Here is a 72,089-nt window from a genome sequence, read left to right on the forward strand (position 1 = left end):
GTGTAATGTAGCCTATTTAGAGGGGGGAATTAAACTAGCACAGATCCATCTTACTCTAGATATACTAAGCTCCGAGAGGGATCAAATATTGTGATATGCAAACTAGCATAGAGTGAAAAGATATTTGATCCCTCTGGGGGCTTGGTAGATCAAGAGTAAAAATGGATCTTGTAATTTAATGTCACTTAAACATTTTAACTTGGTTAAAATAAAAACATAAAATAAAAATCAATTATTCATTTTATTAATTTTTATAAATTACTAATAGTAGTTTTTAAGCTCCTCGTTTATGATAACCTATGGTATTGACCCATGGTAATACCATGGTATTCATGTGAGCATAGACTACTTAGAGGGGAAGTTCTATCAACTTAGATCCATCTTAATTCCAGGTCTACCAAGTGATGATAGAAATAAATAGATTTCATCCCTCTAAGAGTGGTAGATGTGGAGTTAAGATGGATATAGGTTGGTTTCTATGACAATGAAGATATTAAATAGACTTAGGAAATTATATTGTAAAAAGAATCTTAAGGTGAATGGTTAAAGCTACATTTAGTCACTTCACAAAATTTAGTAAAAAATACCAATATCTAAATTAATATTGGTTTTTCTGATTTAACCAAAAAAAACTCAAAACAGTGAAATCTTACCACTCTTTCCACATCACCCTCACAGAAGAGAGATAATCGCTCGCTAGATTTCTCACCATTTTTTAAATGTTCTAAATATGATATCTTCGTGAAAAATTTAAGGTACTGATATTGGATTAGTATTTTGAAAAATATGATGCTTTGTACAACCTTTCATTCTATCTATTATTCTTAGTTTGTCATAATGATCTATAGGGGTTGGGCCACTGCATCATATTTTCCTAAAAGGTGGAGATTGTCCACCAGAAAGGAAATTATCCACATGTTACAACGCTGTTAAAAAATGAAATACATATGAAGGTAGTGAATTATGCTAATAAGAAATTTATATTGGGAGAGACGTAATTAAATTTTATTATTTAAATGAAAATTTCCAATTAAAATAACAACAAATCTACATTTATATATTTATATATTGATTGGAAGGCTTCTGAAAATGGTCACTTCTTTCCATTAGATCCCTTTCAGGCCTTTGGGATACATACTACATTTTTATATTATATAGTTGGGGCTTGCTACTTTTTGGTTTGTTGGGGTAAACAAACTTGATGTGTTTTTTTCTATCTCATAGTTGGAGTCTATGGAATAAGAAAGAAATTTGATAACTTGACAAAAGCGGTAGCTTGACAAAAGTGGTAGAGAAAATATTAATCTCTCCTACCTTGATAGAAAACTGGCGATCAAGATCGACACCTACAATAAGTTTGTTGTGGAATATTATCAAAACTAATAGAAGGATATGAAAGAGTTTATAGTAAGAACCTTGACAAACACGACCATTGAAACTTTCAACATTGTTTGTAGGAAGAGAAAATTATGTTTCTTATTTCCAAACATGTATGTTAGTATATTACAGTTTAATGAATATGTTTTCCTATTATTATATATGGTTTCATACTTTAACAAAAAATTCACCAAGACCTCACAATGTTTTATTATTCAGTGAAAGATTTGCCAAGATCTTACCAGATTTTATAATTCAGTGAAAGACTCGCCATGACTTTACAAGATAATATAATCTATTGAGAGATTCGCCAAAAAAATTATATATACCTATTATATTATTGATAAAATCACCTCCCATTTTTCATATGTGTCATGGGGATTCACCCATTTATTATACATATAAATTTAGTGTGGTTCTTAAAATTTTCCCTGAAGTGAACTTGTTGGCATACTTTCCAACCTTGTTTGTTGGCCCTTCTAGGTCAACTTGGTAGTGACACTTGGGAGGCTTGTTTGATCCATTTGTAGAGGTGTCAAAGGCCATTTCAAAGTTTTGGAGGCATGTACAGATGTTGGAGAAGAGGATGGGACAAATGGCGTAGGTCCTTCATTGAAGGAATGATCATTTTCATTACTTTTAGCCATACTCACATGCACATAAGCCTATGGGAGCGATGGGAAACCTATAATCGCATGGAGGTAGGATCAAGGGAGTGGTTATAGCTCCAATCATGTTCATATAGTTTCAAGGGAGAAACTAAGGGTTTTCATGATATTTTCTCTGCATTCAGAAGGAAATTAACAAGGAAATCCCCAGAGGCTTATAGAATTAGTGAAAATGGTCACAAATGGTCTAAAAATGTCCTATCATGATTTGAATGAATTTAGTGCACTAGTAGTGACCTTAGTGGATTGATTTGGTCCAATTTGTGCATCTTTTATCCTATCCCCAGCTAAGTTTCTACCTACATGTTTTTATATACTTGATCTTGGAGCTATGTTATGGTTGATTGACTTAAGATGTATGTATGAGAGTGAGAAGGTATCAGAGAACGAGTTTATGCTTCAAATCCTAAATAGAGCCTCGATACTTTAGTTCATGAGTTCTAATCACTGAATAATGTGCAGATCTTAAGTATGTTTTAGTATAGATCAAAATTGGAGTTGTTGGTGTAGTGATTGATTGGAAAGTTTATGTATGTTTTTAGATAGAGCTTTTGTGGAGACTCTCACACTTGTTTTTGTAGGAGCTTATATTACTTTTGGTGCATAGCGTTAGTGTCGTATGTTGCTAATTGTAGCATGCGGTAGTTTGTTAGGTCCCTACAATAGTAGTGATTCCCCAATTACTATTGTTGTTGTATCCCTTATTAATATTGTTGTGCTCCTATTTTCCCCATATTGTTATTATTGGGCCCCATAGAATCCCTCTATTTTTATTTTTATGCCTTTATATTATTATTGTTAGGTCAGCTTGGTTATATTGTGACCCCTTAGACTCCTACATATAGAAAGGAGGTTTTGTCATTTGAATCATCCAAGAATTTTTAATTTGTGTAATGTAAATAAGGTTTCCCCCTCGAAGAGGCTGGATTATAAGGAATTGATCTATCTTTTCTATCTTTTAGTGAGCTAGTTTCATAACATTTGGTATCAGAGCTTTGGATTCTATGGTTTCACTGCTCCAAACGGGTCATCATGGAATTTTAGCTATAACTTGTTTTATGCGACGTTTGAGATGCTAAAAAAAACACATTTGGGTTGAAATCGTTCTGAACCTTAGGACCAAATTATAGAGCTTTTCGCACTGTACTTGCAGAGATACGATCTGAGGAAGTTTCCCTTTGGGCAGACTCCTGAATTACATTCCAAATAGGTGACCTGGGGAAAATAGTCATAACTTTTGTTTTGAGCATTAGATTGACATTTCGTAAGAAGTTACAGAAGGAGGATGGACTATAGTTTCCTATGAATATTTTTCAGATCCTAAGGTCAAAATAATGACATGTGGCACTTCATACAAGTTCGCTCTTCTGAAAAGGTATATAATTAGGTCATCTTGGGAGATTGTGCATAACTCTTTCTTGGAGAATCTAAATTTGATCAGACTGGTGGCATGGAAAAGAGGACACAGAGGGCTACTGCATGTCTCAATCTCAAAACTAGAAGATCTGAAGTTACAGAGATACATCAGATGCAATATCGAGCTCCTACAAAGTGAAAAAAGATGTGTAGATTTTTTTTAAAATTTTCGCATAAGCTTGGTTTGAAAAATTAGTTTGAAGGAATTCAAAGGGCATAGTGAATAATTACTATCGGTATGCCCCAAAGAAAGAAGATGGAAACACCTAGTAAGCAACCTGAAATCTCTAGCATGACTCGTGAAGAATAGGAAGAAATGCAACATGATATATCAAAATTACGAGACCAAGTGCAACAAATGTCACTTACACAAAAAGTAACATAATCTAAGATGGATGGTTTAAAGAAAGATGTAGAAGATAAGATATATGGCGTGGAAGCTAAGATGAATGGTTTACAGAAAGGCATGGAAGCTAATATGAATGGTTTAAAGAAAGATGTAGAAACTGAGATGAATGACGTGGAATCTAAGATGGACGATTTGAAGATAGATTTGAAGACATTTGAAGACAGGCATGGAAGACTTGAAGATAGATTTGAACATATATTTGACAATGTTTCTACAAGAAATGCTTACTAATGACGAAAGGGTAGTAAAGGAAACTCACGATGAAAACAAAATAAATGTTAATCATGATTTCATAGACTCTAATTTTGGATCAAAAAACCCCCATGTTCCAAAGATCGATATGAGAAAGTTTGATGGCAAGGATCCCGGAACATGGATGCTATAGATGGAGCAATTTTTCGATCTCCATAATGTGAAAAACATACAAAAGGTACGTATTGCAACTTTATATTTGGAACCAAATCAGTTTATATGCTATCGATGACTTTTCTCTCGTAAATAAATTGTCAATTGGACAATTTTTATGGAAGAAATGATAGCACATTATGAGGATATAGAAAGAATTTTTTTTTTTAGACAATTGATAAATCTCAAACAAAAGGGTTTGATGATGGAGCACATTGAGGACTTCCAAAAATTGAACATAAGGGTAAAAGATATTTGAGAGGAGCATAGGATTGATGTGCTCATAGGGACTTTAAAGGATAATATCCAACATGAGGTTCACCTTCGGGAACTTGATTCATTGGAGAAGGAATTCAGGTTAGTAAGAAAAATGGAAATCAAAATTATGGCAACCAAGAAGCCTACCCCTCACAACTATAAAGATGGAAGTGTTGTTACCCCTAGCTTTCCACAACCTACAAGGTTGACACCACAACAATTGGAAGAAAAAAAAGAAAAAGGGCTTTGGTACAGTTGTGATAGCAAATACACTAAAGGTCATAAGTGTGCTGAGAAGAAATTATTCTACATAGATTGTGAAGAGGAGGAAGAAAATGAACAAGAAATTTCAAAAGAAGAGGATATACTCCAGGAACAAACCCTAGATAAAGAATAAATGAATCCGACCATATCTTGTAATGCATTGGCTAGAATTACCACTCCTCAAACTATCAAGATAGAAGGAAGTATCAAGAAGAAAAAGGTAATAGTGTTGATTGATTTAGGAAGTACCCACAATTTTATTCATTATAAGATAGCCAAAGAATTGAATTGCTTCTTATATCCAGCACCAGAGTGTCAAGTGATGGTTGCAAGTGGAGGAACCATAAATTTCTCTGGAAAGTGCCATAATATCAAGCTATCCATTGGAGAATATGTATTGAATAGCCAATTCTTTCCATTCCAATGGGTGGTGCTGATGTTGTACTAGGAGTCCAATGGCTACAATCCTTGGGTACAATAGCTTTTAATTTTCAAGAACTTTTCATGAAATTTTCTGTGGAAGGAAAGGAAGTTGAATTAATGGGTATTGCAGGGAAACTGAGAAAGATAATCAACTCTAACAGTATGAAAAAGCTTCTAAAGAAGGAACAACAATGTGTAATTTCACAATTATGTTCACTAGATGTTTCCACATCGAAATCATCTATTTCTATAGATCCCCAAAAGGTATTGGACAACCATTCCAAGGTATTTGAGACTCCCAAATGTCTCCCACCTATTCGTGATCATGATCACTCTATTCATCTGATTCCAGGAAGTGTTCCTGCAAACATCAGGCCATACAGATATCCCTATGCCCAAAAGAGTGAAATTGAATGTATGGTTGTAGAAATGATAGAGGCTGGTATAATTCAACCTAGTCAATGTTCTTTCTCTGCTCCAGTAGTATTGCTGCATAAGAAGGATGGATCTTGGCGCATGTGTCCATATTATAGGGAGCTCAACAAGCTCACTATTAAAGATAAATTTCCCATTCCTGTCATTGATGAATTATTAGATGAATTGCATGGATCAATTTACTTCACCAAGCTGGATCTTCATTTAGGATATCATCAAATTAGAATGAGGACTGAGGACATTCTGAAAACAACATTTAGAACTCATGAGGGTCATTATGAATTTTTGTTCATGCCTTTTGGCCTTACCGATGCACCTTCTACATTTCAAGGTTTGATGAATTCCATTTTCAAACCCTTCCTTAGAAAATTTGTGTTAATATTATTTGATGGTATACTAATATACAACAAGTCTTGGAAGGATCATGCTGAACATGTTGACACGGTGCTCAAACTATTGAAGGAGAAACAATTATATGCAAAAGATCCAAATGTTTCTTTAGAGTACAAGAGGTGGAATATCTAGGTCATATTGTATCTCATGAAGGTGTTAAGGTAGACCCTAGCAAAATTAAAGCCATTAAGGAATGTAAAATCCCCACATCCATAAAGCATCTGCGAGGATTTCTAGGGTTGACAGGGTATTATCAAAAGTTTTTTAAGAATTGTGGGAGAATAGAAACACCTCTAAGACATTATTGAAGAAAGATGCATGTTCATGGACTTCAGAAGCAACAAAGACCTTCAAACATCTTGAAGAGGCAATGTGCCAAGCACCAGTCTTAGCTACACCAGACTTCACAAAAACCTTTATTGTGGAATGTGATGCTTTAGGAAATGCAATTGGTGCTATTTTAATACAAGATGAAAGACCCATTGCTTTCAAAAGTCATCCAATCAAGGGAAAGTATTTACACAAAGCTATTTATGAGAAGGAAATGTTGGCAATACTACATGCACTTAAGGAATTGTGACCCTACCTAATGGGAAGACACTTCAAGGTAAAAATGGATCATGATAGTCTTAAGCACTTTTTAGAGCAAAGATTATCCTCTAAAGAGAAACAAAAATGGGTCACAAAGATGTTGGGTTATGACTTTGAAATCATCTACAAAAAAGGGAAGAAAAATGTTGTGGCAGATGCACTCTCAAGAAAGGACGAGGATGTGGAAGCATTATTTTGCACCATTTCTAATGTCCATCTAGATTGGATAAACGAAGCAAGGGAGGAATGGTAGAATGACAAAGAAATGTGGGCACTTATTTGAAAGTTACAACAAGATTCTAGTACATATAATACATTTAACTGGAAAAATGATTTGTTATGGTACAAAGATTGCTTATACCTCTATAAGAATTCCCAACTCAAACAAAAGATTCTTATGGAATTGCACACTTCTCCCTTAGGAGGGCACTCAGGATTTTTAAAAACTTACTAGAGGGTTAAGAAGGAATGTTTTTGGGATAGCATTAGATCAGATATTTAAAAGTTTGTGGTAGAATGTCTGGTTTCCCAACAAAATAAAGTTGAAACAATTAAGACCGCAGGTCTATTACAACCTTTATTCATTCCAACAAAGTTGGGAGGAGGTTTCAATGGATTTTATCACACGTTTACCCAAGTATGAAGAAAAGAGTGTCATCATGGTGGTAGTTAACAGACTTACCAAATATGCACAATTTTGTGCATTATCACATACATTTAAAGCCAATACAGTTTCTACTGCATTTATGGAAACAATTCAAAAGCTACATGGAAACCCAAAGATTATTGTAAGTGACAGAGATCCCATTTTCACTGGAAATTTTTGGACAGAATTATTTTCTTGTCTTCATACTCAGTTAGCCCATAGCTCATCTTATCATCCTCAATCTGATGGGCAAACTGAGATAGTAAACAAATGTTTGGAAGAATATCTTCATTGCTTTGTATCTGATAAACAAACAAAATGGGTCAAATGGTTGCCTCTGGCTCAATGGTGGTATAACACTTCCTTCCATACTGCAGCAAAAATGACCCCATTTATGGCACTTTATGGATATGTGCCACAATCCATCACATCATATTTAAGAGAAAATTCTAAGGTTCAAACAGTGGAACATCACATCGAGCATCAACAACAAGTTCTCCAACTCTTAAAGGATAACCTCACGTTGGCGCATAATAGAATGAACCAACAGGCAGATCAACATCATAGCAAAAAAAAGTTTTGATGTAGGCAACTGGGTATTCCTATGGTTACAACCATATAAACAAATGTCCCTCAAGCAAGCTAAGAAGGATAATAAATTATCACCAAACTATTATGGTTTGTACAAGGTGTTGCAAAAGATTAGTACTATGGCATCCAAATTGAAGCTTCCTACAGCTTCTCAAGTGCACCCAGTTTTCCATGTTTCATGTTTAAAGAAGGTTATAGGGGACAAGCTCCCAGTTCAAACCATATTGCCAGAACTTGACAAGGAAGGAAAATTTTTATTCGAACCGGAAGCAGTCACAGAAACAAGAACTCGATAGCTACGAAATCGATCAATTTCGGAGTATCCCATTAAGTGGAAGAACTTATTTGCTGAAGATTCTGCATGGGAGGATGAGAATTTTATACAAAAGCATCTAGAACTACTCGATCGTTGAGTAAAACACTTTCTTGAAGGAGAGGGGCATGTTAGGTCCCTATGATACTAGTGATTCCCCCATTATTATTGTCATTGTACCCCTTATTAATATTTTTGTGCCCCTATTTTCCACATATTGTTATTATTGTGCCCAATAGAATCCCACTATTGTTATTTTTGTGCCTTTATATTATTATTGTTGAAAAACAGAGTATCGGCAGTTTAAAGCAACTTTGAATCAGAGTCGTCAAATCTGGCTAATCAACGGTCCATATCTGATCAGTGAATCACAATCGGTGGTGCCAAAGGGAGGCTATCGACGGAGACCATGAGGAATACTAACAACGATCAGTAGGGTCAATGAGGACTGTCGATCAAGCGTTCTTATCAATGGCCCCAATTTCATCGCAGTATTGCTATCAGAAAATGCAAAGGAGCGCTTACAATGGCCTAGGGTATGTGCGATGTGCAATTGTGATCAATCGCATCACAACATTGCATTAGAACATTTCAATGGAGCGGGGCCGATAATAACCATGACTGCAATAGCTGGACCCTATAAAACTATGGATGATATTTGATAATATTTCAAGCTCGAAAACAATGCCTTTTCAGTGTAAATTGCATTTTCGTTAAAAAAATGAAATACAAGGGATAAAGAACCGATGCGATATTACGGACCCAAAAGGGTTTATTAATGTCGTTGAATACTATTGCAAGTCCAATATGAGCAGGATTTCACTATTTAATGTATTTTTTAATAGAAAGGAAAGAAGCAATATTTCAGGTAGGTCATGGATGGTAAGTGGTTTTGGGCCAAGCTCCGCCCGATCCCATACAATGGCTACCACACATCCAGGCTAAGGGGAGAGAAAACCACCCTCATCGGCTGGTTAACCCCCGTACGAAAGGGCCACCCGAAATGAACCACAGTTGTTGGATCTGGATCTTCCAGATCAACAGTGAGGATACAACAAGTGGTATACAGGTGGACTCGATAGGAGTTATAAGGCAGATTCATATTATTTGAAGTCTGATGAATAGTGTTTGGTAGGCTTTTCTTGTGTTTGAATGCATTTCTTTGTGTAAATATAGAACGATGATTTCAAAGGATTTCAAAGGCCTGATGACCATTTCGTTACAAAACAGGTGGTCACCATCCTTGTAAGCATTCAACAATGATTGCTAATGCTCAGAAAGGGATCTGAGCAGACAGAGGTTGAGAATCCAGAGAGACCGAGAAGGTGAAATGAACAGACAGTGCTGATCTACTTTAAAGCCACAAACAGAGAAAACAGAGACATGCAGTGCTGAGATAGAGCAAAGGCAGAGATAGGGAGTGATAGAAAGAGTCTGTGTACTCAGAGAGGCTTGAGGGGTTCAAGCAAAACTCTTGTTGTTGTATATGTTATGTGAGACTCAGTTTGAGCTCATACTTTTGTAAAACTCTATTTTGAAGACATAATAGAGAGGTCATCACTGAAGGCTAGACAAGGAGACATAGCCAAAGAGTGTTGGGTGAACTCCTTATTAAACTTGTTGTGTTTATGTGTGTTGTATATTATGTTCTTTAACTGCTTCATTGTCTATGTATTTCGCAATCTTATCAATCCATTGCAAAATGTACATAGGAATATCCAAGCACATGAGTCTCTAATACCTTAATAATTGTCTAAGATCATATATCATATCAAGTGGTGTCAAAGCTTTAGGTTTGCTAAGGTTAGACAAGCTTGTGCTGGATTGTTGAATGCTAACTAGGTCAAAGCTTAAAATAGGAGAAGGATAACTTGTTGAGACTAATCTAGAAATTAGAAGAGTCTATCCTAGGAGGAGGATGGCAGAACAAACCTCATCAGAATCAGACTCTTAGTTCATGGACAGTTTCATGACCATTAGAACCATGGTGGAAGAGATGTGTAGAGAGTTTAAGAAAGGCAGAGGTGAAAGAACTTCAGCATCTCAAACAGAAAAAGGAGCAGAGGAACCTCTTATAGATGGCCATCAAGAAGGAAAAAATAAAGAAGAGAAGCCCTCTCCACCATCTACTCCATCATAACCATCCTCATAATCTTCTTCACATAAAACTAGCCTTGAAAAGAAAAAGAAGAAAGCTATTGTGATTAAATTAGATGTTATGATGGTGAATTAAATGTAGAAAAGCTAGATAACTGGATTAGATAGATTGTTGTATATTGCAGGGTGTAGAACATCAATTCAGAAAGGAGAAAGATTCAGCTGGCTAGCCTTCGTCTTCGATGAACTGCCCTAGTGTGGTGGGAAGGCAAGACACAAGCTGATTTGAAGAAGCATGGTAAAATTCTTTCTACCTGGAATGATTTTGTTTCTGCCATTAAAAAACAATTCTATCCACTAGCTTATATGTAGCAAGTAATGATGAGTTCGCAAACTTATCACTAGCTAAAGGGCCAAAGTGTACAAAGCTATACCCAAGAAATTTAGAAAAAGAGCTTTAATTCTAGGTATTTCTCTAGACTCACTTGAAAATTTCTTGAAGCATATAGGTGGTCTACACAGATATTTGAGGCACACCATTCTCATGTTTAACCCTACTAGCATAGATGAGGTATCTGTTCAAGCTACACATCTAGAGGCTAGAGGCAAGAATGTGAACCTAGAGATTGGGGGATCATCAAAACCCACTGCAAACAAGAACAAGGAAAAGAAGAAGCAAAAATGGAAGGAGAGGAAGATAAACACTGTACAGAAAGAAAAACCCTTCATGCACTCACTGCAAGAAGGATGGGTATGATGATGGACACTGCTGGTCTTTGCATCCGATGCTGAAACCCAATAAGTTTGGTGGTAAGAGGAAGAAGATTTTTGCTACTATTCAGAAATATTTGGGGTCAGACTCAGGTGATGAAACAACAGTCACAACCACAGGTATAAAAGGTAAAAATTTTGAAGCATCTACTAATAATTTTGCTCAATCTATTGATAATGAAGATAGTGAGAGGAAAGGACATGAGCTTTTTCATATTAGAGTTATTTCCAAGAATCAAAATATTGATACTTTATTTGATAGTGGTTCACAAGTAAACTTGATTTCTAAAACAACTGTAAATAAGTTGGGCTTACTAACAACACCTCACAAGAAGCCATATCCATTAGGTTGGGTATGTGATAAAGCAAAGCTACAAGTGACTAGACAATGTAAACTTAGGTTTGCTATTGGGTCAACTTTTGTAGATGAGGTTGAGTTAGATATAGTTCCCTTGGATATATGTGGTATTGATTTAGGAAGTCCTTACTTGTATGATAGAAAGGTTATTTTCTATAGAACTTAAAATAAGTATCAACTCACAAAAGATGGAATAGAATATATTGTAAGAGCTCATCAGCTCAAAAATAACTACACTCTCATAAACTAAAGGCAGATGAAAAGAATTGTAAACTCATGCAAGCAATTTTTACTAATGGTTGTAAAGGGAAAGACCCCTAATAAAACCAATGCATTTGAGGGCTGTGATGCTAAACAGAAAGCTGATTTCGGAAAAGTTATTTCAGAATATGATATCCTATTTCAAGAACCTAAAGGTTTGCCACCCAAAAGGGAAATAGTACATGATATTCATTTGTAGCAAGATGCGCCATTTCCTAACATCGGAATGTACATGTTATCCTCCTTAGGGAATGCAGAGATCAAGAAGCATGTACAGGAGATGCTCGATAAAGGGTTCATAAGGCCAAGCACATCACCATGTGGATCTCTAATTGTCCTGGTGAGAAAGAAAGATGGATCATGGAGGATGTGCATTGATTACAGAGCACTAAATAAAATAATGATCAAGAATCATTACCCTCTTCCTTGCATAGATGATCTATTGGATCAGTTGAAAGAAGTTGTTTACTTTTCCAAGTTGGACTTTCGTAGTGGCTACCATGGAGTTAGAGTAGTAGAACAAGATGTATGGAAGACTACTTTCAAAAGAAAGCAAGGGCTGTATGAATGGCTAGTTATGTCTTTTGGCTTAACTAATGCTCCTACCACTTTCATGAGAGTTATGAATGATGTACTCAAGCCTTTTATTGATCACTTTGTAATTGTATATTTAGATGACATTCTTGTTTTCAGTCAAACATGGGAAGAACATTTAAAGCATGTAAAGTAGACTCTAGATGTTTTTGAAAAGAGAAAATCTCTATGTTAAGTTATCAAAATGTGAATTTGGTAAACCATATTTGAATTAATTGGGTCATGTTGTAGGGGGTGGTGAATTCAAGATAGATCCCTCTAAGGTTGAAGTCATTCTGAACTTGCCTAAACCCAAATTTTCTACAGAATTTAGGAGCTTCCTAAGAGCAGCACAATATTGGAGAAAGTTCATTGCTAACTTTTCCTTGATTGTAGCTCCCTTACATGCTTTAACAAGATTGAACAAAGTGTTTCAGTGGGGTGGCAAAAAGCAAAAAGCCTTCGACACCTTAAAAGAAAATATTTGTACAACACCAATACTAGCATTTCCAGATTTTCAAAGACCATTTGAGATTGAAAGAAATGCCAATGACTATGCCATGGGAGTAGTGTTGATGCAACATGGTAAATCCATATGTTATCATTCTAAGACATTTAATTCTGCGGTATTTAATTATCACACATATGATAAAGAATTCTATGCATTAGTACAGAGTGTGAAAAAGTGGAAACATTACCTAATGGGAAAAGAAACATTTATACATATTGATCAACAAGCACTTCAATATTTGCACTCACAAACTAAATTGAAGCAATCAAGGCACTATAGGTGGATGGGCTTTCTACAAAAGTCTTATCTTGTCATCAGATATAAGAAAGGAATACACAATAAGGTTGCATATATGTTATCCAAACCAATCATAAATGCATCTACTATACTTAAGCATAACTTAGTATTGCATGAAAGCTACATTGAACAATATGCTCAAGATGTAGATTTTAAAGATGTATATGCAACTTTAAGTCATGGCAAAAAATTAGAAGAATTGGATTATCATGTTAAAGACCAACTCTTATATCATTTGGAAAAGTTATGCATTCCTCAAATTGAAAGAGTTAACATAATCCGAGAAGCACACACTTCTCTAATATCATGTCATTTTGGTGTAAGTAAGACAATTGCACAACTGCAAAGATTCTGCTATTGGCCAAGAATGCATGAAATAGCTTCCAGATATATTAAAGGGTGTACCATGTGTGCTAAAAGCAAGCCCAACAATAGAAAACTAGACTTGTACACTCCACTTCCAGTTCCTTCTCATCCTCGGGAAAGTGTTTCCATGGACTTTGTTGGGGGATTGCCAAAGTCTAGAAAAGATCATGACTATTTATATGTTATTGTGGATATGTTTAGCAAAATGTGTATTTTAATACCTTGTAACAAGCAGATTACAGTTGAACAAACAACAGAGTTGTTCTTTCAACATGCATGGGTTCATTTTGGGTTACCCACTTCTATTGTCTCTGATCGAGATTCCCAATTTGTTGGGAAGTTTTGGTCAAGTCTTTGGGAATTAATGAATACCAGACTAAACAAGAGCATAGCCTTTCATCCACAAATAGATGGCCAAATAGAGGTGGTCAATAGGGTAGTGATCCAGTTGCTCAGGGGCTATTGAAGTAAGCATCCCAAGTTTTGAGGAGAACATTTGTGTTATGTGCAACATGATTACAACAATGCTAAAAAAAATTCTACACAAAGATCTCCTTTTGAGACTTGTTTCGGTTTTACACCTAGGTATCCCTTGGATTTTGTCTTTAGTAAAGACACAGTAGTTTATGAACACAGTGATGTGGACAATGCAACCAAGTTCATTGAACAGATTCAAGAAATTCACCAGGAAGTGTACGAACAGTTGGAAAAGAGCCAAGCCAAGTACAAGGCAAGGCATGATAAGCATCAAATTGAGCATAGCTTCCAAGTTGGTGATCAAGTCTGGTTGTACATCAACAAAGACAGAATGCAAGTTGAAGGTAAGAAGCCGAAGCCAATAAGGTATGGGCCTTTCAAGATACTTGAAAAAATTGTGAGAATGTTTTTCGCCTTTATTTTCTAGCTTACGTGCACATCTATTCAGTAGTTAATGTAGAGAACTTGAGACTATTTGAACCTTCATTGATTGAAGATCCCGAAGAGCAAAGTCAGTTTCCTTCTATTGATGGTCTATTGCCTGAATATCTCAATGAGTTGCAGGAAGATACAGTTCTAGACAGGAAGGTGAGAACTACGCGTAGAGGGGATGTTTAGTACCTCAGAATCAGACTCAAAGGTTTAAAACCAAGTAGTGCAAGATGGATAGAGATTGTACAAGTGAGGAAGATGTATCCTCACTTGATTGATGCTTAAAAACCAACTTTTGGTGGTCCAAAAGCCTTTTTCAGTGGGAAGGCATGATCCAAATGGATCCTAGAAAACCCTCTAAGTCTTCAAACATTCAAACCTATCACGAAAGAAGAACTTGTTAAACAGTTGGATAACACTATCGGGAGGAAAAAACATAGAGAAATCCTTGAAAACAAAGTATCGACAATTTAAAGCAACTTTGAATCGGAGTCGTTGGATTTGGCCAATCAATGGTCCAGATCCGATCGGCGAATAACAATCAGCTGTGGCAAAGGGAGGCTATCAATAGATACCACAAGGAATACATGACAGCGATCAGCGTGGTCAATGAGGACTGTCAATCAAGCGTGCAGATTGACGACCCCAGTTGCATCGTAGTATCGCTATTGGCAAATGTAAAGGAGCGCTTACAATTTCCTGGGATATGTGCGATGTGCGATTGCGATCGATTGCATCGCAACTTCGCATTGGAACATTTTAATGGAGTGGGACCGATAATAACCATGACTGCGATAGCCGAACCCGATAAAACTACCAATGATATTTGATAATATTTCAAGTCCAGAAACAACGCCTTTTCAGTGGAAATCGCATTTTTGTTAAACAAACGAAATACAAGGAATAAAGCGTCGATGCGATATTATGTACCCGAAAGGGTTTATTAATGTTATTGAATACTATTTCAATCTCGATATGAGCAGGATTTTAGTGTTTAATGTATTCTTTAATACAAAGTAAACAGGTAGGATTTTGGGTAGGTCGTGGACGATAAGTGTTTTGGGGCAGGCTCCGCCTAATCCCATACAATGGCTGCCATGCGTCCAGGATAAGGAGAGAGAAAACCACCCTCATCGAGTGGTTAAACCCTGTACGAAAGGGCCGCCCGAAATGAACCATAGTCGTTGGATCTAGACCTCCCAGATCAACGATGGGGATGCAACAAGTAGTATACAGGCAGACCCGATAGGAGTTATAAGGCAAATTCATAATATTTGAAGTCCAATGAATAGTGCTTGGCAGAATTTTCCTGTTTTTGAACATATTTCTCTATGTAAACAGAGAACGGTGATTTCGAAGGATTTCGAAGGCCCGATGACCATTTTGTTACAAAACAGGTGGCCACCATCCCTGTAATCAATCAACAATGATTGCTAATGCTTAGAAAGGGATCTAAGAGGACAGAGGTCGAGAAGCCAGAGAGCCCAAGAAGGTGAAATTAATAGACAGCCCTGATTGGCTTTAAAGCCACAGACAGATAGCAAACAGAGACAGGAAGTGCTGAGACAGAGAAAAGATAGAGACAGTGAGTGATAGAAAGAGTTTTTGTACTTAGAGAGGCTTGAGGGATTCAATCAAAACTCTTGCTATTGTATCTGTTATGTGAGACTCAATTTGAGCTCATACTTTTGTAAAACTCTGTTTTGAAGACATAATAGAGAGGTCACCACTAAAGGTTGGACCAGGAGACCTAGCCCAAGAGTGTTGGGTGAACTCCTTATTAAACTTGTTGTGTTTATGTGTGTTGTCTATTATGTTCTTTAACTGCTTCATTGTCTATGTATTTCGCAATCTTCTCAATCCATTGCACAAAGTAACATAGGCATATCCAAGCACATGGGTCTGTAATACCTTAATAATTGTCTAAGATCATATATTAGATCACTTAGACTCCTACATATAGAAAGGAGGTTTTGTTATTTGAATCATCCAAGAATTGTTCATTTGTGTAATGTAAAGGAGGTTTCCCCCTCGAAGAGGCTAAATTATAAGGCATTGATATATCTTTTCTATCTTTTGTGAGCTGGTTTCATAACATAGTTACATTTTGATGTGAGGGTTTGATATCATAGATGTGTTCCCACAATCTTTCTATTGGAAAGCACATGTTTTGTGCACTTTTTTTATTTTTATTTGACGATGAGATCTTGCTGCAGAGAGCATGTATGCATAACTGATTTCTAGTTGAGCATAGTGTCTTGGAATCCAGTTTGAAAATATATGAAAGGAGTTCTACATAATTGTGAAGGAGGAGTGACTTCATGGGAGTGGAGCAGTGTTAGCAAAGCTTTAGCAAATGAACTAGTTTCTCATCCAATGGTGGTTGGATAATTCAGCATAAACTAGGCGAGGATCATTGGTCATGGTGGTGACCAGAAAATTGGAGCCTGTAGATTATATTGTTAGTTCAGGAGTAATGAGGTGAGGAATTTTTATTATGGTGGCCTTAAACGAATGTTAGTGTATAGATCAGTAGAGAAAATAATCTTCCACTTGATCAGTAGCATCGAGTCTCCTAGCAAACCGAATTTGACATCTTGTATATGAGGTCAAGTATCCGTGTTCATGGTAGTCAACCAACTATGTAAAAGATCAATTGCTTGACATAATATAAATTCAAATCAGAGAAGCAGTAGCAAGGGTGGTGTTTCTCCCGGAAGGGTTTCCACTAGAAATCTTGTGTCTCTTGTGTAGATGTGCTTTTGATGTGTTGATTATTGTTTATGTTGCTCACATGGTTGACAATTTAGCTACTTATATGTTATATGCATGGATAATATAATGAGTTTTTGGTGTATGTATGTGTGATTTAGTAAGTGAAGTTATAAAATTAAAAAATTGCAAGGAAGACCACACTACTCATTCACCCCCCCTCTCAGTAGTGGTCAAAGGTTTCCAACATAGTGTTTTGCAGAATGTAGAAGCAATGACTCTTCTCAGCCATTCTACAGGTAGAAGGAGTTAGGGTTTTTTAAGGAAAAAGGAAAAATCAAAAATCACGATGACAGAAAAACCATAGACTCCCAATTGTTTGATCACATACATGAAGGCAAAAATGGTTGACTAGGTTAGAAACATTTAGAGCAAAGTCCCAAGATTATGTTGTACACACAAGAAGAAGAAAGAAACACCTACGACATAATCCAGATGTTAGTTGCAATAAATGTCAAAATTTAAGTAGAGGCACACATAAAACTGAACTATGGAATCTCATTGTAAGTAAATGCAAACCAAGAAGTTTCCTGGGTAATGGGAGTGCAGATCTTCATCTCCAAATCCATTCTTTTGGAAAAAAAAATATGAGTTGCAGGTTAGAACCCCCAAAATAAACACCAGAAATCCGAAAGTGTTGACATATTTTCCTAGAAAATAAACTAACATCCTTTCAACAACCACAAAAAATGTTATGTGGATGGTTAGGGAAGAAAAGGTTTTGGGGAAATCCATAATTAACAATCTACTATTGAATCTAAACTCTTCCATCATAACCGTTCAAAAAAATTCACATTGTCATATGCCATGTGAGGCTCATGTTAATAGCGTGATGTGGTTTGTAAATAGTGGGCCAATGTACATTCAGGTTGGGAGAAGATAACACATATCCTACATCTAATGGCAAACCAAGAATTGTAAGGTATATACACATTTACCTTTGGTCCATTTAAATCAATATATGAATCATATATGTGAAAGAAATTTATCTTGGGGACTATCTGTATTATAAAATAATGCATTCATAGTTGAATTAAAGGATTGAATTAAAGTAGGAATGAGAAGGGTTCAACTATGTCAGGAGTAGTTGGGAAAATTTAAGTATACTTATTTCAAGGTAATATTTGAATGAAGAATTTAGGCATATTGGATTTCTTAATCAATAATTTGTTGTTCATTACATGAAGTTTTTCTAAATGGATTATTGGGAAATTTTCTTCTTTCCATATAACTAAGAGTAGACCTTTATCTAGGAAGTATCATGGATTTGTGATGTAGGTAGGGATCTAATATTCCTTGCTAGATTTTATTCTTTTTTCTAAAGTCATCATAATATTTACATTGAACATGGTTTATAGAGTGACATTGAGCTCTATTTGTATGTGACTAATTAGATGAAAACTTATGTCCAAAACAAGCCTCAATTAAAAAAAGTATTTACAAGATTACATATTGATGGTTAGCTATACTAAAATGCTATGTTGATTTCGAATAATTGATTTCTAGAGAAATATGAATTTACACATAGATGTGTATGATTTATTAATGGAGAAATTGAATACAAATTCTTTGATATTGTTGTTTTCATTCTTATGGGTATGTTATCTCTATGAATTCTATTACAATAGTATGTTTAAAATGGATTTAAAAAGTTTTTTTTTTCAAATATTGTTACTGAATTAATAATTATTTATCATTTCTTCAAATATTCTCACATACATATGTGCAACATCTATGCCAGTTTTATTTCTTTTCATAGTCCTTGGGGGTTATGGAAATTTTTTTTTTATCATCTCTATAGTGTAAGATGTAAATTACCTCAAAATTTTCAATGTAATTTCTTCTAAATATGTGTATGACATAATAGCTCTCCATCTTAAAATGTAAAGCAATTAACTAATTTAATCAAGTATTGTTTTTCTCTCCTATAACAACTCCATCATGTTGATGTGTAAACCATACTCTACATGTAAATGATATTTAAATATAATGAATATTCATGAAAAGAAAACATAATATCCTTAAAAGTTGATTTGGTGAGGTAAACATAATTAATGTATAAATTCAATTTTAGAAATGGTTTCTAATCTAATAATCTTAACAAACTTTAGGTACTAGATGAAGTGGAATTTTGGGAGATGAAATGACTTTTGGGAAGTATCCAACAATATAATTTTCAGCAAGATCCTAGTTTATTATTATTTTAAAATGTATTTTTCAATGGATAAATGGATTCAACACCCTAACAACACTAAGGAACTCGATATTTTTGAGGGGAGAGGCTCATTCTACATCTCAGTATGAGGAAGGAAATGTGTAATTTTATTCATATTCAAAGTGGAGTTGTCCTTTAAAAGTAAAAATAAAATATTCTTAAAGAGGGATATAATCAAGATAAAAAAACAAATAGACATATTTCGTTAGTTTTACTTAAAAGTATTATAAAACTAGCCCCACTCTAACTATGTTTGCCTTTTTGGTTGTTAATATGACAACCCAATACAAAGGAGAAATGGTAAACACATTTCACTCTCACTCTCTTTTATAAATAAAATATTTCCATATCCATGTGGAATAAGATATTTTAAAATTCTTTTCAAGTAATTAAAACAAAAGATAAATAAATAATTGATATTATTTATATTTTTATATGTGAGTTGGATACATAAATAAATCATTTTAATAAACATATAACTAATTTAACTTAATAGGAACCTTTGAAAAAACATAAAAGTATATCTATATATATGAACCACAATAAAAATGATCAAACATGCAAAGAGAAATAGTAATTGAAAGTAATATTGTAATATATTTAAAAACATATTAATGGTGAGAACCCTTTAAGATGACATTGTAATCCATAAATAAAATATCATAATGCTCATGTTAACTAAAATTATTTCAATGTCAACAATTGACATGGTTTAACATAATAATAAGAATAATAATAATAGTAATAATAATAATAACCATCCTAGATCTGTCTTGAGAGGTATCAAATCTCATGTGACTCTAAAAGAGGTTTCAACATTAGATATGAAGCTAATATGGATCTAGGGCCATTTAATATATATATATATATATATATATATATATATATATATATATATATATATATATATATATATATATATATATATATATATATATATATATATATATATATATATATATATATATATATAAACCATAGGTAAATTAAACCACCACAAAACGCTACAATTGATTATTTTACCTTAATTTTATTTTAATTATTATTTTTTTATTTTGTTTATTTTGTTTTATTTTTAATTATAATTTTATTCCTCATCGGGGTGTGTTATAGAATATGGATCTCATTGGGATCTGGGCTACGTCTAAGCTGGAAGATGTAAGGGTTAGAGGGAGGCTTACCCACAACCCTCACATGCTTCGTAAGTAAAGCATGGTGGAAACACACATGCAAGAAATTAATGTCAATGACACTGGTTAGAGTGACACCTTCTTACATGAGTTAGGGGATTTTCTCTCCTCATTATCAGGCATTTTTTTTCCTAGTTTCAGCCATATTAGGAATTTGTTTCCTGGATTTAGCCTTGGATATTGGTATAGTGCTTCTGGGTCATTTGATGTTGTTTGAGAGGACGGCTACATACGTTGGTTACCCTCCTGTTGCAAGGTCTCTTAGTCTCATGAACAAAACCACAAGGTATGTTATTTATCTCTTCCCTCTACACCTCCCTCTCTCTGAAAACTATTATCTTATATCAATTCAATAAGGACATCTTTATAAAATGGACTCTGCAAGAAATTAGAATATATGTCATGAATTATGGAAGGATCTTGACGAGTTTTATTCTATGTTGTCTACTTTCTATACAACTGTGTTTGTTCTCTTTCGAATTTTATTATCTCACATGGGTATGTACTACATATGTATAACATGGAGCTTTGTATATGTAGCATGTATGTTTTTCTACGCTAGTGGTTTATGCCATTCGATGCCTCTGACAAAGAGGAGGATTTAGGATTTCATGTGTCTAGCTCCTCTTGTTTTACCTTTGTGTTTGGTGATTATTGCACTCAGGAATCCAGAGCATGTTCTTCCTTTCCTTTGGTGGAAGGCTCATCCTATTTTACCTATGTCTTTTGTATTTAGTGTGCTCAGGGAGCCTCGATATGTTGCACCCTGTCATGGGTCGCAGACCCATCTCATTTCCATGTTAATTGTGAGGCTTCAGCCTAATGTTTGGTGTTCAATGCCTCTATGTTGTGATAATTTATGAGGTATCTATTTTCAATGTAATTATCAGGACCTCAAACTCTCTAGAGGCTTCAAGTTCAAGGTTTAGGTTTCTTGTTTAATAGTTTTCCTCTCATTCATTGTTCTATTTAGAGCCATCATGGTTCATCACTCCATCAGTTCTTTATCTTCGAGAAGAGGTGGTCAAGGTCAGGGAAGGCACACTGGGAAGTGTGGCAAAAATAGCCATGTCTGGATCTGCCAGATGAGGGGTAGAGGATGCAAACCAAACTCACAACTAATCCACGTTGCAGCCCAATCCTACCAGACAAGTACCCCATCTTAGGTTCGGCAGTTAGTTTCGAATTCAGATACATAACTTATTCAACAGAAAAAAGAATAGTTTCAATTGGAAGATTGGTGAGACCTAGTTCCCGACCCTAGCCATTCTGTATGTCGTACTTCTCATTACAGGCATTGTTCACCTATTTCTACGGATGAATAACATTGTGGCCAAGGCCATAACAAACCCCCTAGCTTGCTCCATTAGGTCTGATCTTGGTCTTCAGAAAATCTAGAAGTAATTTCAACTTATTCAGTTCCAAATTTAGGAGCAGAATGTTCATCTTAGCCACATTGAGAAACACATTCCGTGTCTTCCCCAATTTGAATTACCGAGTTCAAGTGTGAAGGATACGGCTCTAAAGGATTCCTCCTATGAATAGAAGTATGATCACTTTGTTTGGTTTAAAATTTTGTTTAGTTCTACATGGTAAATGAGTTGGTTACATTATTACGTTTAAGTTATTTAGCTTTTAGAGGGTTTCAAGACATTCAGCCTTATCCATAATTGTTAGAAAGACTCAAAATTTAATGTTTCTTGATGACTTATAATGTTGTTTGGTGGCCAATAGACCTAGTATCCCAATGGGCAGGTTGAGGACATTGAATCCTTGAATTATGGTTGTAACATTCTTTTGAAGAATATGAATGAAAAGGTCCCACCTAGGTTAAGAAAAATAAAAATTATATGTAATATTAAGGAATGGTAAATTATATGAATAAATATTAAGTGAGATATAACAAATATTAATATAATATAATAGTATTATATATTATCAATTGCACGAGGTGTTGCAAAGGAAATGATGTAAGATGGTAGCATAGGAAAAAATATCATAGAAGAAAGAGGATGTGACTAGAGTACTCTATAGGGATATGGGAGATGAGGCACCCTACCTACCTAAGTAAATGTCTAAACCAAATATGGTGTCATCATATGCAATGGTGGTTGATTATGTCAGGTAGGGATTTTACGAGGAGGCACTGGATATTTACTGTGATATGAAAAAATCAATTGCCGAACCTAACCATTTCATATTCACCACTATTCTCTCCACATGTACTAATTTGGTAGATCTCTAACATGGCAAAGGAGTCCACCATGACATAATTTCTAGGAGACTGCAATGTAATTCCATTATGGGTAGTGACATTGTAAATATATATGCTAAATATGGTTGCATAGAGAATGCACATCAATTGTTTGATAATATTCTCAATGAAATGTAGTATCTTGGAATGTTACGATATTAGGGTATGTCGAAGTTGGGAACATAGAGGAGGCCATGAAACTTTTTCTTCAAATTCTCAAACAAGACGTGGTTTGATCGACTCCTATACTGGTTGGATATGCACATAAGGGGTATCTTGATAAGGTTATGGAGCTCTTTCTACAAATGCCTGAAAAAGCACAATTTCATGGAATTCATTAATTGTTGGGTATGCTCAACATGGAAATTTTAGAGAAGCCCAAAAGCTATTTGATGAAATGTTTGGAAGAAAGGTGATATCATGGAATTGAATGATTGCAATATATACACAAAGGGGACATTTTGATGAAGCTTTGAGGCTCTTATCATGCCTGAAATTATCACGAGTGAAGACAAACTCCATCAGCTTCATGAGTATTTAATGTAACCATAAAGTTTAATGTAACCAGGAGATAGGACAAGGCCCCTACATTCAGAGAGTCTTCTATAGAGTTCTATAATAATCTGCATCTAGTTAACTACATTCTGAATTTAAATTGTTTTGTGATCACCTCCCACGAGGATTCACCAATTTTGAGAACACAACACTTGTGGTTGTATCTTCTAAATCATGATCACTTCCCCCAACACCTCTACCAAAAGCACTAGTATCAAAAGTATGAGGCTCTGGTAAATGCATAGGAACATAATTCATGTGCCCTCAATGTCTTATACATAATGATAGCTCTACTCCCAAACTAAAGCAACTAGTAGTGCATGTTCACTTTGCAATGAATCATGTACAAACATCCTGAGGTAAGGAACTGTTATGCCAAGGTATGGATCCACTATGTGTCATATCCACTTAAGGAGAACACATTCCAAACAATAGGTAAATTCTCACAACTATCCCTCCATGGGATGTTGAGAACTCCAAAATTCCACACGCTCATTAATGAAACCTATAAATTGAGAACATTTGTACAAGACTTGAAGTCACACTAAATTTGGACCAAAAGGCTTAGGCTTTGGGTAGTGCAAAGGAACATTTGTGATATGATTTGTACTCTTCTCATCTATATTATTTTGCACGGATGTCTCATAGAGTTTAAATGCATATTCCAAGTTCCATAGAAAATCTCCAATGGTAGGGCTATCAATGCCCTATTTTTCCAAGCACTTTTCGGTAGTCTCCCCAAGCTTTTTTAGAGAACCAGGGTTGATGGTCCCAACAAGGTGAGGGTCAATGACTTTTTCAAGCTTGCCCTTTTTCTGCCAGTGCATTGCCCACTCTGCTATATTGACTTGTTCTCTCAAATGAACAAGATTAAGAGTTGGCCTTGCACACAAGACCTCCAGTAACACTACTCCAAAAGAATACACATCAAGTTTCTCTATTAGTTGCTACCTTCTGAAGTATTCAAGATCAAGGTACCCAAAACTACCTTTCATTGTAGTACTTACATGAGTCTGATCTAGAGTGGGTCTAGTCTTTGAATGTCCAAAGTATGACCCCTTCTCCTGTCATCCTGTTATCATGGAGAACTCTAACATTTAGATAAGTAAAGAGGATTAACGATGGGGGAATTAGATTGTAATATTAACCAGATACTAGAGCTTCATCGATATCTAGTTTTTTAAACATCTCGCTCACAAGTCAAGGGAGTGTAAACTGGTGCAGTTGTAAATGAAAAGCAAGATTCTTCGACCAAGGCCAAATCCGATGACATTGAGCTTAAAAACCCTGTCATTATTGCAAGTCTCACCTTCGAGCTCTGACATGGAAATGTTGCAAGGGTTTTGATCTTGTCTTTGGTCCATGGTCATGCCTTCGAGCTCTGAGATGGTTATGTTGCAAGGGTTTTGGTCTTGTCTCTTGTCAATTGCGTGATCATGGGTCCATAAACTTGCCACCCTATTGGGTTAAGAGGCATATTCAATATTTGGCAGATAAATCTCGATAGAGAAATGGAAGTCTAGAGACATTGGCTATCATACATATTTCTAAGCTTGGTTTCCTCCATCAATGTATCAAAGTCATTGGTCCTCCAAAGGAGCCTTCTTCCCATTCTCTCGTCCAAAACCAATGTTCAATTTTGTTGCTATCTCTGTTAATAAACCCCCTTCATTGTCTCATGCATCTCGGAATCCGATTTGTCTCACCATCATTGAGGGTTATATGGCATGTCTTGTAACTGTATCAATTTGAAATGGTTGAAAGTGCATCAATCCAATGACACAATATTCTTGATCGTCTAACATTAAATCCTATGGTGCAGAGCGATGTACAGTGATAACTGAGTGATTTCTGAAAGAGAAATGCCTTACGAGAAATTAACAAATTCAATCAAAAATATATATAAAAATATATATATATTAAAATCTAATTCAAAAAAGGTTATAACTAACACTTAATCAAGAAGAGAGTTAATGAATTGAAAAAATAAAAAAAATATTAAAATGTAATTCAAAAAAGGTTATAACTAACACTTAATCAAGAAAAGAGTTAATGAATTGATAAAGTAAATGTAAATGGATTATATGATTGAGAGATAAAAAATCAGTACAATTAATGAGGTGATAAGTCTTGAAAGGATTATTTTTACTTTAATAATAAATCCTTACGAATTTATATAATTAAGATAATACAATAAGTTAGTCATTATAAAAATTATCATTACTCGTAAGAATAATCAATTAAAATTATTTATTTAATTTAATAAACCTAGAATTTAGAAGATAAACTAAGTGTCTAAACTAAGTGTCTAGAATAAAATATAAAGGAATTTTTTTATTTTACATTTATTTTAGAGTTCTTAAAAACAACAATATATGGGGTGGATTCACATAAAAGTCTTAACTTGTTATTTATATATATATATATATATAATTTTGTTGTGTTTGTTTCGTTGTAACATAAATTACATATTTAATAAGTATTTTTTAGATTTAATACTATTTTATAATTATTTTTAATATTTTTAATTATTAATATATTTTTAACTAAAATTTAATTTTAACAAATATATTTTTTAATTTGTCAAGTTGTCTATGATTTTTTAGGCTTGATCTGTGCATTGAAGAGTAGCGGGGCATCTAATGAGTCAAAGTCACAGGCATGTAATGTGTCAAAGTCACATGAGGATCACACCTAGCTTGGGACACACAACCCTAAGGTGACTTGTCACATACCCCGGTAACCTCGCATGTAAAAGTAGGGAGTTAGAATTTTTTAATACAAATTACCATAAGTAATTAACCAATTCACAACTCCACAATTCATCATTAACCATTAGATATAATATTCATTAGTACATCAAGTAAATTGCCATCAAAGAAAGTAAGTTGCATAACCATTGCATAACCTTTAACCACCACTGTGGTAGTGTTTTAACATAAACTGTCTCATAAATCGTTGCATCCATTTCTTGATATACTTCACCATATTAAATAATCATGTACTAGGACATTATGGTTGTCACATCAAATAAAGAACCATCAACATCAAGGACTCATCATTATCAAACTGACACAAAAGGCAATCACACCATAGAACACCGATGTACCCTGGAAACCCCGTAGGGTGAAAACCAGCAAACGTTTAATCTTATTATTAAATGCTCGTGAGGGTTTTCACCCCTCACTCAATGGCTTATAAGGGATTCCATCCCTTAACCATTGTTATTAAAATCATTACAATGAATTATCATTAAGCTGTCACATAACTAGCTAAAAGCTAATACAATTTTCATGTAATATTTTATTTACATACCGCCACATACAACATCCCTTGTGTCATGATTGTTCTAGCAATGTATGATCCTACAACTTGAGCTCATCTACATGGACCAATAATCCTTTTCCTGCCATAATGTTAGACATCACTTTCCTTAGGCACCAACCGTCATCATTTCCTGTCAATGTAGTTGTCAACAAGCTTGGCAACATGATTAGATATCATATTAATCAATCAATAAGCAACTCAATAAGAAACCTCTAAAAGAGATCTTTTAAACTCTACTCATTTGCATGAGCAAGCATGACATACTATATAGCTAGTACATATACTCAAGTAAATATTGTTTGACCTCCACAATGTTTATTTGCTTTAATGCATAATTCTCTTAAAGAGATATAACTCTTTAGCTCTACTAACTTGTATAACATAATTGTTACAACTTCATACATGTAATAAACTATTATTTCTATGCTTAAGCACATATGTTCTTTTCACATAGTTATTTTTCGAGAAGTCAACATAGTCTCTCTAACATACAAAGAACATAACTCCATATCACAATGACTATTCTTTGTGCATACCATAGCTTATCATATTAGCCATTCTTTAATGTATGCAACACATATCCCTTTCACTAGAATACTACCATCATTTCTTGCAACAAACCACATACTTCTTTCCTAAAGAAAGTCATTATAATCCTCATTTCTCTATCTTCCTATATGAGGGTTTCTCAAGAACTTCGAAAACAACTAACAACGCAAGGCATTTAAGCTTATTAGCAATTTTCTATCATTCATGCATGCATATCTATTTCTCAAGAATTTCGAAATCAGCGAACAACACAGAGCATTTAAGCTTATTAGCAATTTTCTATCATTCATGCATGCATATCTATTTCTCAAGAATTTCGAAATCAGCTAACAACACAAATCATTTAAGCTTATTAGCAATTTTCTATCATTCATGCGTGCATATCTATTTCTCAAGAACTTCGAAATCAACTAACAACACAAAGAATTTAAGCTTATTAGTAATTTTCTATCATTCATGCATGCATATCTATTTCTCAAGAACTTCGAAATCAGCTAACAACACAAGCATTTAAGCTTAAATCCGTTTTCAAGGAAACAACAAATGACTCGGCATTTAACATAGGGAAATCTTTCAACAATACCCAAATAAAACATACTTATATTTTCCTTTCAAGGAAGTGAGCAAGATACTTATCTTATTCATGGCAGGTTCATCCAGTCTTGACGTTGAAGGTTCCAGAAACCGCATAACACCATTCAGTTTTGTCGCATAGGCTTCTGAAGATCATTCCGCTTAATGCGTAGTCCAGACCTTTGTTTTCCAGGCGACGCAGCGATGTACAACCGTGGTCCGCCCACGGCTTTAATCTCTTTCTAGACTAGTCTTCGCCACCACCACAGCTAGGCAAGATGAGAATTCACGCTCCCGGAGCTCGAACCCCGGACCTGCCGGACAAGCAGCTTCAACTGCACTTGGTCAGAATAAGAAATATAGCTAAGAGATTATCGATCGATTCTTCAGCCATAGAATGAGAAAAGAGAGATCATCGAAACGGCTAATGATCTGCTACTTCGAATCCTCACTTCTGGCCGTTTAAATAAAAAGATGCAATCATATTCCGACTTTCTCCGTATCTGCACGCTCCTTTACCGTACCAAATAGAATCCCCAGAATGTCTGTCAGGCCAGCGGGACGAAGGACAAACGACGGTATATTCCGGTAGTTTTCAAGAGGAAGCCAGGAACTACTCATTGTGTCCCCACAACACTCAAAGGCAACTCCCCTCCTCCCTGGCCAACCGCTGCCTCCTCCACTTTCTTTCCTCCATCTTTGATCCGTTTCACAACTACCAAGAATCAGTTAATAATTGATTCATAAATTGAAATTACTTTTACGTGGGATTAATCACGATAGGGATATTACATACTCCCCCCCTTAACAAGAACACCGTCCTCGGTGTTCATATTTCATCGGAACTTGATATTTTACTCATGATATACCATCTAAACCACACAAAATGTGATCCTTCCTCTTTAAAATCAAAGTTTTCATTCTAAGAAATGACAAAAAACAAAATAGTAATGATATAGTCATAAGAAATATCATTAGTTATAAGCATCAATAGTCATAAGCATTCGTAATTGCAAAAATATGCAACTTTTAATTGCCACCACTTGGCCCTTATTGAAATTTTAAAAACCAAACTCTATATGAACTTACCATTACTTACCGTCTACTCTTGAAAATCTCGAGCACTTCCACGTAAGCATTTTAATAGTGGTTGGACAACCCATCAACCCTCCATGGTAAGCAATCTTGTAATGTATGACTAACAAATTCAATCACATTAGTCACTATATTTTGAGTCAAATGAAATACGTTTGACTATCAATCAATTGTGCAATGCTAGATGATTTATAAATCACAGTGCTTTTACAAGTACTTAAAGAGCACTAACACTAATCATCAAATGATGAATCACTGCTCACGTGCACACTGAACGAATTCTCACTAAAGACATCCGCAAGGTGTTTCTAGATGTACCAAAAGAGCACCTAGCTCTCTAATCATCAAAACTGTCAATCACTGCATCATTTGGAAATGGTCTTAGCCCCTACTAAGACTTTCACAAGATTAATAAAATGATACAGGAATTAAAATTTCCAATAACTCCTTATTGAACATTAAACTCATTTCCTGTTAAATGTGCATAACACATTTCACACAACTATATATAGAATTTATTTTTAACATCACATACAACTGATTAGTTAATTTCTTTAGCCATGAAAATCACAATAGACTAAAGAATTCCCAACCCATGGGAACTAGTTTCCACAACCAAACCGAGTCATTTTCACATCCAGACAATTTCTTTAATAGAGACCTTACCAGGTCTAACATGGGATTCCACTGGCCAACCAGCTCAAGAATTCCAATGTCCACATAAAATCTTTTCCCTAATTGAGATAATTTATCTTTAGGGAGAGGAAATCCGGGCAGACAAGTACCATCAACCCCTCCGAGTAGTTAACTGCCATCAACCCAAGGCATTCCAACCTTTCACAATCCGGGCAGACAAGTACCATCAACCCCTCCGGGCAGGTAACCGACATCAACCCAAGGCATATTCGGGCAGACAAATACCATCAACCCCTCCGGGCAGGTAACTGCCATCAACCCAAGGCATATCCAGGCAGACAAGTACCATCAACCCCTCCGGGCAGGTAATTGCCATCAACCCAACTATCTGCAACTGTCTGGCATGTTAAATTCCTCTTTTATTACTCTTTCTCAAAGTAATTTACGTAATGAACCATTTGAACATTATCATTAACAAGGTAAACATGCATGTACACCATGCATTTACACTTATCCCTCATCATGGGTCCACAACATCTAGATTGATGGGAAACATATCTATCATACATGTTTTATGCATGCAAATTTCCCAAATAACATAATTCATGCATATCATATAACATCATTCTTTCTCATTTATGATTGCAATTCACATTGCAGCAATTTACGTTATGAGTTTTCTTGTTGCCATTAAACTACCACTACTTAATCCCATCAGCAATGTTAGTTATAAATATGCATCAGTTAACACGTATTCAATTTCCAAGCATTTTCATGCATACAATATTGTCATGTATAAAAGCATATGCAAATATTCATTAAGGTATAAATGTCAACAACAGTTGAGTTAATAATCTAAACATTTCCAATTTTGCCATAGTCTGTTGTTCTAATTCAAATCATCATTAATGGAGTAATATCTTACGTTTACTATGGCTAGCTTTGGTCATGCATCGTTAATATAATTAAACATAATCAAGGCGTTCCAACCAATCCTTGGTTCAACATGCATAACTAACAAATTAACCCACCCTTACCGGAAGCTATTGTTCTACTTAAGCAATTAGAAGCATGATCTCCTAAGTGTCACACATGCACCAAAGTTACCACTTGATGCTAGATGCAACAACTATCTTAACACTACTATGTGACCATTTCAGAATAATGACTTCAAGGATACATTACAAAAATAATTAACATCAACACACTATAGTTATCATTTTCCAACTCCTTAAGCATGGTCAAAGGAATACTCACATGCACATCGAGCACTATCTAGTCATCACCAGACTTAGCATCTTCTGCAAGATTCTGTCACTCAACGCTTGCGCTATCTGGTCATCACCAGACTTAGCGATTCTTTTTCCCATCTCCGTCTGTCCCTACAGCACGGTCTTCTTCCTTCTCCTTGCTTCCATTTCCTTTGGAAGCATCAATAGTTGGGGAAGGTAGTTAGAGTTTACTGACAACTGTATTAACACAGGTAGTCTATTTATGAGTAATTATCACATGTAATTGTACCATGAATGGGTCCTAGAAATGTTACTCACTGAACATGCCTCTACAATTAACTTCACACTGGAATGCAACATGCATAAGAAATCCATCATTCCCATAGTAGAGATAAATTCAACCATCATTAAATCGAGGCTCCAATGGTTTTTATCTCCCAACAAGTAATGATTAACATAAACACATACCATGCTAATGGATTTCAATTAATTATAGGGTAATCATCATTAAATCTATTAAGACATAAGCATATACTATTCATCGTGCATTCTCATGGTGAATAAAATTAAGAACTCTTCTCATAAACAACTGGAACTATAGCACAGAGAGAGTAAGAATCTTCATACACACATTCCATGCATGTGACATCAATCAACCTTCACTTGTTTTCGAATTGTAAAAATCTTAAGTCCAATTCAGTTAATGCATATAAGTTCTATGGGTTAGTCATACAACACTAACCAATCTCAACTACCAATCGTCTTCATGCATCCATGACAAGACTGAATCAAAAGTTAGTTATGACAATCAAGTCTCGCTGCTTGACTCATTGCATGTTTTCAATATCTAATGGTTTTTCTAATGTCCCTTTAAAACAATTTGTCATCCTAGTCAAGGATGTTCCCCATAATTTATATTCATGCATTGACTCATTAAGTTTTGTTCATTGTAACTTCAATTTTGTTTAATAAATGAATCATTGTTATTTCCATATTTGCAAAGCAAAAGTTGGTAGTTGATTGTCACTTTCCTCAATGAGTGTTCAATATTGTTCCTAAGTGTAATGAGTGTTCAATATTGTTCGTAAGTGCGACAAAAGTTTCATTGTCTTTTATCCTCATTAGGAATCCAATGTCATGAACATAGTCATGCAGTAACTCTATTAGTGACTACTCAAAGCAGTTTAAACACGAATCATACTTATCATGTTGAAAGTAGTGTACTACGTAAATAAAGACGTGAGTGGTTAAACTCATACCTGAGTTAGTGCCTACTGACGGCGTACCTCTATTTCCTTTCCACTTACTAATTCCCAAAGGCGCCAGTGCTGCAACCTTTAGCTCTGATACCACTTGTCACATACCCCGGTAACCTCGCATGTAAAAGTAGGGAGTTAGAATTTTTTAATACAAATTACCATAAGTAATTAACCAATTCACAACTCCACAATTCATCATTAACCATTAGATATAATATTCATTAGTACATCAAGTAAATTGCCATCAAAGACAGTAAGTTGCATAACCATTGCATAACCTTTAACCACCACTGTGGTAGTGTAATAACATAAACTGTCTCATAAATCGTTGCATCCATTTCTTGATATACTTCACCATATTAAATAATCATGTACTAGGACATTATGGTTGTCGCATCAAATAAAGAACCATAAACATCAAGGACTCATCATTATCAAACTGACACAAAAGGAAATCACACCATAGAACACCGATGTATCCTGGAAACCCCGTAGGGTGAAAACCAGCAAACGTTTAATCTTATTATTAAACGCTCATGAGGGTTTTCACCCCTCACTCAATGGCTTATAAGGGATTCCATCCCTTAACCATTGTTATTAAAATCATTACAATGAATTATCATTAAGCTGTCACATAACTAGCTAAAAGCTAACACAGTTTTCATGTAATCTTTTATTAACATACCGCCACATACAACATCCCTTGTGGCATGATTGTTCTAGCAATGTACGATCCTACAACTTGAAGTCATCTGCATGGACCAATAATCCTTTTCCTGCCATAATGTTAGATATCACTTTCCTTAGGCAGCAACCGCCATCGTTTCCTGTCAATGTAGTTGTCAACAAGCTTGGCGACATGATTAGATATCATATTAATCAATCAATAAGCAACTGAATAAGCAACCTCTAAAAGAGATCTTCTAAACTCTACTCATTTGCATGAGCAAGCATGACATACTATATAGCTAGTACATATACTCAAGTAAATATTGTTTGACCTCCACAATCTTTATTTTCTTTAATGCATAATTCTCTTAAAGAGATCTAACTCTTTAGCTCTACTAACTTGTATAACATAATTGTTACAACTTCATACATGTAATAAACTATTATTTCTATGCTTAAGCACATATGTTCTTTTCACATAGTTATTTTTCGAGAACTCAACATAGTCTCTCTAACATACAAAGAACATAACTCCATATCACAATGACTATTCTTTGTGCGTACCATAGCTTATCATATTAGCCATTCTTTAATGTATGCAACACATATCCCTTTCACTAGAATACTACCATCATTTCTTGCAACAAACCACATACTTCTTTCCTAAAGAAAGTCATTATAATCCTCATTTCTCTATCTTCCTATATGAGGGTTTCTCAAGAACTTCGAAAACAACTAACAACGCAAGGCATTTAAGCTTAATAGCAATTTTCTATCATTCATGCATGCATATCTATTTCTCAAGAATTTCGAAATCAGCTAACAACACAGAGCATTTAAGCTTATTAGCAATTTTCTATCATTCATGAATGCATATCTATTTCTCAAGAATTTCGAAATCAGCTAACAACACAAAGCATTTAAGCTTATTAGCAATTTTCTATCATTCATGTGTGCATATCTATTTCTCAAGAACTTCGAAATCAGCTAACAACACAAAGCATTTAAGCTTATTAGCAATTTTCTATCATTCATGCATGCATATCTATTTCTCAAGAACTTCGAAATCAGCTAACAACACAAAGCATTTAAGCTTAAATCCGTTTTCAAGAAAACAACAAATGACTCGGCATTTAACACAGGGAAATCTTTCAACAATACCCAAATAAAACATACTTATATTTTCCTTTCAAGGAAGCGAGCAAGATACTTATCTTATTCATGATAGCCTCCTTGCCTCCATCACCCTCGGTGGTTCATCCAGTCTCGACGTTGAAGCTTCCAGAAAACCGCATAACACCAATCAGTTTTGTCGCATAGGCTTCTCAACATCATCCCGCTTAATGCGTAGTCCAGACCTTCGTTTTCGGCGCAGCGATGTTCAACCGCGGTCTGCCTATGGCTTTAATCTCTTTCTAGATTAGTTGTCACCACTGCCACACCTAGGCAAGATGAGAATTCATGCTCCCGGAGCTCGAACCCCGGACCTGCCGGACAAGCAACTTCAACTGCACTTGGTCAGAATAAGAAATATAGCTGAGAGATTATCGATCAATTCTTCAGCCGTAGAATGAGAAAAGAGAGATCATCGAAACGGCTAATGATCTGCTACTTCGAATCCTCACTTCTGGCCGTTTAAATAAAAAGATGCAATCGTATTCCGGCTTTCTCCGTATCTGCATGCTGCTTTACCGTACCAAATAGAATCCCTAGAATGTCTGTCAGGCCAGCCGGACGAAGGACAAACAGCGGTATATTCCGGTAGTTTTCAAGAGGAAGCCAGGAACTACTCATTGTGTCCCCACAGCGCTCAAAGGCAACTCACCTCCTCCCTGGCCAACTGCTGCCTCCTCCACTTTCTTTCCTCCATCTTCGATCCGTTCCACAACTACCAAGAATCAGTTAATAACTGATTCGTAAATTGAAATTACCTTTACCTGGGGTTAATCACGATAGGGATATTACATGACTTGACTTCTAAGCATGTCTCATCCCCTTAGCACAAACCACAACCACCCCCTCTTGAAGTTTGATATCCTCAACTAGTTGTGCAAGAGAGATTTGACAATTTTAACAAATATTTAAAATAATTATAATAATAATTTCATTTTAAAAATATTATTAAATTAAATATCAAATTAATATATGAAAATAATTATTTTATTTTATTTTATTTTTATAAATAAAAATATTATATTTTATATTTACTCAGATAGGCCTCCTATTGGAATTGGGCACTTGAATAATTTTGTTAATTAATATTTCTGATGTGCAGTTGTAAATTGAAAGATGTCAGCATATTCTAGTCATAGCCACTTGATCAATGAATGAAATTGAAAGTGATAACCTCCTTGCACATCTAAATCAAGTGTTTAAACCCTATTTAAATTATTTTTTTACTAAATGATCATTAAAAAATTATTGTGCCTCTTATTTATTTCTACTTATGTGGGATTAGAAAAAATTAAATTAAAAAATAAGTGTGCATTGAAATTGATGTATGTTTGCATTGTGCAACGTATGAATGTTGAAACTTGGAGGACAAGTTTCCATGCCCTATCATACCAGTTATGCTAATACCGGTTAATATTCTACTTGTACACCTTTGTCATAATTTGGCTCTTTTTATCCTAGTATTGTTAGCCATGAGGGTTGAAATTATTAGGTTTCAAATCATCCATGATTTATCAATTCATTGTTTATTCAATTCAAAATGTTGTTAGTCACTTCAATATTTTAGTTGCATACAATCACAGGAGGGGGTTGGATATTTATTTTCTGATCGCAGTGTTGTCTCCTTGTAAACCATAGAAGCAGTAATTAGAGATTAGTATTTCATTGAAAATAGATATTTATGCTTTCTTTTACTTGCGGACCATCGCAGACCCTGGCTGAAGGAGCTAGAGATTGGTTTTCTGATCACACTATTTTGATGGATGTTGATTGCGCTAAAGGAGTTGGAGATAGGTTTTTTTTCGCACTGTTGTGGGAGATATTGATTATCCATACGCTTGTGATTCCACCGGTTTGTTTCACTTTTTGGTAAATAAATAAAATATTAATGGTTTTTACATACACCCTTTTCTTGATTATTATTATTAGTTTAGTGAATATATTTATTGTGGGTTTCTCTGATGTGGGAAGAATTGTCCCTTGATATCAAACACCGAAATTTTACTGGGAAAGAAGGAAATACTATGTATAAGTTTATATGAAATATATGAGAGCTAAAACATTTCATTAATAAATTCTATGTCTCATCAACTGTTTTCAGGTCTGACCCCTTAGTTTAGAATATTTTTGTAATGTAGATGATCTGATCACTTTCTTTTGACCATGGAAGTGAACTGGCTTAGAGATATGCTTCCACTCCCAGCATGATTGTCTTTTAATTAGTCGACATCTAAAATGACAGACATCTAAAGTGAGAGACCATGGTTTGAGTCCCCTTCAAAGTTTGATTACAAAGTTGAGATTGAATGGAGGCCTTTATCAAGAAACACTAAATTTATCCTTGAAAAAAAATTATTTTGAATAACAGACCAATTTCCAATTAGCCGTGATAAAACAGAATCACAGAAACGGTCACCATCTCTTAAGGAATTAGTGGTGAATGCAACAGAGAAATAAGAGACCACGACGTGAACTCAGTGAACCTGCTAGTTCATTCATGCAATTTTATGGAGCAAAATTTGATTGTCTTCTTGACTACCCGGTTGAGATGAGTAGCATGGACTCCAACGAATGACCACCAGTTGTGAAATACATATTTCCAGGGTGGTGAGGGCATGAATTACGGGCTAAACATATGAACACAAATGAAGTCCTTTCTTGCATCCAAATTGCTCCAACTTGTCACGTTCTGATTTTCAAAGCTGTTAAATTTTAAAGCTTCCCAATGTTGCCCGAGGAGTTGGCTATGTGGTATTGTGGCTTGTAACCCAATGCTGCTTCACGAGTGGGCTATTTGGTATTCTGTCATGTAACATGACATCAATTGAATTTGTACCATTTTTTATCTAGGTTTGCAAACTTAGTAAAAATGTTAATATCCATTATCATGAAATTAGGTTTAAATCTACTAATATTTTATGTGTTAAGTTCTTGGGGACGTTAACGAAAGAATTATTCCCTCATCGAATACAGGTCAAATCAAGCACATTCAATAAGTAATTGGAGAAGGAAGCAAGTAATCAAGTTTGTCATGGAAACTGCGCACTTACATTTAATTATTTGGAAGTTTAGTTAGCTCGTGAGATGGTAGTCATCAATTTCAAAAACATAAATTAACACAATTGGTTCCTTCAAATGTCAATCAATGCTCAATTTAAGTAAATGAAGGAAAGCTTGGAATGTTTTGGTTGTTTAGTAATTATTTATTCCTTGTATTTGTAGACAAAAATTTAGAAACAGAAAGATAGCTGAGAATGGTATCTATTAAAATTTTGTGGCCTCATCTATTGAGAATGCGTCTTTCTCTGTACCTGCAAACTTTCAGTAAGTAAATCAAAGAAAGCTTGGTATGTTTCGATCGTTTAGTAATTATTTATTCCTGGTATTTGTACACAAAAATTTAGAAACTTAAAGATACTTGAGAATTGGTATCTGTTAAAATTCTGTGCTTGCATCTATTAAGAATGCTTGTTTTCTTGGTACCTACAAACTTTCAGTAAGTAAATCAAGGAAAACTTGGTTCATTTTGATAGCTTAGTAATTATTTATTCCTTTTATTTGTACACAAAAATTTAGAAACTGAAAGATAGCTGAGAATTGGTATCTATTAAAATTTTGTGGTTGCATCTATTGAGAATGCTTATTTTCTCAGTACCTTTGCTGGGGTTTCCGAAGGTTGCTGAGGAAATATGAGGCAACGATTTTTACATCTGTTTCATGTGTTTTAGGAGGAGAGTTTTTAGGCGGCAAGGGAGGAGTGGCTGCCTTGGCTGCTCTCTTCCTCATTTTGTGCCTCTCTTTCTTGTCCGAGTTGCCAAGTTTAGAGCTTCCTGTTCTTGGTTTCTCTCCTCAGGAGTTTTATTTTCCACTTGTGGTGGTTCAGTGCCAGGTCTGAGCTAAATGGCTAGTTTTGCCGCCTCTCTCTTGGTGTTGCACCACTGCTTTCTTTGCTGTTTTTTGTAATGGGTATGGGTTACCCTCTACAGGTCTGCTCCGGGGCTCAATATTGGCCCTTTGAGGTTTTTTGGGCTCCTGTATTTTCTGCAGGTTTGCTGGGGTTTACATACCCATTTTGTTATTCTACCCTGTCCGAGGGCTTTTTCTGGAATACTTCATTTGGAGTATTGTTTTGTAAGTGGCTCTACCCACATTTCTTCATATGCTTTTAAGCATCTACAACATGTAATTTTCTGAAATCAATGAAAATTACGATATTTCTCCCCGGGAAAAAAAATATTGTTATTATTATTATTAAATGTTTATTGATATTTATAATAAAGTTTAATAATTAGAATTTATATTAATTATTATTAAGATTAAAAATGATAATAAATTTATTAAGGTTAATGATAATAACATTAAAGATTAAAATGATCGAACATGATTAACCAATGTATTTTATGATTGAATGTGGTAAACCATTGCTAAAATGCACAATCATAATCTATGATAGAAAATTATGGTGTCAAACAATGGGTAATCATGTTTAGCCATGGAAAATGTAGGTTAACGATGGTCAATCAAGATCAACCATAGTCACACAATTGTCAACCATAGACATATAATTGTCAACCACATTTAAAACATAGTTTGTGATGTTTAGAAATGGTGAACATGGAAAAAATATAGTCAACTATGGTTAGCCATAGTGAAACAACAGGTTCATTATCCTTTCAGTTTATAATAATAAACCCTTAGGTTTGTCCATCCATTGATTTATAATATTATTAGTCCCTTGCGTTTACTAATATGTTATGTTTAATATTCTCACATTGGAATGGTATGAAAATTTATCCAATGTCATAGTCTCACAAACATCGTCGCAATAAGTCCATCATAGTGACATGCATCATTGCAATAAGACAAGCACTCTCACAATCATTGTCACAATTTACATTAAATTGTAATTTATTGAATGTTGCATTGCAACCTTGAATAAATTAGGGTTTAATTTTCTCATTTATAATATTATATTTAGGGTTTATAATCTTAATGTTTATAATATTATTCCCAGGGTTTTTAATCCATTGAATTCATAATATTTATCCTAGGAATTATAATTCCTTGGGTTTATAATGTAAATCATAGTGTTTTATATTATTCTCATGGCTTCATTATCCCTTGGGTTTATAATATTAATTTCTAGGCTTTATTAATCCCTCGGGTTTAAAATATAAATAATCCCTTAGGTTTAATAATCAATAATCCTTTAGGTTTAATATTGTGATGTTGGAATGGTATGGAAATCTATCCAATGTCACAGTGTGATAAGCATTGTCACAATGTGACAATCATTGTTAGCAATTTATTCAATGTCACATTGCAACATTGAATAAATTATGGTTTAATATTCTCATTTATTATATTGGATTAAGGGATTAGGGTTTATTATGTTTTATAATATTGGTTTTAGGGTCTATAATCTTAAGGTTTATAATGATATGGTTTATAATATTATTTTTAGGGTTTCTAATCCCTTGGGTTTATAATATTAATCCTAGGGTTTATAATCCCCTAGGTTTATGATATAAATATTATGGTTTAATATTATTCCCATGGTTTCATTATGCTTTGGGTTCATAATATTAATCCATTGGGTTTAAAGTTTATAATCTTAATGTTTATTATCGTAAGGTTTATAATATTAATCCTAGGGTTTTTAATCCCTTGGGTTTATAATATTAACCCTATGGTTTACAATCCCTTGGGTTTATAATAATAACCCTGTGCTTTACAATCCCTTGGGTTTATAATATAAATCATTGGTTTAATATTATTCCCATGGGTTCATTATCCTTTGGGTTTATAATATCAATCCTTTGTGTTTATTAATCCCCTGAGTTTATAATATTATTAGTCCCATGGGTTTATTAATCTATTGGCTTTAAAATATCAATAATATCTTAGGTTTAAGAATTTATAATCCCTTGGGTTTAATATTGTGACATCAGAATGGTACAAAAATCTATTGAATGTCACAATGTGACAAGCATCATCACAATGTGACAAACATTGTAGGAATCATTGTCATAATGACACACTACACTGCAAGTTATTCAATGTCGCATTGTGACATTGTTCATAGTATTATTAGTCCCTTGGGTTTATTAATCCCATTCATTTTAAAATATCGATAATCCCTTAGGTTTAATATTGTGATGTTGGAATGGTAAGAAAATCTATCCATTGTCACATTGGGACAAGCGTCATCACAATGTGACAATCATTGTCAACAATTTATTCATTGGGTTTATATCATTAACACTTATCGATGTTTTTCAACCATATTTACTAATGTGGTTGGGTTTATAATATTAACAATCCCTAGGATTTATTAATCCCTTAGGGTTTATATACCTTGGGTTTATAATATTTATCCCTTAGGTCTATAATATATTATCCCTTGGGTTTATAATCTTTTTGGTTTTTTGTATTAAACCTTTTGGTTTATTATTCCCTTAGGTTTATAATATCAATCCCTTGGGTTTATTAATCTAAGGGTTGTTATTCCTAAGGTGTAATGTTATTCATATGATTTATAATATTAATTCTTGGGTCTAATATAAATCCCCTTGGTTTATAATCATGGTCATCCATGGTCGAACATCACACTGTGACAACATTTTTCTCAATATGAAAATCAAACATGGTCCAATGTCACATTGTGGCAAAGATTCTCTCCATATGAAAATCATTCATCATGAACCATGGTGCAACATCACATTGTGACAAATATTGTCTCAATATGCAAATCAACCGTGGTCCAATGTCGCATTGTCACAAAGATTGTCTCCATATGAAATATTATTCATAGGGTTTATAATACTACTCCTACGATTTAATATAAATCCCTTGGGTTTATAATCATGGTCAACCATGTTCCAATTTCACATTATGAAAGAGTTTGTCTCAATATGAAAATCAAATATTGTTAACCATTTTCAACCATAGTTCACAATCGCATTGGGACAAAGGTTGTTTCAATATTAAAATGAACCATGGTGAGCCATGATAATTCAAGAGTTTGCAATATTTAACTTAGCTTTTATATGCCTTGGGTTTATAATATTAATCTCTTGGGTGTAATATTATTCCATTGGGTTTATAATCCCTTGGTTTTATTATTATCATGGTTTATAATGTCAATCCCTTGGGTTTATTAATTTACACGTTCATATTCCTAGGGTGTAATATTATTCATAAGGTTTATTAATGCTTATCAATGCTTTTAGACCAGATTTAGTAATGTGGTTGGGTTTATAATATTAACAATCCCTAGGGTTTATTAATCCCTTGGGGTTTATATACCTTGGATTTTTAAGATTTATCCCATGGGTTTAATATTATGCCCTTGGGTTTATATACATTGCGTTTATAATATTAGTCCCCCAAGTTTAAAATTATTCCCTTGGGTTCATAATCCATTTGGGTTTTAATGTTAATCGCTTGGGTTTATTATTCCTTTGGGTTTATAATATCAATCCCTTGGGTTTATTATACCCTTAGGTTTACAATATCAATCATGCTCAACCATTGTCAATCATAGCCAACCATGGTCAACCATGGTTGAATATCACATTATGACAAGGAATGTCTCACCATGAAAATAAACCATGTTTATTTTAGTGTTTCTAATATCTATATTAGGGTTTACTAATGTTGGATTTATAATATTAGTATATTGGGTTTAATATTATTCTTGTGGGGTTTTAGTATTAATCCCTTGCGTTTATTATTAGGTTGGGTTTATAGTATCAATCATGGTCATCTTTATGAATCTCTTGTGTTTGTAATATCGATCCCTTATACTTCTTGATCCTTAGGTTTTTAATATTTGTCCCGTGGGTTCACTAATTCATTGGTTTTTTAATATTAAATAGTTGGGTTTATTAGTTCCTTGGGTTTATAATATTAATAATCCCTTTGGTTTATTAATCCCTTCACTTTAAAATATTAATTCTTACGGTTTATTAAATCAGCCATGTTTATTTTAGTATTTTTAATATTTATCTTAGGGTTTGTATACCTTTGGTTTATAATATTAGTCCCTTTTGTTTAATATTATTCCCTTGGGTTCATAATCCCTTGTGATTTTACTATAATCTCTTGGGTTTATTGTTCCTTTATGTTTATAATCTCAAACACTTGGGTTTATTACTCCTGAGTCAACCATGGTTTATTATGATCTCAACCATGGTCCAACATGGAATTGTGATAAGGATTGTCTGAATACGAAAATCAATGATGGTCAAACATCTTTATTTTAGTGTTTATAATATTTATCTTAGGGTTTATATACATTGGGTTTATAATATTAGTCCCTTGGGTTTAATATTATTCCCTTGGGTTCATAATTCCTTGGGGTTTTAGTATGAATCCCTTGGGTTTATTATTCCCTTAGGTTTATAATATAAATCATGGTCAACCATTGTCAATCATAGGTAACCATTGTCAATCATAGCCAAAGATGGTCAACCACGGTTGAATGTCGCATTGTGACAAGGATTGTCTCACTGTGAAAATAAACCACGTCTATTTTAGTGTTTGTAATAATTATATTTGGGTTTACCAATGTTGCGTTTGTAATACTAGTCCCTTGGGTTCATAATCCCTTGGGGTTTTAATATTAATACCTTGGGTTTATTATTCCTTTGGATTTATAATATCAATCCCTTGGGTTGATTATTCCATTAGGTTTATAATACAAATCATGGTCAACCATTGGCAATCATAGCTAACCATGGTCAACGATGGTTGAATGTCACATTGTGACAAGAATTGTCTCACCATGAAAATAAACTATGCGTATTTTAGTGTTTGTAGTATTTATATTTCGGTTTACCAATGTTGGGTTTAAAATATTAGGCCCTTGGGATTAATATTATTCCCTTGGGTTCATAATCCCTTGGGGTTTTAGTATTGATCCCTTGGGTTTATTATTCCTTTGGCTTTATAATATCAATCATGCGATTTTACTATTCCCTTAGGTTTATAATATCAATGATGGTCAACCATTTTTTATCATAGCCAACCATGTTCAACCATGGTTGAATGTCACATTGTGACAAGGATTTTCTCACCATGAAAATAAACCATGTTTACTTTAGTGTTTGTAGTATTTATATTTTGTTTTAGCAATGTTGGGATTTTATTATTAGTCCCTTAGGTTCATAATCCCTTTGGTTTAGTATTAATCACTTGGGTTTATGTTTCCCTTGGGTTTATTATCAACTTGGGTTTATAATATCAATCATGGTCAACCATAAATGGTCAATTATGGTCAATCATGGTCCGATCTCACATTATGGAAAAAATTGTCTCCACTTAGGGTTAATATACCATGGGTTTATAATATTAGACCCTTGGATTTAATATTATTCCCTTAGGTTCAGAATCCCTTGGAGTTTTAGTATTATTCACTTGGGTTTTTTGTCCCTTCAGTTTATAATATTAATAATCCCTTTGGTTTATTAATCCTTTGGGTTTATAATATTATTCCCTTGGGTTTAATATTGTTCCCTTGGGTTCATAATCCCTTGGGGTTTTAGTATTAATCTCTTGGGTTTATTATTCCTTTGGGTTACTAATATCAATCCCTTGGGTTTATTATTCCATTAGCTTTATAATATCAATCATGGTCAACCATTGTCAATCATAGCCAACCATGGTCAACCATGGTTGAATGTCGCATTGTGAAAAGGATTGTCTCACAATGAAAATAAACCATGTTTATTTTAGTCTTTGTAATATTTATATTTGGGTTTACCAATGTTGGCTTTATATTAGTCCCTTTGGTTTAATATTACTCCCTTGGGATCATATTCCCTTGGGGTTTTAGTATTAATACCCTGGTTTTATTATTCCTCTAGTTTTATAATACCAATCCCTTGAGTTTATTATTCCCTTAGGTTTATAATATCAATCATGGTCAACCATTTTCAATCATAGCCAACCATGTTTGGATGTCGCATTCTGACAAGGATTGTCTCACCATGAAAATAAACCGTGTTTTTTTCAGTGTTTGTAATATTTATATTTTTTATTTACCAATGTTGTGTTTATAATATTAGTCCCTTGGGTTTAATATTATTCCTTTGGGTTCATAATCCCTTGGGATTTTAGTATTAATGCATTGGTTTTTTATTCCTTTGGCTTTATAATATCAATCCCTTGGATTTATTACTCCCTTGGGTTTATAATATCAATGGCATTCAACTATTGTCATCATAGATAAACATGGTCAACCATGGTTCAATGTCGCATTGTGACAAATATTGTCTGACCATGAAAATAAACCATGTTTATTTTAGTGTTTGTAATATTTATATTTGGATTTACCAATGTCGTGTTTTTAATATTAGTCCCTTTGGTTCATAATCTCTTGGGTTTATTACTACCTTGGGTTTATAATATCAATCATGGTCAACCATAACCATCCATGGTCAACTATGGTCAATCATGGTCTCATCTCACATTACGAAACAAATTGTCTCCACTTAGGAGCTTATAATATTAGCACCTTGGGTTTAATATTATTCCCTTAGGCTTATAACCCCTTGATTCCCTTAGGTTTATAATATCAATCATGGTCAACTATTGTCAATCATAGCCAACCATGGTCAACCACGTTTGAATGTCGCATTGTGACAAGGATTGTCTCACCATGAAAATAAACCATGTTCATTTTAGCATTTGTAATATTTATATTTGGGTTTACAAATGTTCTATTTATAATATTAGTCCCTTGGGTTTAATATTATTCCCTTAGGTTCATAATCCCTTGTGGTTTTAATATTAATCCCTTGGTTTTATTGTTCCTGTGGGTTTATAATTTCAATCTCTTGGGTTCATTATTCCCTTAGGTTTTTAATACAAATGATGGTCAACCATTGTCAATCATAGCCAACCATGGTCAACCATGGTTCAATGTAACATTGTGACAAAGATTGTCTCACCATGAAAGTAAACCGTGTTTATTTTATTTATATTTGGGTTTACCAATGATGGGTTTTTAATATTAGTCCCTTGGGTTTTTAATATTAGTCCCTTCACCTTTTAATATCATGGTCCAATCTCACATTATGAAACAAATTGTCTCGACTTATGGTTTATATACCTCGGGTTTATAATATTAGCCCCTTAGGTTTAATATTATTCCCTTAGGTTCATAACCCCTTGGGGTTTTAGTATTAATCCCTTAGGTTTATTGTTCCTTTGGGTTTATAATATCAATTGCATGGGTTTTTTATTCCACGGTAAACCATGGTTTATTGTTAAGCCAACAATGGTCAACCCTGGTCAACCATGGAATTGTGATAAGGATTGTCTCAATATGAAAATTAATGATGGTCAATGATGTTTATTTTAATGTTTATAATATTTATCTTAGGGTTTATATATGTTGGGCTTATAATATTAGTCCCTTGGGTTTAATATTATTCCCTTGGGTTCATAATCCCCTAGGGTTTTAGTATTAATCCGTTGAGTTTATTATTCCTTTCGGTTTATAATATCAATCCCTTGGGTTTATTATTCCATTATTTTTATAATATCAATCATGGTCAACAATTGTTAGTCATAGCCAGCCATGGTCAACCATAGTTGAATATCGCATTGTGACAAGGATTGTCTCACCATGAAGTTAAACCATGTTTATTTTAGTGTTTCTAATATTTATGTTAGGTTTTATAATATTAGTCTCTTGGGTTTAACATTATTGCCTTGGGTTTGTAATCCCTTGGGGTTTTAGTATTAATCCCTTGGGTTTATTGTTAACTTGGGTTTATAACATCAATCATGGTGAGCTTTATTAATCTCTTGTGTTTGTAATATCGATCCCTTGCACTTCTTGATCCCTTGTGTTTTTAATATTTATTCCTTGGCTTCACTAATTCATTGGGTTTATAATATTAAATAGTTGGGTGTATTAGTTCCTTGGTTTTATAATATTAAAAATTCCTTTGATTTATTATTTCCTTGATTTTAAAATATTATTTCTTAGGCTTTATTAATTCAACCATGTTTATTTTAGTATTTTTGATATTTATCTTAGGGTTTGTATACCTTGGGTTTATAATATTAGTCCCTTTTGTTTAATATTATTCCCTCGGGTTCATAATCCCTTAGAGTTTTAGTATTGATCCCATGCGTAATAATAATATAATATTATTTTTATAATAATAATACAATATAATTGTTATTGTTATTATTATTTTATATTGTTATTATAATAATTTAATAATAATATATTATTATGTTAATAATGATATAATATAATAATAGTACTAATAATAATAATAATAATAATAATAATTTTTATTTTTATTATTATTATTAATTGAATTGAGGCTTCTATGATCCATAACAAATTTTCGAGACAAGTTTCGAACAAGAAAGTGTGGTTCATCGTCACGATAAGATATGATATTGTTATTATAATATTATTATCCCTTATTATTATTATTAATTAATATTACTAATATTATTATAATAATATTAATATAATAATCATAAATATATAATAATATAAGAGTATCATTGTTATTATTTATATAGTTATTAATAATCGTAAATAGTTGGTTCTTAAAAAAATACACATAATAATTCCCTTATGACAATTCTAATTATTTTTTAGACAAATCAAAATTCATTTGTCGATGCTTTTCGAACCAGCAAGTGTGGTTCATCGTCAAGATAGGATAATATATTATTATAATATTAATATAGTAGTCATAAATATATAAATATATAATAATATCGTTGTTATTATTTATATAGTTATTAATAATCATAAATAGTTGGTTCTTAAGAAAATACACGTAATAATTCCCTTATAATAATTCTAATTATCATTGGATCATGGTTGTTAATATGAGTTAATATTATTATCATAATAATAATATAATAATAAATATATTATATTATTATAATATTAATATTGTTAGTATTATTTTATATTATTATTATAATAAGAAAATAATAATTATATTATTATATTATAATAATAATTTTGTTATTATTACTTTATATTATTATAATAATAATAATATAATAAAATATAATAATTATTATTATTATTTATTAATATTATTATCATAATATTAATATAATAATCATATAATAAATTTATAAGAATATGGTTGTTATTATTTATATAGTTATTAATAATCATAAATAGTTTGTGTTTAAAAAAATATACATAATAATTATTAATGTGGTTGATATAAGCCTATTGGAGTATATGAACCACATTGGAAAATGTGGTTGTATATATGCTTCATATAAGCCTACCCTGGTATATTAACCACATTGGTAAATGTAGTTGTGCTAGTTTAAATTTAGTTACATTTTCAATTTCTCATTTTATTCACATAACTATGATGTAGCTTCACCAATGCTTTATTTCAAAAAAATCACACAAAATGAGTAAGTTCCATGAATAATATTTCTAAGAATAATTTTGATATGAACCTACCTGCCATGACCTGATTATAACACTCTTATCAAATTGTTATACAAACCAAAAACTAAATTGAATGGTTGCATTAAAAGAAAATACAAAATGAAAAAAATTTAACACATTTCAAAAACAAATGGAAGGTACAAAATGAAGTACTTCATTTCAAAAACCAAAAATCAATGTATCTCACTCATCTAGAAAGCTCTCCATTTTAATATACACAGGTCTATCAGTGTCACAATCCCTTATTCTTCTGGAACTTTCAACACAGACCTAAAACTCACTTATCTTAGCTTGCCAATATTTATAGAACTCTTTAAATCCCCTCTAACGCTCTTTTATTCCATTTGTTCTTCACAGTTTCATTGTGATCTTTCATGTATCCTTACTTTACAAGTTTACAGTATATTTACTTACACCCAATTCTTCCTTCGGCATAAACTTTATGAGTGTCACAATCCCTTATTCTTCTAGACCTTTCAACATAGCCCTAAAACTCACTTATCTTCCATTACTAGGAAATATAGAACTCTTTAAATCCCCTCTAGCATTCTTTTATTCCATTGGTTCTTCATAGTTTCATTGTGGTCTCTCATGTATCCTTACTTTACAAGTACACAATATATTTACTAACACCCAATTCTTTCTTTGGCATAAACTTGAGATTGTAGCCTTTCCCAAATCAATGAGTAGCCTCCAGGTGTAACTCTCTCTAGATTTTTTCTGGCCACCTCAGCATAGAGATTTAATATTAGCAATTTCCTTATAAACGGAAAGATAAAACCTATATTTAGGATAAAAATCATACATCAATTTGAGTTATTTTTTGTTGTGCAAGGGTCTTGTCTTATCTTTTTTTATGTGCTCTATGTTTGCCCTGAAATCCAAAATTTGGTAAACTGTCTACAAATTTCAAACTATGACATACTCTAAGATTCTCTCTCTGGACATTTCACTTTTTTAGTTACTAATGGATAATTGGTCAAAACTCCATCCCATATAAATCTTCCTTAATCTTCGTGCTTGTAAATTGTCAATGTTCTGACACATAAAGATGCAAAGGGAGCATGATTCAAATGAAATATCAAATCATGTAATGCCCATATGTATATATATATGTATATATATATATATCTGTATATATATATGTATATATATATATATCTGTATATATATATATACATATATATATCTATATATATATATATATACATATATATATGTATATATATATATATATATACATATATATATGTATATATATATATATATATACATATATATATACATATGTATATATATACATATATATATACATATATATATATATATATATATATATATATATATATATATATATATATATAGATATATCATATTTGAATCATTTGATACAACCATACATAAAAATATAGTAAATTTTTAATTTTTAGAAACAATAATGAAAATCACCAACAAATATTATGACTATTGAAATTCCCAGACCATGTCTTAGAATATTTCAATTAGATGTAGTATCTGCTGCTTATATCAGAAATAAAGGGCAAGTATAAGATGAATTAAAGCACATAGGTGGCACTGGGCTAATAGAAATCAATGAGCCTGCTCCTTCTTGGGTTTCACCACAACAACAGGGAATTGTACATGGTGAAAACAATAGTCACTCACACTGCCAAGAACCACCCTGCAGAATCCAATACCATCTGCTTAAACAAGTGTTATATTGCAAAAATAAAAACCCAATAGAAACCTCAAAATATAGTTACGAGTTTTACAAAATAAAACCCTACTATAAACCTGAAAAGAGAAATGCCTGTTTTTTAAAACAATAATGGCATGAATCATTCTAAAATCATGCATACTGAAAGCAATGTTTATTTTGCAATTGCACTTATTAGAGATACAAATGTGAGAAATATTAAGGGCTCCATATCCATGACTACCTAACACCAACATGTCAGGATTGTACTTTTTGGTAGCATTGCATATGACCTCCCTGGCTTCTCCAGTCTGAATCTCAGTTTCCGGAGTCACCTGGAACAGTGGCCAAAAAAATATAAGGTTTTCCATTATGAAACTACAGAGGGAAGAAGAATGGAAAAGCTGCAGAATGCCATTTGTGTGGTCAGTGAAAGACACTTTTGTGAATCCTAATAACATAGAGTTGATCTACTAAAGGATCTTCCTCTTAAAGTTTGCAATCCTAACTAAAATGAGACAAGACCTTCATGTATAGAACCTGCTTGAAGTTAAATGTGTCAATAAATTATGAAATACTCATATAGGCACCTATCATAAGTCCAAGTTGAACCAGTATCTTGTTGAAAGATGGGTTTTGAATTTTTTTGTTTAAGTCCAATTTGAACCAGGTTTAGTATGCATCCCAAGATTGCAATGATCAAGGTTGCATTTCTTGAATTCCAATATTGCCATTCAACTGAACATCAAAACAATTTAAAATCTGGAATAAACCCAACAATCTAGTTCACACCAACTTCTTTAAATATATTTCCATTCATTTGAACATCAAAATAATTTAAAATCTAGAATAGACTGACCCAAGAATCGAGATCACACCAACTTCTTCAAATATATTGCCATTCAACTAAACATCAAAACAATTTAAAATCTGGAATAAACCCAACAATCTAGTTCACACCAACTTCTTTAAATACATTGCACAATATGAGTAGATCTTACATTTTTGGCTTTGCATATTTCCCTTGCTTTGGCCAAAATATTCTTTGTAGACTTCTTGATATCGTTTTCCAATGTCTACAACACATTTTCTGGCACCATTAGCCCTACCCACACCAAACTGCAATCAGAACTCTGACTCCACCAAACCCAAAATAAAACAAAACACTTCACATTGAAATGCCATTACAATCTCTGAAATGAATCAACAAAACACTCATTCCACTGCTTTCAAGTAGGTACCAAGAGTGGTAGGAAAATTTTTATTACCTTCTCCACCTCATTATTGTCCCACAAGATTGACATTCTATCGAAAAATAAATAAAAGAGCTCCAAAATGACCCTGAAGAAACTCACCTAATCTTCCAGTTGCGAAACATGAAATTGGAGAGGGTTGATCATCAATGAGAATGACTATATCATCTGATGCAAATAGGTTGTTAAGAGTCTGATGCAAATAGGTTGTTAAGAGTCTAATGCAAATAGGTTGTTAAGAGCCCAATGGAGAGCGATGATGCTCATCTCGGTCTCATCTATCACCACCAATATGACTCTTCTATGATCCTCCATGGGTTCCATTAATCCACTAGATTTTCTCTCTACCTAGATTTATATGGGTTGGATATAGCCTAAATACATATATTAAATTAGGGTACATTTAAAATATATCAATTTGAGACAAAATGTTTACATACATCTAATACATGGGTTGGGTTGTAGATCAATTATATATATTATACAAAGTAATTGGGAAATCCGAAGAGAACATGAGTCAGCTGAAGTCTAAATCATCTCTGAAATTTTTCTTGACAACTCCATCACGTGCCAAGCTAAAAAAAGATCCATATGTCCTTTTATTTTAATCAATATCCTTTGTCCATTGACAAAATGTTGATGATGCTCACTGGCGAAGTTTCTTGTCTACTGACAAAATATTGAGAACGCCCAGTGGCTACTTTGATGTTGAAAACAACTCATTGTTGCTTTTATTGTGTTTGAAAACTACTCAGTGCTGACTTTGCTGTCGATCGCCCACTGGCGAATTTGTTGATGCTCACTCGTTGATGAAAATTCCCACTGGCGGCTTCGCTAACGTTGTCGAGACTTTCAGTCTGACAACCACAGTCAATTTCATTGACATTTCCCCCCTTTGTCAACTGAAAGGGGAGACAATCTTCTTCAAATTATCTCTGAACTACCCCCCTTTAGGTGTAGGAGTGTTTCAGTAGTGTACTCCCCCATTCCACTGCGTGAGAGTACCATCTTCATTTTTACTATTGGATGCAATATGTGTGAGTGAATTCGATCGTAAAACTTATACAATCTTCTGACCATGGATGACCATTCTCAAGGATCAATCCATGAATAATTTATCTTCAATCTGGTTGATTGTTGTTATTTGCTACTTTGTGCTGATGAATGATTTCACTTTCCATAATGGTGACAAGGATGGAGATCAAAACACTAATCTTCTAGATGACCGGTTCTTTGACAATGAAGGCATTTTGTTTTGACTGCAACTTCAGTTTGCATGTATTTCTGTTTGTCTTCAACTTTTTGAGAACTAGCTGATGTGATTTGTGCAAGAAACCCTGCACTGACAAACTTAATGGGCCTTGAATAATTTGGGATATGAAAGTTAGTGTCATCTTTGACATATCCTAAGCCTCGTTGATTTCTACTACTTTGGATTTCTTCCCATGGCTTGATGATTGGTTTGGAAGAAATTTGAACTCAATCAGGGACCACTTTGAAACTTGAAGTTGGTTGGATCAGTGACTTGGAATCATCAGTTGTATTTGTATTGTTCAAAGACTTGGAAGCATCACTGTTCTCTAGCAACTCAATTCTTTGTAGTTACGACTCTAGTTGAAGGAAATCAATCATTTCATGTGCATGTTGAAGATGCAATTGAATATCAGCAAGAGTTGTTTTGATGTTGTTCACGATGTCACCAACTGATGATAAAATCAAACTATGAAGAATTTGGGACAGTTGAATGTGTATCGCCATGTTAGCTTGTTCACTTTGAATTCAGGCTCGCTTGTAGTGTTGCTTATTGCTAATTCTTTAAACACTTACAAGAGTTTTATAACTTGGTTGCTTGAACTCTTTATTTCAATCTCGCTTGATGACGATCGCATTGATTGAGTGCTTCACTAACACTCTTTGAATGCTTCAATCAACTTCACACTGGCTAGTTTGTTGTAGATGTCATACTTTGAACTTTCGCACTTGATTTTAACATGATCGCTTGCTTGGTTGTTTAGATGACACACTCGATTGTTTTGTTGTTTGAATGACATGCTCCCTTTATCTATTACTTATTTCACTTGTGCTAAACACTGGCTTGATTTGATTCTCACTTGAAGAATAGAATACTAGAATTCACACTTGTTTGATGATGATTGCTTGCTAAATTTATTGCTTGAACTTTCTTGATTGATTACTAACACTTTGCACTTTCTTGAATGTACTCACTGAAAGTGCTGATTTTAAAAAAGGAAAGGTGTCGAACACTATCGAAAATGCATCCAAGAGACAAATGACAAGTTCAATCTTGATGATTCAGTTGAAGACTTACTTGACTTAATGTATTCACCTTAACAATTAAAATTAGGGTGTAGTTTACAACCAATAATGCACTTGTACAATTTAGTTAAAATTTTTTTATCTCCAAGTGATACAAAAAGTGTTGATGATGTTGATGTCGTCTTGGCTTCAAATGCTTGATTTTGTAATCAAAGCAATCAAGTTAAGGACATCAACATCATCTTATCAAGTTGATGATTTGATGCTTTTTTCTTGTGTACTTAAGCTTGATTACAGGAGCTTGATTAAGCGTTCTTATACTTAAGCTTGCTTATGTGCATGTAGTTGTTTAAGCATAATACAAAGAGAGTGTTTTGATAATCTGAACATAAGTCATGCACACACATTCATTACACATGGTGTACCTAATATCCCCTTATTCAATTTTAGGTAGATCTAGGACACAAGCACCACAAAAATTATGATTTTATTAAGAATTGAGCACATCAGCCTTTTATCATTACAACATCGTTCTTGAAACTTCTCAAAATTCCATAACTCCTTGAAAATTTTCAGAATTGCTTGGAAGAAAATTGTCTTGAAAACTGACTCACCCACATTCTTCAACAAAATATTAAAATTACTTCCATGTTTTAGTACTTTAGGACTTTAAAACAAAGATTGCAGAAGAAGAGGCATGGCTCAAGAATGTTAAGATAATTCGAATTGACAGAAATGGCTACTTACCTCCAGCGTGATTGGAAGTAGAGTTATGAAGTGCTACGTACGTTTTGTCCCACATTTTGAAGCAGTGGGAGAATTATTAGTTGAGAGGATGAGATCATATGGCCCATACATAGCCTTGCATTTACGCTATGAGAAAGACATGCTAGCTTTCAATGGATGTACCTATGGCTTAATTGCTACTAAAGCTAATGAACTAATGGCCATAAGAGAGAGGACCCCATACTAGAAGGTCAAGGAGATTGCTATCCACAGTGTCCTTGACAGAGAAATGGAAATATGCAGCCCTTAGGTTGAAGCAGGCAGTGAAACAGAACTTGCCAGTGAATTTTAACACTACAAATGTAGCTCAGAAGATACCTAAAGGGCTTGATAAACCTCTTGGTGCTGCGAAGTTCAATTTTTCGTGGTACTGAGAAGTGTTTGGGCTTCAGTTGGAGGCATTCCAGAGGAGGAATACTCTAGTACTCGTAGGGTTGCTAGGAGTCGATCTTTGTTTTTACTGTAGAGGACTATGTTCAGAATTGTGAGACTTTTGTTGGACTATCTGAAGGCATTGCTAAGTATGGATTCCTTGCTCTTGCTACTACAATCGTCGCCTTTGCTGGTCTTTATGTATGGGCAAGATATACAGTCAATCCTGACAGTTTACAGGATTGCAATGCGCAAATTGAACACATCAGCTGGAATTTTGGAGGTTATGGGAGCTCCTCTTTCTGGAACAGATGTGCGGGCATATATTATGTCTGGAGGCAGGATTCGACTAAAAAACTTTAAGCCCACGCTAAGCAGAAAACGTTGTTTCTTGATATTCCCACTATATGGCTCTTTCTCTTTGGAAAAAACAAACACAGTGTATAGTGCGGATGCTGAACTTAAACCAGCTTGTAGCGAGTGGATGTACTGTAGATGAGGAGGTGTACAAAGTCCTCATTCTTGACAAGTTTTGCCGAGACATTTTATCACCCTTAATTCATGTGAAATACCTTTTAAAAACACGGGATTACGCTATACTTCACAATTGATAAAGAAAGACAAACAATTCTAGATGTTCTAGCCGTATACTTTGCTACCGTTGAAGCCACTGAAGTGATTAAGTACTACTCGAGTACTGAGCCAATCCTCTGTTCATGATGGTCCCTTTTTCATAGATCTCCATTTCATCTCCTCACATGCATTAACCATTCACGCATCACACTCAGAAATATTTATGATTGGGATATCTACGCAATGCAATCCCTGCACCAATACAATTTAGGTTTTCTCTCATGCTCTTCTTCTCCATCATGCTTCATTGATCATGAATTATCAATCTCTGATCGTGTGAACCTCTATGCTCATAATTTATTTCTCATCTTTGATTCATTGTTTCCTTAACCTTTGATTTTGATAGGGCACTCTTGCTGATCTTGTCTGGATGATCTTCCTTGGATTTCAAATCCAGTTGCTCCTACGTTTGAATAGGAGCATTAAATTCATCAATAGGCTATATCTTTGAAACCACATGAAGGATATTCACTAATAAAAAACTCATAAAATAAATAGCAGAAATATAACCAAACCAAACATGGCAGAAAAGGCCTAAGAGCCTCACTATATTATATTCGTCAAACTCTCAACGTCATCCAATGTACAAAAAATGATAATAGTGCAAATAAATACATGAGGAAGTTTGTCTCAAGATAGTACGTCTATCTTGGACACTATGGTTGAGCAAATTTCTCAACCAAACACTAATCTAGGAGCCTAATTAGTTGGAGAGAATCTCTCAACCAACTAAGACTAAACTGACTCCTAACCATGAGGAACAAACTCAATCTAGAAAGGTGGGAGTAAATCCAACTTTATTGATTTTAATTAATTTAATTGTTTTGGACGTATAATTGTTTTCATCACATGAGAGTGAGGCTAATAGGAAATCCAATTCTTTTTGTTAATGCATTTTAAGTATTCTTATTTTATTTACAGTTAATTTTTAATGGAGCAAATATTTTTGGAATTGTATGCTTAATTTCATTATGAAACCAGCTCACAAAAATATATAAAAGATAGATCAATGCCTTATAATTCAGCCTCTTTGACGGGGGAACCTCCTTTACAGTACACAAATGAACAATTCTTGGATGATACAAATGAAAAAACATCCTTTCTATATATAGGAGTCTAAGGGGTCACAAAATAACCAAGCTGACCTAACAATAATAATATAAAGGCACAAAAATAAAAATAGTGGGATTCTATGGGGCACAATAATAAAAATAAAGGATACAATGACAATAGTAATGGGGGAATCACTAGTATTATAGGGACCTAACATGCCCCTCTCCTTCAAAAAAGTGTTGTCCTCAATGATTGAGTAGTTTTGGATGCTTCTATATAAAATTATCATCCTCCCATGTGGAATCTTCAATGGCTAAGTTCTTCCACTTGATCAAATACTCTTAAATTGATCGATTTCGTAGGTGTCGAGTTCTTGTTTCTTTGACTGATTCAGGTTCCAATATGATTTTTCCTTACTCATCAAGTTCTGGCAATATTTTTTTAATTGGAATCTTGTCACCTATAACTGTCTTTAAGCATGAAACATGGAATACTAAGTGCACTCGGAAAAATGTAGGAAGCTCCAATTTGTATGCCATAGTACCTATCTTTTGCAACACCTTGTAAGGACCATAATACTTTGGTGATAATTTATTGTCCTCCTTAGCTTGCTTGAGGGAAATTTGTTTATATGGTTGTAGCCGTAGGAATACCCAATCACTCACATCAAAACTTCTTTCACTGCGATTTTGATCTCCCTGTTGTTTCATTCTATTCTGCACCAAGGTGAGGTTATCCTTTAAGAATTCAAGAACTTGTTGTTCATGCTCAATGTGATCTTCCACTACTTGAACCTTAGAATTTTCTCTTAAATATGATGTGATGGATTGTGGATGATATCCATAAAGTGCCATAAATGGGGTCATTTTTCTTGTAGTGTGGAAGGAAGCGTTATACCACCATTCAGCCAAAGGCAACCATTCGACCCATTATGTCTGTTTATCAGATACACAACAACAAAGATATCCTTCCAAACATTTGTTTACTATCTCATTTTGCCCATCATATTGAGGATGATAAGATGACCTATGATCTAACTGAGTACCAAGACAGGAAAATAACTAATTCTAAAAATTTCCAGTGAAAATGGGGACTCTGTCGCTTACAATAATCTTTGGGTTTCCATGTAGCTTTTCAATTGTTTCCATAAATGTAGTGGAAAATGTACTCGCTTTAAATGGATGAGATAATGCACAAAAGCACGCATACTTGGTAAGTCTATCCACAACCACCATGATAACACTCTTTCCTTTGGACTTGGGTAAACCTGTGATAAAATCCATTGAAACCTCCTCCCAATGTTGGCTTGGAATTGATAATCATTGTAATAGTCGTGGGGCCTTAATTTTTTGAACTTTAATTTGTTGGAAAACCAAACATTATGCCACAAACTTTTGAATATCTAATTTAAGGCCATCCCAAAAAAAAATCCTTCTTAAACATGTGGTAGTTTTTTAGAAATCTTGAGTGCCCTCCTAAGGAAGAGGTGTGCAATTCCCTAAGAATATTTTTTTGGAGTTGGTAATTCTTACATAGGTATAACCAATCCTTCTACCATAACGAATCATTTTTCCAGCTAAATGTACTAGATGTAAGGGGATCTTGTTGTATCTTTTGAATAAGTGCCCACACTTCCTCATTATTCTTTAATTCATCCCTTGTTTTGTTTATCCAATATGGTTGGATAATAGAAATGGCATAATGAAATGCTTCGACATCCTCATCCTTTCTTGAGAGTGCATCTTCCACAACATTTTTCCTCCCCATTTTGTAGATGATTTCAAAGTCATAGCCCAACATATTTGTGACCCATTTTTGTTGCTCTTCTCAAGATAGTATTTGTTCTAAAAAGTATTTAAGAGTATCATGATCTATTTTTACCTTGAATTGTCTTCCCATTAGGTAGGGTCACCATTTCTTAAGTGCATGTAGTATTGCCATCATTTCCTTCTCATAAATAGATTTGTGTAAATACTTTCCCTTGATTGTATCACTTTCGAAAGCAATGGGTCTTTCTTCTTGCATTAAAACAACACCAATTCCATTTCCTAAGGCATCACATTCCACAATAAAGTTTTTTGTGATGTCCAGTGTAGCTAATGCTGGTGCTTGCCACATTGCCTCTTTAAGATGTTCACAGGCCTTTTTTGCTTCTGGAGTCCATGAGAATGCATCTTCCTTCAATAATGTTGTTAGAGGTTCTACTATTCTCCCATAATTCTTTACAAACTTCCGATAATACCCTCTCAACCCGAGAAATCCTCGTAGATGCTTTATGGATGTGGGGATTCTCCATTCCTTAATGGTTTTAATTTTGCTAGGGTCTACCTTAACACCTTCATGAGGTACAATATGACCCAGTTATTACACCTCTTGTTCTCCAAAGAAACATTTGGAGATTTTTGCATATAATTGTTTCTCCTCCAATAGTTTGAGCACCATGTCAACATGCTGGACATGATCCTTCCAAGACTTGTTGTAGATTAGTATATCATTAAAAATTACTAACAAAAATTTTCTAAGGAAGGGTTTGAAAATGGAATTCATCAAACCTTGAAATGTAGAAGGTGCATTAGTAAGGCGAAAAGGCATGACCAAAAATTCATAATGACCCTCATGAGTTCTCAATGTTGTTTTTGGAATGTCTTCAGTCTTCATTTTAATTTCATGATATCCTGAATGAAGATCCAACTTGGTGAAATAAATTGGTCCATGCAATTCATCCAATAATTCATCAATGAGAAGAATGGGAAATTTATCTTTAATAGTGAGCTTGTTGAGCTCCCTATAATCTGGACACATACACCATGATCCATCCTTCTAGTGAACCAATACTACTCGAGGAAAGAAATAACTTTGACTAGGTTGAATTATACCAACCTCTAGCATTTCTACAACCATAAGTTCAATTTCACTCTTTTGGACATAGGGATATCTATAAGGAGTGATGTTTGGAGGAACACTTCCTGGAATGAAATTGATAGCACGATCATGATAATGAATAGGTGCGAGGCCTTTGGGAGTCTCAAATACCTTGGAATGATTGTCCAAGACTTTTTGGAGACCTGGAGAAATGGATGATTTTGATGTGTGAGCCTCTAGTGAACATAATTGTGCAATTATGACTCATTGTTCTTTCTTTAGAATCTTTGTGATTCCATTAGAGCTGATTATCTTTCCTGGTTTCCCTGCAATACCCCTTAATTCAACATCCTTTCCTTCTGCATATAATTTCATGAAAGGTTCTTGAAGATTAAAAGCTATTGTACCCAAGGATTGTATCCATTAGAATCCTATTACAACATCAACACCACCCATTGGAATGGAAAGCATTGGGCTATTCAATACATATTCTCCCATGGATAGCTTGATATTATGGCACTTTCCTAAGCAATTTATGGTTCCTCCACTTGCAACCATCACTTGACACTTTGGTGCTGGATATATGAATTCAATTCCTTGGCTATCTTACAATGAATAAAATTATGGATACTTCCCGAATAAATCAACACTATTACCTTTTTCTTCTTGGTATGCCCTTTTATCTTGATAGTTTGAGGAGTGGTAATTCCAGACGATGCATTACAAGATATGGTTGGATTCATTTCTTCTTTTTCTAGGGTTTGTTGCTGGTGTATATCCTCTTCTTTTGATGTTTCTTATTCCTTTTCTTCCTCCTCTTCACAATCTATGTAAAATAATTTCTTCTCGGCACACTTATGACCTTTACTGCATATGCTATCACAACTGCAACAAAGCCCTTTTGCTCTTTTTTCTTCCAATTGTTGTGGTGTCGACCTTGTAGGTTGTGGATGGCTAGGGGCAGCAACACTTCCATCTTTATGATTGTGAGTGGTAGGCTTCCTTCTTGCCATAATTTTTCTTTCCATTTTTCTTGCCAACCTGAATGCCTTCTCCAATGAATCTAGTTCCCAAAGGCAAACCTCATGTTGGATGTTATCTTTTAAAGTCTCTATGAACACATCAATGTTATGCTACTCTGGAATATCTTTTACCCTTATATTCAATTCTTGGATGTCCTCAATGTGAAGTGTTGCTTTTTATATTCTCATAATGTGTGATCATTTCATCTATAAAAATAGACCAAGCGACAATTTGTTTACAAGAGCAAAGCCATCGATACCATACAAACGGATTTGGTTCCAAATATAAAGTTGCAATGAGTACCTTTTGTGTGTTTTGCACATTATGGAGATAGAAAAATTGCTCCATCTGTAGTATCCATGTTCTGGGATCCTTGCCATGAAACTTACTCATATCGATCTTTAGAACATGGTGGTTCTTCGATCCAATGTTAGTGTCTATAAGATCATGATTAACAGTTATTTTTTTCTCATCATGAGATTCCTTTACTACCCTTTCGCCATTAGTAAGCATTTCTTGTAGAAACTTTGTCAAATCTCTCTTCAAATCTGTCTTCATATCTTCCATGCTTGTCTTCAAATATGTCTTCAAATAATCCATCTTAGCTTCCACACTATCCATCTTAGCTTCCACACCGTCCATCTTAGCTTCTACATCTTTCTTTAAACCATCCATCCTAGATTCTATTACTTTTTGTGCGAGTGACATTTTTTGCACTTGGTCTCGTAATTTTGATATATCATGTTGCATTTCTTCCTCTTCTTCATGAGTCATGCTACAGATTTCAGGTTGCTTAGTAGGCGTTTCCATTTTATTTCTTCAGGGCATCAATTACCAATAATAATGCTTCACTATGCCCTTTGAATTCATTGAAACTAATTTTTCAAATGAAGTCTATGCAAAAATAAATAAAAAAATTACACCATTTTTTTTCACTTTGTATGATCTTGATATTGAATTTTATGTATTTCTATAATTTTGGATCTCCAAGGTATAAAATTTCTTCCTACGGTAACCCCCTAAGTAATATTTTTAACTCCGCAAGTCTTATCAATATTGGATTCTCCAATGAAGAGTTATGCTAAATCTCTCACGATAACCTGAGTATAGACTTGTTCAGTAGAGAAAACTTGTACGACGTGCCATGGGTGACTGTTCAACCTTAGGTTCTCAAAATCATACCCAAAAAACTACAGTCTGTCCTCTTTCTACAATTTCTTACAAAAATTCAATCTGATGCCCAGAGAGAAAGTTATGACGATTTTCCCAAGGTGGCCTGTTTGGAATGTAATTCAGGGGTCTTCAAAAACCATAACTTCCTCAGATTATATCTCTGAAAATATAGCGAAACAGGATCTGAAATTCGGAGGCGAGGTTCAGACCGATTTACTCTCAAATGGGGTTTTTCTTTGGCTTCTGAAACTTCATAGAGAATTTGTTATAGCAAACACTCCACGATAACCTGATTTAGATGAAATTGTGGAGCTTGCAAAAACTCTAAATTCCTCATATCATATCTACAAAAATATAGCGAGAAAATATATGAAATTTAGACTCGAGGTTTAGCACGATTTCATCTCAAAAGGGTTTTTTTTTCTTCTGAAACGTCACAGAAAAAATGTTATAGCTAAAATTCCATGATGATGTGTTTGGAGCAGCAAAACCCTAGAATCCAAAGCTCTCATACCAAATGTTATGAAATGAGCTCACAAAAATATATAAGAGATAGATCAACGCCTTAGAATTTAGCCTCTTCGAGGGGGCAACCTCTTTTACATTACACAAATGAACAATTCATGGATGATACAAATAACAAAACCTCTTTTCTATATATAGTAGTCTAAGGGGTCACAATATAATCAAGTCGACCTAACAATAATAATAAAAAGACACAAAAATAACAATAGTGGGATTCTATGGGGCACAATAATAACAATAAGGGATACAATGATAATAGTAATGGGGGAATCACTAGTATTATAGGGACGTAACAAACTTATTTTATTCTATATATTCAAGGAATTTTCAAGGGGTTAAATTCATTTATACATTAAATTTAAAAAATAAAAAATTATATATAGAAAAAATTTAACCATAATCTATAGGTTGTTAAAGGGATGCAATCATTGGGGGTGCAATTTTTTTAAAGTTTTTCTACACTATAAAAAGGGTTTTCACCTCAAGCGATTTGATTTCTTTGAACTCTTGGGGATAATATGGATTTATATTAGTAGATTAAAGAAAATAAAAGTTGCGATTTAAAAAAAAAATATTAGGTCCCTATAATACTAGTGATGCCCCCATTAATATTGTAGTTGTATCCATTATTAATATTGTTGTGCCCCTATTGTCCCCATATTGTTATTACTGTGCTGCATAGAATCCCTCTATTGTTATTTTTGTGCCCTTATATTATTATTGTTAGGTCGGCTCGGTCATATTGTGACCCCTTAGACTCCTATATATAGAAAGGAGGTTTTGTCATTTGAATCATCCAAGAATTGTTCATTTATGTAATGTAAAGGAGGTTGCCCCCTCGAAGAGGCTGAATTCTAAGGCATTGATCTATTTTTCCTATCTTTTTGTGAGCTGGTTTCATAACATTTGGTATCAGAGGTTTGGATTCTACGGTTTCACTGCTTCAAATAGGTCATTGTGGCATTTTCGCTATAACATTTTTCTGTGACATTTCAGAAGCAAAAAAAAAAACCCTTTTGAGATGAAATCACACTAAACTTCGGGAAAGATAATAAGCTCTAATAATATGACAAAGCTTCTAAAAAAGGAACAACAAGGTGTAATTGCACAATTATGTTCGCTAGATGTTTCCACATCGAATTCATCTATTACTCCAAATCTCCAAAAAGCCTTGGACAATCATTCCAAGGTATTTGAGACTCCCAAAGGTCTCCCACCTATTCGTGATCATGATCATGCTATTCATTTGATTCTAGGAAATGTTCCTCCAAACATCAGGCGATACAAATATCCCTATGCCCAGAAGAGTGAAATTGAATGTATGGTTGCAGAAATGCTTGAGGCTGGTATAATTCAACCTAGCCAAATTTCTTTCTCTGCTCTAGTAGTATTGGTGCACAAGAAGGATGGATCATGGTGCATGTGTCTAGATTATAGGGAGCTCAACAAGGTCACTATTAAAGATAAGTTTCTCTTTCCTGTCATTGATGAATTATTGGATGAATTGCATGGATCAATTTACTTCACCAAGTTAGATCTTCGTTGAGGATATCATCAAATGAAGACTCAAGACATTCCAAAAACATCATTTAGAACTCATGAGGGTCACTATGAGTTTTTGGTCATGCCTTTTGGCCTTACCAATGCACCTTCTACATTTCAAGGTTTGAGGAATTCCACTTTCAAACCCTTCCTTATAAAATTTGTGTTAGTATTTTTTGATGATATACTAATCTACAGCAAGTCTTGGAAGGATCATGTTGAACATGTTGACAGGGTGCTACAACTACTGGAGGATAAACAACTATATGCAAAAAGATCCAAATGTTTCTTTGGAGTACAAGAGGTGGAATATTTGGGTCATATTGTATCTCATGAAGGAGTTAAGGTAGACCCTAGCAAAATTAAAGCCATTAAGGAATGGGAAATCCCCACATCCATAAAGCATTTGAGAGGATTTCTCAGGTTGATAGGGTATTATCACAGGCTTGTTAAGAATTATGGGAAAATAGCAGCACCTCTAACAACATTGTTGAAGAAAGATGCATTTTCATGGACTCCAGAAGCAACAAAGGCCTTCAAAGATCTTAAAGAGGCAATGTGCCAAGCACCGATCTTAGCTACACCAGACTTCACAAGAACCTTTATTGTGGAATGTGATGCTTCTGGAAATGGAATTGGTGCTGTTTTAATGCAAGATGAAAGGCCCATTGCTTTTGAAAGTCGTCCAATCAAGGGAAAGTATTTACACAAATCTATTTATGGGAAGGAAATGTTGACAATACTACATGCACTTAGGAAATGGTGACCCTACCTAATGGGAAGACTTTGAAATCATATACAAAAAAGGGAAGGAAAATGTTGTGGCAAATGCACTCTCAAGAAAGGATGAGGATGTGGAAGCATTGTTGTGCGCTATTTCTATTATCCAACCAGATTAGATAAATGAATCAAGGGAGGAATGGAAGAATGATGAAGAAGTGTGGGAACTTATTCGAAAGTTACAACAAGGTTCCAGTACATTTGATACATTTAGCTCGAAAAATGATTCATTATGGTAAAAAGAACGCTTATACCTCTGTAAGAATTCCCAACTCAAACAAAAGATTCTTCTAAAATTGCACACTTCTCCCTTAGGAGGGCACTCAAGATTTTTAAAAAATTACCACGAGGTTAAGAAGGAATTTTTTTGTGATGGCCTTAAATCGGATATTCAAAAGTTTGTGGCGGAATGTTTGGTATGCCAACAAAATAAAGCTAAAACAATTAAGACACCAAGTCTATTACAACCTTTATCGATTCCAAGCCAACGTTGGGAGGAGGTTTCAATGGATTATATCACAGGTTTACCCAAGTCTGAGGGAAAGAGTGTCATCATGGTGGTAGTTGATAGACTTACCAAATATGCACACTTTTGTGCATTATCACATCCATTTAAAGCCAATGTAGTTTCTACGGCATTTTTGGAAACAATTCAAAAGCTACATGGAAACCCAAAAATTATTATAAGTGACAGAGATCCCATTTTTACAGGAAATTTTTGGATAGACTTATTTTCTTGTCTTGGCACTCAGTTAGCTCATAGCTCATCTTATCATCCTCAATCGGATGGGCATACGGAGATAGTAAACAAAAGTTTAGAAGGATATCTTCGTTGTTTTGTATCTAATAAACAGACACAATGGGTCAAATGTTTGCCTCTGGCTGAATGGTGGTATAACACTTCCTTCCATACTCCAACAAAAATGACCCCATTTATAGCACTTTATGGATATCAACCACCATCCATCACATCATATTTAAGAGAAAATTCTAAGGTTCAAGCAGTGGAACATCACATCGAGCATCAACAACAAGTTCTCCAACTCTTAAAGGATAACCTCGTGTTGGCGCAAAATAGAATGAAACAACAGGCAGATCAACATCACAGTGAAAGAAGTTTTGATGTAGGTGATTGGGTATTCCTAAGGCTACAACCTTATAAACAAATGTCCCTCAAGCAAGCTAAGAAGGATAACAAATTGTCACCAAAGTATTATGGTCCGTACAAGGTGTTGCAAAAGATTGGTACTATGGCATACAAATTGGAAATTCGTGTAGCTTCTCGAGTGCACCCAATTTTCCATGTTTCATGTTTAAAGAAGGTTATAGGCGACAAGCTCCCAGTTCAAACAATATTGCGAGAACTTGACGAGGAAGGAAAAATTATATTGGAACCGGAAGCAATCATAGAAACAAGAACTCGACAACTATGAAATCGATCCATTTCAGAGTATCCCATAAAGTGGAAGAACTTATCCGCTGAGGATTCCACATGGGAGGATGAGAATTTTATACAGAATCATCTAGAACTACTCAAGTGTTCAGGACAACACTTTTTTGAAGGAGAGGGGCATGTTAGGTCCCTATAATACTAGTGATGCCCCCATTAATATTATAGTTGTATCCCTTATTAATATTGTTGTGTCCCTATTGTCCCCATATTTTTATTACTGTGCCCATAGAATCCCTCTATTGCTATTTTTGTGCCCTTATATTATTATTGTTAGGTTGGCTTGCTCATATTGTGACCCCTTAGACTCCTATATTTAGAAAGGAGCTTTTGTCATTTGAATCATCCAAGAACTATTCATTTATGTAATGTAAAGGAGGTTGCCCCCTCGAAGAGGCTGAATTCTAAGGCATTGATCTATCTATTCTATCATTTTGTGAGCTAGTTTCATAACAAAAAAATTGGAAAATGGTCATTTCATCTAATTACTTTTAATGTAAGTTTTCGAGTTTTTGGTAAGAATATAGTAAATCAATTTTCATTGTATCTTGTGTTTTGTTGTCTAAAATCAATTTTAGCACGTCTCGAAAAAATCTTAAAATTGAGAAGACACACAAAAATATGAAAAGTTAAATGGCAACTAATAAAATGGGTGGACTCTCCCTTTATTATATGTGTGTGGTACTAGAGCACTATGGCCATTATAAAATGGTGAAAAATTCAATGGACAAACCATTGAATTATTTATTATTAACTTATCAATTTTAATAAGAAATATTAAATTCGAATGGATCAAAAATTAATAATTAAATTAAATAATGATAGCTTTTTGAAATCAGAAAACTAGTCAACTAGATATTCAATTTAACTATGGATTTTCTCTAATCTATTTACTTATTTATATTTATGTTTTGTTTTGGTTTTTTCCAAAAATATTATATATATATGTTTCTATATACTTTGATTTCTTTGCATAAGAATTTATTTTTATTTTGGTTATTTTATCTTCATGTCTTTATAAATTATAAACCTCTATATTTTTATGACATAATAACTTCTCATATTAAAATGTTAAATAATGAACCATATAACAACTCCACCCATTTTTATGATAAAACATCCCATCTTTTACATATAAATATTATTTTAAAACAATTAAATTTTCTGAAAAATGAAAATAAAAGGTTATTGACTCAAAATTTTATTACTATTTCCCAAAAGAAACAATAAATTTAATTTTATATACACCCTTTAATTTATTAAAAAAAAACCAAAAAGACACACCAAACATAGAGAACTAATTAAACCCAAGCAAAATAAGTCATTTTCAAAAAAACAAGAAAACAAAAGGGGAAACTAGCAAAACATTTACATGATAACTGCACACTGTTAACCCACATCAGATGGATTCAGCGTTTGAGATCCAATCCAAATAGCCTCAGTCGCAATTTTTTAAATCCGCTGATAAGATGGTCAGTGGTGCTACTTTCCCCACGTACCCAAAACTCCATGTTTCGTGAAAAACAATACCATATCTTGGTGGTTGGGCGCATGTCTTCCCTAGGGGAGTTTTCACTTGTGAGCCATCCACGAGTATGTTATAAGCCATGCAATGTTTGCAGCTGTTCCTCACTTCCGCCACCACGAAGTCTTCTCTCACCATATAAAAAGGCGCGCCTCGCTATTTCTATGAAAATTAAACACACAACTGCTACTTCTATCAAATTAAACACACAATCGTTATCGGTCTCTCTCAAGTTCTATCCAAATACAAAATCTTTCTATTTCACTTGCCCCCGAGAACACAAATATATATTTCATCCATAAAGAGTTATTAGAATATTCTCTCTGGCCAAGGAGTTGCCAGCTGAATTTTCTTTTTCTGGGTTAGATGGAACCACCGAATTTCATGGGAAATGTTGGCTGAATTTTACCTCAATGTCAGTTGATATACCATTTTGTTTTTGGGTGTGTTTGTTTCTAAATCTAGCATTAAAAAAAGATTTGAAATAATATAAGATAGATTTGAATTGAGTGGATATGATTTAGAATCAACCAAATCTTTTTGAAAATCTACTGAATGAAGATTAACGAGAGAGAAATCCACTGCAATGATTAATATTCTCATATACAGTGCTATACAATGCTTAATTTAATGATAAATTGCGTTTGCATCCCTCTTTTTGTTTTTGTTTTTGTTTGAGGCTCTACCGAGGATCCACTAAAAGGCTATTTTTTCATGTACTTAGTGATGCGGTTATATTTTGAGGCACCACCAAAATAGAGGACATAATTTCTGTGAGAACTTAGCTAATGATCAAATTCTTGAGAGGTCATTCGATGTTTTTATTGATTTCAGAGAATAGGTGTGGTTGAGTAATTTAACTACGAGAACTGAATTCTTATTTTCTATCCAAGATTTGAATTTGAGAGATTGTGGAGCATTTTGAATTGAAATGTTCAATGACTAAGGATGTTTCATATAAGTCCATTTCCAAGATTTGAATTTGAGAGATTGTGGAGCATTTTGAGTTGAAATGTTCAATGACTAAGGATGTTTCATACAAGTCCATTTCTAGGATAAGAATTGATCATTTGGAAAATGGCTCTATTGTGAATTAATTATACTTTCCAACCTATGAATTAAGGATGAGTTAGCTAAAAATTTTATGGTTTGTTAAAAATGTTAGTATATGACTGAAATTAAGTTAACAATTAATTTAGATAAGTGTAAAGGACTTAATGAAGTTGCAAATTATAAGGAAATGTAAAGATCTACAAATGAGAAGAATAAGAACAAAAATCATTTGATAATAGAGTTAGGAGAGAGTATGGCCTACCTCTCTTTGTCCTTCCTCCAAGAAAGTGATTTCTTTTATTATTGAAATGCTAAACATTAAAATATTTGTTACATCACATAATCTTGAATATGTTACAAGAAGCCTACAAACTTGAGCTAATTTCCCCCCTTCTTTCTACCAAAAACTAGCCTCAAAACACCATGTCTACAAATTCAATTCAAGTACAAAAGAAACCTTTAAAACCTACATGAAAACGAGATCTCTACCACCACCATGTGGTATTGAAAAACCACTTAAAATTTTCTTGTGGCTACTACAAATTTGAGCTATAAAAACCTATTTACAAAAGGTTTACTGTCTTAAACTACACTCAAAAGGCCTTTGGCTCTGTTACAAATTTAATAGCGAAGTGTTAATTATTTTAATATTTAAAACATTGTGGGTCGATAGACCGAGGGTCTACACCACGAGTTATTGTCCATTTACTAATCCCGATAATATTCGAACCAATAGTATTACCAATTATATGTTTCTTGACCCTTGTTATAATGAAATTTCAATCTCTCCCATCACAATATAATTCATGGCACATTCTTTTAATCATCACGATAAGTTAAGTGGCATCGTTTTAAACAATAAAATCTTGTTCTTGGTGTTTTGCTCTAAAATTGGTGCATGGTCCAATGAAAAAAACAACATTACTCACTCACTGAGTGGAGTCAAACTCTTAGCCTTCTCACCGTTTGCAACCTATTTCCAACTTCATTTTAAATATAATTTTTTATCACAACTATACATCCTTAGCCCAATGGTTAGGTCATTGTCTTGAATGTGGGTAGGTCAGGAGTTCAATCCCATAATGACTTTGTACCTTCTAGTTCTTCCTTAAGTGCAATGCGGTGCCCATTGGCTAAGCCACATGGCATGTTCTTGTTGCTCCACTTCTAATAGAGACACCTACCTCTTGTACACCACATGTCTTTACATCATCCCCCAACCATGTCTTTCCACCTCACTACCACATTAGTTGCTACTAGGTTTCCATGTGTCAATGTCGGTGCCATGCGAGCATGCCACCTGTTTTGCAATGCCTCCACCTCACTAGAACATCAGTTGCTGCGAGGTTGCCAATGTTTCAATTGGGGTACTTGCCATGCAAGCATGCCTCCTATCTTACAATGCAAACTTGTCACCGTACACCTCTTTCCATGTGTTTCCACCTCACTACCACATTAGTTGCTGCTAGGTTTCCCTGTGTCAATTACCCTGCCATGTGAGCATGCTACCTGTTTTGCGATGCCTCCACCTCACTACCACATTAGTTGCTGCGAGGCTACCAATGTGTCAATTGGGGGACTTGCCATGCGAGCGTGCCTCCTATCTTGCAATGCAAACTTGTAACCATACACCTCTTTCCATGTGTCACCATAAAGCCTTCCATGTCACGGTACATACTTTCCATGTTTTCTTCCTACAATGCCATGTGGCACCCTTACTAACATTTTACCATGTGTCACCATTAAGCATTCCATGTCACCATACATACTTTCCATGTTAGCATCCTACAATGCCATGTGGCAGCATTGCTAACATTTTTCCATGTTCCACCCAAGATTAAGAATGTCAAAAATTCCTGGTACTAAACTCATTTTTGTTTGTTCAAGTTGCATTGGAATCACCTCATCAAGCAATTGGACATTTTCGACTATGTTTTGAGCACTTTGACTTTTAGGCTTTTTTTGGATCCTCCTAGATCTTTTTTTAATGGATATTTTCCTAAAAATGATCTTGCATGCACCCTCATCCATTTGTCAAAGGAATTGTGGATGTGATTTGACCAAAGGAGGCTTGTCGAGATAAATATTCAAGAAAAAAATAAGTGAGAGATAGTGAAATTGTTTTTCTTCTAGAGGGTAGAGATTCGTGGCCCCTAGGTGCCTCCTTTAGTGATATTTTATGTTGTAAGTTCTCAATCTCCTCATCGGTCTCGCTCACTATTTCTATCAAAATATGGAATCTTTGCCTCTCTCGCATTGTTATTTCTATCAAAACACACAATCTTTATCTATCTAGCTTAACTATTCCTATGAAAATACAGATACCTTTTTTCTCACACAAATATGAAGCACAATCTATTGTCTCAGAAAGGAGTTGTCAATTGTTTTTGTTTTTTGGCATTAGGCAAGGTGGGTGTAACCATCCAATTGGTTATTTATCATCAACTCAAAGCCTGTGGGGAAAAGTTTACTAAATTTTACCTCAATCTCATTGAATTTTGGTTATATTTTTGGATGTGTATTGGAACCAGAAATTTGAGTTGTAAAATATGTACAAATTAAGTGCTCCATTTGTATATGCATTCAAAACCTATTTTAAATAAATAAATAAATAATTATCAATCTCACAAAAGAAAAATATCATTGAATTCCAATGAAAATTTTAAAAACATAAAACAATAAGGCTTCTCAATATGGTAATGGATTATCATATTGTTCTAGAATAACTTGAAATAAAAATATTATTTTTAAGAATAATTTAGAAATTCATCTTAATATATGTCTATGCCCTATGCTTAGCACAAAATTCAAATTACATCCAAAATTTCCCTCACACTAAATTCTTCAAGTAGAGGGAAAGGCCCATATTTTATAAAGGATAGTAATTTGAATACACCATGTTTTTATTCCTTTACCATGTATACTAGTTAGAGGATTCCTAAATTTTGACATATCTTTACTTGCTTATGAGGCTCTCATGGAAAGTTTCTAATCTAACATGAGTATGGAGTTGTTTTATGGGCTACATTTAAGTTTAGTGCTAGTACCTAACATGAGTATGGAGTTGTTTTATGGGCTACATTTAAGTTTAGTGCTAGTGGGGAGGTGGTGCCAACTAATAGTGCTATGACTATAAAGTCTAGGGAGCTTGTTGTCCACTAAAATTTAAATAATCTAAGATGATTGGAGTGCATTTATCTCATCATCCAACATGTGTATCTCGTACCTCCAACTTATGGAAATTTCCATGGTGGAGGTCCAATTGGATGCCGAAGGTCCAATTGGATGCCGATTAGGCTTGGTGGAGATGAAGTTGGTTAATTTTCTATTGCACATCACCCATTTCCTTTGTTTGTATAAAACACTACCCTATTTGTTTCTATTGAGTTGATGGGCCATTTCGGTGAAGAACCCTCATACCTTTGAATGAAACTCAAGTTCATAGCTTTCAAGAGACTTCTTTGAAGAAAATAAATTGAAGAGTAAGCACAAAAGTAAGGCGTGATATAAGAGTTTCTCGATACCCCCAAGAAAATAGATGAAAGAATGATAAGTGGATAGAGAATCCTCGTGAACAATGAATTAGATCGGAATAGCCACCATAATAATCACCTCCATTCAACCTATCAAAGATGACAAAATCCATGAAATTACCGTGTATGTGAGGGATGGTGAGAGCAAGATAAGGAGCTTCATTATAGGCTCCACGTTCATGTGCTCTGACTATAAAGAGGAGTTAATTATGTAAGTGTCACAAAATCATATATTATAGAAAAGGTATAAGGGATGTTCCATAATTATTATGCTCATGTTTCATATCAACTCGTGCGATATCACCACTACCTTCCTATCCAATACGACATCTCCATCCATTGTCATGGCATGGCATGTGGGAACCCTGACGAGTGATTAAAAAACTAGCTTGTTGATGATGACTCGGTTGGTTTCCTAAAGTTTTTTATCCCCTGTTATTTCGATATAGCCCCTGTGAAGCTCAGTTACACTTTTGTGAGAATTTTCCATGAAAAATTCATAATCTTATTTTTTCAGCCGAACTAAATAAATTTTCGACCAAACTTTTATTTTAACTTTCAGTCCATTCAGGTTAACTCCAACCATTTAACATTTTTTTTTTTCAAAGGGAAAAAATTATTCAGCCTAACGAATGTATATATATATGACATTCATCGAACTGTTGCAGACTTTTTTGCAGTTGTTGGTGGAGAAATTGGTTTTCATTTGTTGTTAGTTGAATTGTTGTTGCTCGTTTGGCCTTTTGGTGCACTCGAGAAATTTCCTCTCAGTATGGTTTTTGTTTATTGTTTTCAGTTTTTCATAATTATTAGATTGATTTTTATTGGTAGTTTGTTTGGTGTTTCCAGGATTGCTCGGTTGCGTGCTCGGCTGTGTGATCGTTTGGATGCCTCGACTCGTCTACCTGCCTTGGAATTGTCTGTGTGTTGGCTTATTAGGTACGCAGCCTTGGAATTGTCTGTGTGTTGGCTTATTAGGTACGCATTAATAGATATTTGGTTAAACCTTTTTGGTGAAAATTGTTGAGCAATCTCTAAAAGCAAAATGGTTGAGAACATAATAAATCATCATCAAAGAACAACATCTACATAACCCAAAACAATTATTTGTTACGTTGAAAAGAGAATTTATTTACCTGTAATTAATCCAACTTAACGTATATTTACAACTATACATGAAATTTAACTCAAATGTCTCAAAATCAAATTTACATTTTAATTTTTTTTACTTATTGTTGTTTTAAATTTTTTATTCACTCT

General features: G+C 34.0%; 1 pseudogene; it reads left to right on the plus strand.

Moving 5' to 3' along the window:
* The first annotated feature begins 53,254 nt into the window (after window positions 1-53,254).
* Window positions 53,255-54,176, plus strand: LOC149158237 (uncharacterized; annotated as a pseudogene).
* Window positions 54,177-72,089: the final 17,913 nt, after the last annotated feature.

Source organism: Pinus tabuliformis, chromosome 5_2, assembly GCF_031772625.1.
Source record: "Pinus tabuliformis cultivar Carrire ecotype Pingquan chromosome 5_2, CPIR1, whole genome shotgun sequence".
In the NCBI taxonomy this organism is placed as follows: Eukaryota; Viridiplantae; Streptophyta; class Pinopsida; order Pinales; family Pinaceae; genus Pinus; species Pinus tabuliformis.